At 44.9% G+C, this 72089-nt stretch overlaps 1 protein-coding gene across 3 annotated transcripts; it reads right to left on the bottom strand.

The window, feature by feature from the left end:
* Window positions 1-17493: 17493 nt before the first annotated feature.
* Window positions 17494-64680, bottom strand: LOC139155802 (transferrin receptor protein 1-like). Of its 3 annotated transcripts, none has more exons than XM_070731083.1 (19): window positions 64612-64680; window positions 55896-55961; window positions 48829-49039; window positions 47537-47744; window positions 45485-45619; window positions 43874-43967; window positions 43017-43139; window positions 41927-42025; window positions 39581-39720; window positions 37476-37639; window positions 35091-35210; window positions 34174-34259; window positions 33711-33774; window positions 31438-31505; window positions 29622-29668; window positions 28488-28569; window positions 25917-26159; window positions 21666-21806; window positions 17494-20924 (listed from the first exon to the last, which is right to left on the bottom strand). In XM_070731083.1, exons 2-19 carry the CDS (start codon window positions 55926-55928, stop codon window positions 20682-20684), a joined length of 2301 nt encoding a protein of 766 aa, XP_070587184.1. In that variant the 5' UTR covers window positions 55929-55961; window positions 64612-64680; the 3' UTR covers window positions 17494-20681. The 3 variants fall into 3 exon arrangements, with proteins under 3 accessions (XP_070587184.1, XP_070587185.1, XP_070587187.1); XM_070731084.1 differs by lacking the exon at window positions 64612-64680 and adding an exon at window positions 64508-64569; XM_070731086.1 differs by lacking the exons at window positions 17494-20924; window positions 21666-21806 and adding an exon at window positions 25346-25780 and having other exon boundaries at window positions 25898-26159.
* Between the last annotated feature and the right edge of the window lie 7409 nt (window positions 64681-72089).

The raw sequence follows: 72089 nt of genomic DNA, 5'->3' as shown, positions 1-72089 counted from the left end.
AGGAGATTAAAAAAGGAAGAAGGAGGGAAGGAGGCAGGAACGAAGGAAAATGAAGAGGGAGGGAACGCGGGGCGCTTTAAAGCCTTTGCAAGCGGGAGCCCGCAGGCGAAAGGTGCAAACGTTGCACGGGCAAAGAGGTTGCGTGGTTACGACTTGGGGGCTGCCAGCTACGCCTGGGCACCCAGTGTGTCCCCCCCCCCCCCACGGGAAGCCCAAAGATCCGGTCCTACCGCCCCCGGAGGAAGAGGGAAGTTTCAAGGACGGCTGCAGGCAGGCAGGGAGTCCCACCGGCGCAAGCTTCCAGACGACACAAGACGCTGTTGCACGAAGTTGGCAAAAAGCCCCAGGGCGCGCGTTGCAGGAGAAAACCCTGTCCGGAGTTACAGACGCCCACCACCACGACCTTTTGCAAACCGCAGCCGGCCCTCCCGGGCCCGGGCACCTTTGCAAAGCCGTCGCGACCCGCAAAGAGCCTTAGCAAACGGCCGCCTGGCTCCGGTTCCCTCGACGTGGCCGTTTGCACGCGTCCGCCTCCGGGGCTGCAAGCGTTCGTGCAACCGTCCCGGGTCGCCGACGGGGCGGTCAGAGCCGGTCCTGGCCCGCTTGCACCCCGCCGAGCCGTTCCCCTTGCTCCTGCACGCCGCGCCGCTCGCCGCCCTCCTGCCCAGGGGACCGCAAAGCCTGCGCCCAAGGCGGCGGATCCAAACCCGACGGGGCGTCCCGGGCTTCTCGCTCGCCTTGCGGCTGGTGCTGGGCGCGGAGACCCACCTCCTGCTGGCCCGACGGCGCCAGGCTGTCCGCCGAGCCCGGGTCGGAGCCCGGTGGCGATCCTAACCGACGGGGCGGCGATTCAGCGCCGGGCGGACGAGGCTGCTCCTCCTGGACGCCGCAGCGAGGCTCCCGGTGGCGTCCGGCTTGCTCCTGGGCCCCCGCCGCGTCCTCCTGCTCGCCGGCCCACAGCACCCAACCGACGGCCCGCGGCAGCCCGACCGGGACGGGCCCGACGACTCGACGGTGCCTGGCTCTCTTCCTCCGCCGCCTCCCCCGCTTCCTCGGCGGGCCGCAGGGTCTCCTCCTGCACCCCGGCGCCCCAGGCCTGCTCCTGGACGGCGCCCACCAAGCCCCCGGCCTCCTGGACGGCCCGGCTCAGCCCCAGCGCCTCCGGATGGCCCCAACGGGGCCGGATGGCTCAGCTTGACCTGACGGCTCGGCCGCCCCTCGCCGGCCAAGCTCTCTCTGCCCCCCTCGGGGGACGGGCAAGTTGGACGGTGGCCCCCCAAAGGGCTCCGCGACTTTCGCTCCCCGGGTCGCCTGTCCAGTGGGAGGGGGTTCGTCGGGGCGCGCCTTGCACGCCCACGAAGTCTCCGCTACCCCTACCCCGCGCCCCGGACTCGTCACGCCCTTGTTCCTACCCACGCGGATCAAGGTTGCTAAGCCTCTCCAGTCGGAGAAGAAGCTCGACGGGCGGGCGCCTTGCACGGCCTCGCGTCCCGCCAGCCTCTGCGACGCGCCCCCCTTCCCGCACCGATTCGTCTCGACTCGCCCGGGTTCCTACCCACGCGGATCACGTCAAGCGTCTCCTGGCCAGTTGGGGACGGGGAGGCTCGACGGAGCGCGCCTTGCACGCCCACAAACTCGGCCCGCCAGCCTCTGCGACCCCCCTGCCCCGCCCGGGCTCGTCTCGTCTCACCCGAGTTTCTACCCACGCGGATCTCTCCGAGTGCTCCTGTCCAACCGGGGAGGAGGAAGTTCGACGGAGCGCGCCTTGCACGCCCACAAAGTCGTCTCGCCAGCTTCCGCGTCTCCCCTCCCGAACTCGTCTCGCCCGGGTTTCTACCCACGCGGATCACGCCAAGGTCTCCTGTCCGGCTGGGGACGGGAAAGTTCGACGGAGCGCGCCTTGCCCGCCCACAAACTCGCTCCTCTGCGACCCCACACCCCGGCCCGGAGTCGTCTCGTCTCGCCCTGGTTCCTACCCACGCGGATCACTCCGAGCTCTCCTGTCCAGCGGGAGGGAAGTTCGACGGAGCGCGCCTTGCGCGCGCCTACAAACTGCAAAGAAATCCAAGCAATAAATAAAAGTCGTCCCGCCAGCCTCCGCGACCCCCGCCTGGACTCGTCTCGCCTGGGTTCCTTCCTATCCGCGCGGGGTCGGGAAAGGTCGACGGGACGTCCTTCGCACGCCCCCCCTCCCCAACTCCCTCCGCGACCCCGTAGTCTCCTCTCCCGGGCTCCTGCCCAGGCAGACTCCTTTCGAGGGTCCGGATTGCCTTGCGGGGGGGGGGCGGGGGGTGTCCCAGAAGGTCAGGCGTGGGTGGGGGCCTCCCACGAAGTGGTGGGTGGGTGGGCTTCTTAAGATCCTCTCCTAAAGTCTCTTCGAGCCCCTCACAAGCCGCCAACAGCGCCGGTCAGGGCGAGATGGAAGCTGCGACCGAAAGCGGCGGGAGGCGCAAAAAAAAAAAAAAAAAAAATTACACCCCCCCCCCCTCGGGTTATGTAAGCGGGCCGCGATGACGACGCAGCTCCGGGAAAGCGGCTCGCCTCTGCCGCCGGCCGCGGGACAAGCTCTTTTCCCGGCTCGAGAGGACGAAATGGAGGAGGATGCGCCGGGGTCCAAGTGGTCCAGCCGCTGCTGCATCCCTGCATCCTTCCAAGGACGCCGCTCGTCGCAAGACGCCCGGAGGCGGCTGGGGGAGAGTCGCGGGTGGGGAGGGGGAGGGGGGGTTCGGTGGCGCAGTGTCGAGAGGTGCCAAAACTGCGTGGACACCTTCCGGAGCGGGGGGGAGGGCGGTTAAGGAGGGGGGGGATTCGGATCCTTGGCAGGACCGGCTGAGTAGGAAACTTTGGGAATGGTCGGTTGGGGAGGGTCTCTCCTTTGCCCAGGTTACGCCGGGGTCCCTGGGGATGCGGTGGGGAAGGTCACGTTGCTCCCCCCCCACCCCAATTTCCCCCTCTCTGCTTCTGCAACCGGGCGCCTCCGAGTCAGCTGGAAACTAAAACGTCGCCTCTTTTTGGATGACACAATGTGCCCAGGCCATGGGGGGATTAAAGAGGCTGGGCGTGCTAAACAATACTAATATCTATGAGAACAGTATGGTTATAATATTGTTAAATGTTTGATAAATAAATGTTCATTGTAATAATAATCAATTACTAAATATTTAATAATCATTAAAATAATATTATTTATAACAGCAATAATAACAACAGTAATTTATTGTTACTTTTTACTTAAGTTTATACAAACTTACTACTATCCTATACAAATCTAATAAATAAATAAATAAAATTAAATAAATGATAGATAGACAGACAGACAGACAGACAGACAGACAGATGATAGACAATGGATGGATAGAAAGAAAGGGGGGGATGGATGGATGAGGGGGGATAGATAGGCAGGTAAGTAGGTAGGTAGGTAGACAGACAGATAGATGAGAGAGGGGGGATGGGATGGATGCATGGATAGATAGATAGAAAGATAGATAGATAGATAGATAGATAGATAGATAGATAACCAATATATCTAGGCAAAAAGCATGAGCTGAGCCAGAGTTTGCAAATGTCGTGTGCAATCGGTTATTGGGAAGGTCGGGGTCTGCTGCTGAGTTTTGCAGAGTGTTCTGACCCAGACGGCTGTCTGGATGGCAGCTGTGTAGCCCAGGCAGCGGGGATGCAAAAGAACACAAGAGCTGAACAAAGACCTCCAGGGCCCACCTGCGTTTTTCTGGCCAAGTTCAGCGGAAGGGACAGCGGGACAATGAACCCCGTGGCTGGAGATGCAAAAAACTCACCCCCCGACACCCCCCCCCCCGACTCTCTGCTCCTGCTGGGCAGTTGGGTTGATGGAAGATGAGAAAGAGGGAGGGAGGAAAAAGGAACGAAATGAACAGGAAGAGGGAAGGATGGAAAGAAAGAAGGAAGGGAGATGAAAAGGAAGAGGGGAGGGAGGAAAGACGGAAAGAAAGAAAGAGGGAGGAAAGGAAGGGAGAGAGGAAAGAAGAAAGGGAAATGAAAAGGAAGAGGGGGGGGAGGAAAGAAGGAAGAAAAAGGAAGAGGGAGAGAGGAAAGAACAAAGAGAAATGACAAGGGAGAGGGAGGGATGGAGGAAAGAAAGGAAGAAGAAAAATGAAAAAGAAGAGGGAAGGAGTGAGGCTGTCTATCATCATTTGTATGCTGCCCCAAGTCTTCGGAGAGGGGTGGCATACAAATCTAATAAATTATTATGAATGTTTGTTTGTTTGTTTGTTTATTTATTTATTTATTTATTTATTTATTAGATTTGTATGCCGCCCCTCTCCGTAGACTCAGGGCGGCTCACAGCAATAATAAACAATATATAACAAATCTAATAAAAGAAACACTAAAAGCCCATTATTAAAAGCAAACATACACAAAACATACCATACATAACTGAAAGAGTAGTAGATCCTTGGAACAAACTTCCAGCGGACGTGGTTGGTAAATCCACAGTAACTGAATTTGAGCATGCCTGGGATAGACATGTGTCCATCCTAGGATAAAATGCAGAAAATAGTGTGGGGGGCAGACTAGATGGACCATGAGGTCTTTTTCTGTCGTGAGTCTTCTATGTTTCTTCTATGTAACTGTATAGGCCTGGGGGAGATGTTTCAATTATTATTATTATTATCTATCTATATCTGTCTGTCTATCTTATCTATCTATCTATCTATCTATCTATCTATCTATCTATCTATCTATCTATCTATCGTCTCTCTATCATCCATCTATCGATCCATCCATCTCTCTCTCCACCTGCCTACCTACCTACCTATCTATCTATCTATTTTTCTATCTATCTATTTATCTGTCGTCTTTCTAAACCACCTGTCTCCTTCAGAGGGGGCCTCTGGCCGGTGTGCAATAATATATGTAACAGATAAGTTTTTTTAAAACAACAATGTAGAAAAATAAACTCCATTGAAGAGAGACAAACTGGAATTGCTCATCCAGGGCGATGCAACCTGAGCTGTCTTGTGCACTTAGTAACAGAGACTGATGCTTGTTGCTCCAGAAACGGGATTCAGCCAACTTCGGCCCAGCTCCCTCCAGCAGAACAGCTAATTTTAAGCCTCTACATTAAATCAGAAATAGATGGGGATGGGACCTTGGGGGGCAATCTAGCCCAACCCCCCTGTAGAAACAGGAGACCTACACAATTTTAGATAAGTGTCTGTCCAGTCTTTTCTTTAAAACCTCCAGTGATGAAGCATCCAGACTTCTGGTGGCAAGTCATTCCACTGGTTAATTGTCCTCCCTGTTGGGAAATTCCTCCTTAATTCCAGGTTGGAATTCCAGGTCCTCTCTGATTTAGTTTCCATCCATTGTTTCTTGTCTGACTTCTGGGACTTTGAAAAATAGGTTGATCCCCTCCTCTTTGTGGCAGCCCCCCAAATATTAGAAGATCGCTATGATATCCCCCCCCTCCCAGTCCTTCTTTTCTCCAGACTGGCCCTATCTAATTCCTCTAACCGTTCTTCGTATCTTTTAGCCTTATTCCCCAAATATGACCAGGAAGCACATAGAGCACTTGGCTTCCCTGTGACTACGGTGGGAGACGGGGAATGATTGCTATGTTCACTGTGTCCAAAAATGTTGGCAGCGGGCAGCATGAAGCCAAATCAATTAAGGCTTCACTTAAACACATTACACCCCAATCATGCTTGAGGTTTTTTCAGTGAAAACGTGACAAATATTGCAAACAATCATCCCGGTGGAGAGTTGGGGACATGCGCGAAATGTTTACTTCTTAGAAACATAGAAGTCTGACGGCAGAAAAAGACCTCATGGTCCATCTAGTCTGCCCTTATACTATTTCCTGTATTTTATCTCAGGATGGATCTGTTTATCCCAGGCATGTTTACATTCAGTTCCTGTGGATTGACCAACCACGTCTGCTGGAAGTTTGTTCCAAGCATCTACTCCTATTTCAGTAAAATAATATTTTCTCACGTTGCTTCTGATCTTTCCCCCAACTAACCTCAGATTGTGCCCCCCTGTTCTTGTGTTCCCTTTCCTATTAAAAACACTTCCCTCCTGAACCTTATTTAACCCTTTAACATATTTAAATGTTTCGATCGTGTCCCCCTTTTTCCTTCTGTCCTCCAGACTCTACAGATGGAGTTCACGAAGTCTTTCCTGATACGTTTTATGCTTAAGACCTTCCACCATTCTTGTAGCTCGTCTTTGGACCCGTTCAATTTTGTCAATATCTTTTTGTAGGTGAGGTCTCCAGAACTGAACACAGTATTATTCCAAATGTGGTCTCACCAGCGCTCTGTATAGCAGAATCACAATCTCCCTCTTCCTGCTTGTTATACCTCTAGCTATGCAGCCAAGCATCCTACTTGCTTTTCCAATAGCCCAAACACACTGCTCACCCATTTTGAGACTGTCAGAAATCACTACCCCTAAATCCTTCTCTTCTGAAGTTTTTGCTAACACAGAACTGCCAATACAATACTGTACTCAGATTGAGGATTCCTTTTCCCAAAGTGCATATATTCTTCCGCGGACAGGAGGGGGCGTAACAGAAAATAATTGAGAACCACTGGACTAGCTGATCACCAGGGTCCTTCCCAACCCTCTTATTCTAATCTATTCTTCTTCTATCCTATTATTCTGTTCTAGCCCGAAAGAACATTTAAACACAAGAGACAATTTGACTGTAGGACTGTCGTTTTTGTGCTACCAAAGGGTCACAATCAATCTTTCCTGGTTAGAAGCTGGGTTAAAGTTTATTAAAATGGGGACCCGGATTGTTGGGGGCAAAAGAGGCTGATTCTGTAAACTGCTTAGAAAGGGCTGTAAAAGCACTAGGCAACGGTAGATAAGTCTAAATGATATTGCTATTGCTATTATTATCATTATCATCATCATCATCATCATCATCATCATCATCATCAATACAACACATCAAACGAGATCACTATGCTGGATTTCATATTTCATCCCCAGTCGGGCGCTTCCCAAGCACCTAGGACTGAGTGAAGTAGCGGCGAATTATGTGTGCCGATCCCAGTAAAGCGGCCTTTTGCAATTGACAGATGGAGATTTTGTCAATTCCGATGGTTTTCAAGTGTCCGCTGATATCCTTTGGCACTGTGTCCAGCATGCCAAGTACCACTGGGACCACTTTCACGGGCTTATGCCAGAGTCGTTGCAGCTCGATTCTCAGATCTTCGTATTTCACAAAGTTCTCTAGCTGCTTCTCCTCGATTCTGCTGTCCCCTGGGATTGCGATGTCGATGATCCATACTTTCTTTTTCTCCACAATCAGGATGTCTGGTGTGTTATGCTTCAGAATTCAGCCAGTCTGAAGTCGGAAGTCCCACAGTAGTTTTGCTTGCTCATTTTCGACCACTTTTTGGGGCTTATGATCCCACCACTTCTTTGCCACTGGTAAATGGTAGTTCTGGCACAAGTTCCTATTATTATTATTATTATTGTTGTTGTTGTTGTTGTTGTTTTTGTTGTTGTTATCATCATCATCATCATTATTTAAGGGCCATTATGAATAAGCAAGACTGCGATCAAAAGGACTAGCCAACCCACTGGGAATTTTGTTTTTCACCCCTTCAAGGAAATCCACACGAAGCTGGAATTAAAAGCTGCCTAACTGTTTACAGTTTTGCAAGTTGAAAGTGTCCATAAACAAGATCTCTGGTGCCCCCTGCAGGTCAATGGGAGTCTTTTTTGCTCCTATAGAATGATAATCCTCGATTTAAGGGCCACCACAATGGAGTCCAAATTTTACATCGCTAAGTGAGAGATCGAAGTGAATAGTACCCTGTTATACAACTTCTCTTGCCATGTTTTTTTAAAAAATATCTTTATTAGTTATTTGTATATAAAAAACAGACAAAACATCTGCCACAACGTCCTTCCAGTCAACGACTACTTCAACTTCAACCACGACAACACACGGGCACACAATAGATACAAACTCAAAGTAAACCACTCTAAACTTGACTGCAGGAAATACGACTTTAGTAAGTGAGGAGTTGATGCATGGAACTCACTACCAGACTCTGTAGTATCAACTCCTAACCTCCAAAACTTTACCCATTTAGACTCTCCCCTGTTGAACTCTCCCAATTCCTAAGAGGTCAGTAAGGGGCATGTATAAATGCACCATGTGCCTTCCGTCCCCTGTCCTAATGTTTCTCTCTTACTAGCATCATGTATATGAATATTATTATATCTTTGTATATCACCAATATGTACTTGACAAAACAAACAAACAAATAAAAATGTGTTGGTTATGACCTATAAAGCCCTTCATGGCATCAGACCAGAATATCTCCGGGACCGTCTTCTGGCGCATGAATCCCAGTGACCGGTTAGGTCCCACAGAGTTGGCCTTCTCCGGGTCCCGTCGACTAAACAATGTCGTCTGGCAGGACCCAGGGGAAGAGCCTTCTCTGTGGCGGCCCCGGCCCTCTGGAACCAGCTCCCCCCTGGAGATTAGAATTGCCCCCACTCTCCTTGCCTTTCGTAAACTCCTTAAGAGCCACCTCTGCCGTCAGGTATGGGGGAACTGAGACATCTTCCCCAGGCCTATATAGTTTATGTATGGTATGTTGTGTGCATGTTTTTTAAATTATGGGTTTTTAGTTTTTTAAATATTAGATTTGTATTTTACATTGTTTTCTACTATAGCTGTGAGCCGCCCCGAGTCTACGGAGAGGGGCGGCATACAAATTTAATAAATAAACAAACAAACAAATAAATAAATAAACAAATACAATTACAAAAACAAGCAAGACAGAAGGAGGAAAGGAAAGAGAAAAGGGAAGAAAAAGAGAGTGTAAAGAGAAGAAAGAGAAGAAACAGAGAGAGAGAGAGGTTCAACTAATATGTTGACTTACCAATATTTACACAGCCTTTGGGCAACTGTTTCAAGTAGCTGCGTTTGCATTTTATACAGACAGTTATTTGGCTAAATCATTCTTTTCCATAGGACTGTTAGATTACATATCTGTAATCTCTCTTGCCACAGTTGTTAAGTGAATGGCTCCAGTAGTTGAAGTTAGTAACGTGGTTGTTATGCAAATTGCGGTCCCCTTGTTGGAAAGTCCCAAAAGGTGGTGATGGATCACTTGACCCTGGGACACTGACTGCAACTCTCATAAATATTAGTCAGTTGCCAAGAATCCAAATGTTTATCACTGGACAGAACGAGGGAGAAATTTCCTGACAGCGAGAACAATTAACCAGTGGAACGGCCTGCCACCAGAGGTTGTAGATGCTCCATCCCTGGAGGTTTATAAGAAGCTGTTGGACAATCATTTGTCTGGAATGAAGGGGGCTGGACTAGAAGACCTCCAACGTCCCTTTCAACTCTGTTATTCCATTCTATTCTATTCTACTCTATTCTATTCAAAGACAAATTCCTTGGTGGCCAATCACACTTGGCCAATAAAGAATTCTATTCTACTCTACTCTACTCTACCCTATTCCATTTCCATTCCCAGTTCTATTCTAATTCTATTCTATTCAAAGACAAATTCCTTGTGTGTCCAATCACACAATAAAGAATTCTATTCCATTCCATTCCATTCCCTGTTCTATTCTAATTCTAAAGATTAAAATTAATATTTAAAACGGAGGAAAAGAACCAATTTTGATCCCGTTAAATGTTTTATTCCCTAAGCCAGTGTTTCCCAACCTTGGCCACTTGAAGATATCTGGACTTCAACTCCCAGAATGCTGGCTGGGGAATTCTGGGAGTTGAAGTCCAGATATCTTCAAGTGGCCAAGGTTGGGAAACACTGCTCTAAGCCACCCACCAGAGTGACTTTGTAGAGAGGTAGGCAGCATCCAAACGTAGTAAAAAATAAACAAACCTCCCCTCCAATTGCAGCCCAAAGAACGGTGGGACATACAATTGATCGGGGAATATCTTCCTAGTTTACTAACCAGCTCCAATTTTTTTTTTTTTGAAGTCCTCAATGCAAACTCCACTCCAGATTGTTGAGGGGGGGGGGACACACAAATTTTGAACCATCACTAGAGGGCAATGGCAGGGCACCCCTTAAAATCCTAAGCCTTGGATGCAACCCAGCCAGGCGGCGGCTGCGATCTTACCGAGCCGAAGGAAGGTGCCGGCGGTGTGCGTCTCCATCTGCCGAGCAGCGCTGCAATCAAATTGCTCACAGCTCCTACGTGCAGCTTGTGTTGCTCGCTGTGTGCAAGGAGACACCGGCCGGCCTCTGCCTCTCTCCTCTAGCACAGCGTCCCCGGTGCCTGGCCTCCGAGGCAGATGCTGGCTGGTGTGATGCTGATGTGCCACAAAGGGGGTACAGATGTTCAGAAGTCTGTTGCTTCGTACAGGCACGTCTCCTTGCTTTCTACTCCCCTGTGCAAAACCCCAACCTCTCCGCTTCGCCTCCTTCTACAGAGGAATCACTGAGTCCGTCATCTGCACCTCCATCACTGTTGAGAAGATCCCTCCAGGCAGGCTGTTCAGGAATGGATCACTTTAATTGAACCTTCACATTGGACCTGGTCTTTCACACCTGACACCTTCCAGGTAGGTTTTAACTGTGAGCAATCGCTAAGAAAAGTGTTCAGAAACTTCAGATCGTGCAGAATGCAGCTGCGAGAGCAGTCATGGGTTTCCCCAGGTATGCCCATGTTACACCAACACTCCACAGTCTGCATTGGTTGCCGATCAGTTTCCGGTCACAATTCAAAGTGTTGGTTATGACCTATAAAGCCCTTCATGGCACCGGACCAGAATATCTCAGGGACCGCCTTCTGCTGCACGAATCCCAGCGACCAGTTAGGTCCCACAGAGTGGGTCTTCTCCAGGTCTCGTCGACTAAACAATGTTGGTTGGCGGGCCCCAGGGGAAGAGCTTTCTCTGTGGCGGCCCCAACTCTTTGGAACCAGCTCCCCCCAGAGATTAGAACTGCCCCTACCCTCCATGCCTTTCGTAAACTCCTTAAAACCCACCTTTGTCGTCAGGCATGGGGGAACTGAGATATTTCCCTCGGGCCTATATAATTTATGTATGGTATGTTTGTATGTATGTCTGCTTAATAATGGGTTTTTTAAAATATTTTGAATTGTAAATTATTAGATTTGTCATGAACTGTTTTATTGTGTTGTGAGCCGCCCCGAGTCTACGGAGAGGGGCGGCATACAAATCTAATAAATAAATAAATAAATAAATAAATAAATAAATAAATAAATAAATAAATAAATAAATAAATAAATAAATAAATAAATAAATAAATAAATAAATAAATAAATAAATAAATAAATAAATAAATAAATAAATAAATAAATAAATAAATAAATAAATAAATAAATAAATAAATGGATAAATGAATAAATAAGTGACTGATCCGAAGTCAATCCTTGTGACTACGTAGGGATTCTAGGCCGATTCCTCTCTTGATCTCTCTACTTCAGTGTTTCCCAACCTTGGCAACTTGAAGATATTTGGACTTCAACTCCCAGAATTCCCCAGCCAGCAAATGCTGTTGAAGTCCAAATATCTTCAAGTTGCCAAGGTTGGGAAACACTGCTCTACTTATAGTCATTAAACAGCACCACAAAGAATGTTCTTTCTGCGTCAACTCAGGAAGCTCAAACTGCCCAAGGATGTTGCTGATCCACTTCTACAGACAAATCATTGAGTCCATCATCTGCACCTCTATCACTGTCTGGTTCGGTTCTGCAACCCAACAAGACCGACACGGACTTCAGGGGAGAATCAGAACTGCAGAACAAAACAATGGCTGCCAACCTACCTTCCATTGAGGACCTGTAGACTGCATGAGTTAAAAAGAGGGACGTGGAAATAGTTACTGACCCCTCACATCCTGGACACAAACTGTTTTATGCATAAGTGCACAAGTGCACCAGTGTGCCTTCCGTCCCCTGTCCTAATGTTTCTTTTTTACTGGTATCATGTATATGAATATTATTTTATCTTTGCATACCACCAATATGTCCTTGACAAAACAAACAAATAAAATAAATAAAATTTTATCTTATACCCTCAAAGCGTCGCTACAAAGCCCTGCACACCAAGACAGCTAGACACAAGAACAGTTTTTTCCCAAAGGCCATCACTCTGCTAAACAAATAGTTCCCTCAACACTGTCAAACTATTCACTAACTCTGCACTAGTATTACTACTAGTTTTTTTCTCATCATTCCTATCACTCATTTCCTCCCACTAATGACTATAGAATAGAATAGAATAGAATAAAACAAGGAATAAGGAAAGAATAAAGAGAGAAGAGAGGAGGGGAGAGAAGAGAGCAGAGGAGAAGAGAAGAAAAGAGAAGATAGAAGAAGGAATGGAATGGAATATAATATAATATAATATAGAATAGAATGTAGAATAAAATAGAATAGAATGTAGAATAGAATATAAGATAGAATAGAATAGACCATAGAATAGAAGATAGAATAGAATAGAATAGAATATAGAATAGAATAGACCATAGAATAGAATAGAATAGAATACACTATAGAATAGAATAGAAGATAGAATAGAATAGACTATAGAATAGAATAGACTATAGAATAGAATAGACTATAGAATAGAATAGAAGATAGAATAGAATAGACTATAGAATAGAAGATAGAATAGAATAGAAGATAGAATAGAATAGAAGATAGAATAGAATAGAAGATAGAATAGAATATAGAATAGACTATAGAAGATAGAATAGAATAGACTACAGAATAGAATAGAAGATAGAATAGAGTAGAGTAGAATAGAAGATAGAATAGAATAGAATAGAATAGAATGAACCGTTGTTCTCCTTGCCTGAATGGTCATTTTCGTAGTAGGGGAGAGCAGTCAGCGGCCTCCCACTAATTTGTCTAATTGATTATTGGGGTGGGTGGGTGTATTTTTCCTGGTTTTTTGTTATCTTATACCTCACTAACTATGGTATTTCCCGAGTGTTTTTCCCCTGCGCATGTATAAAACTTTTCTGTCACAATTCGCACAAGTTGACCATACTACAAGCCTGTACCTTGGAATTCACCAAAAGCGGGAAAATGGCTTCCTTGGCAGAAAGGATATTGAAAAACAGGCTCAGTCCTCATTGGCTGACGGACGAGTCAATCCACAGCTGGCTGCTATCTCCTCCCCTCCATGGAAAATAGAATAGAATAGGATAGGATAGTTTATTGGCCAAGTGTGATTGAATCCACAAGGAATTTGTCTTTGGTGCAGATGCTCTCAGTGGACATAAAAGAAAATATAGAAACATAGAAACATAGAAGACTGACGGCAGAAAAAGACCTCTTGGTCCATCTAGTCTGCCCTTTTACTATTTCCTGTATTTTATCTTAGGATGGATCTATGTTTATCCCAGGCAGGTTTAAATTCAGTCCCTGTGGATTTACCAACCACGTCTGCTGGAAGTTTGTTCCAAGGATCTACTACTCTTTCAGTAAAATAATATTTTCTCATGTTGCCTTTGATCTTTCCCCCAACTAACTTCAGATTGTGTCCCCTTGTTCTTGTGTTCACTTTCCTGTTAAAAACACTTCCCTCCTGAACCCTATTTAACCCTTTAACATATTTAAATGTTTCGATCATGTCCCCCCTTTTCCTTCTGTCTTCCAGACTATACAGATTGAGTTCATTCAGTCTTTCCTGATATGTTTTATACTTAAGACCTTCCACCATTCTTGTAGCCCGTCTTTGGACCCGTTCAATTTTGCCAATATCTTTTTGTAGGTGAGGTCTCCAGAACTGAACACAGTACTCCAAATGTGGTCTCACCAGCGCTCTATATAAGGGGATCACAATCTCCCTCTTCCTGCTTGTTATACCCCTAGCTATGCATTCTTTATTGGCCAAGTGTGATTGGACACAGAAGGAATTTGTCTTTGGTGCAGATGCTCTCAGTGTACATAAAGTAAAAAAGACATTTGTCAAGAATCATGAAGTAAAAAACACTTAAGGATTGTCATAGGGGTCAAATAAGCAATCAGGAAACAATCAATATTGATATAAATCTTAAGGATACAGGCAACAAGTTAGTCTTACAATCAAAAGTGGGAGGAAATGGGTGAAATGGTTGTTCCTCTGTATGACTGTAACTTGTTGCTTGTATCCTTAAGATTTTTATTAATATTGTTCTTCATTGCTTATTTAACCCCTATGACCATCATTAAGTGTTGCACCTCATAATTCTCGACAAATGTATATTTTTCTTTTATGTCCACTGACAGCCTCTGCACCAGAGACAAATTCCTTGGGTGTCCAGTCAGGGCCGCCATCAGGAATTTTGGGGCCCCATACAGCCTAAGTGTCTGTCCTCCCCCCATTTTAAAACTACTTTATTTTGTGACATATCAATTATGTATTACCCCCCCCCCATTTTCAATTTGGCCGGGCCCCTGACGCCAGTAGCAGTAATACTGGCCTATCGGCGGCCCTGTGTCCAGTTACACTTGGCCAATAGAGAATTCTATCCTTCTTTGGTAACGTGGTGTCCAAAACTGAGTGCAAGTATTCCAGGTGTGGCCTGACTGAGGCTTTGTAAGGCAGTGCTAAATCTTTCATGTGATTTTGACTCTGTGTTTATACCACGAAGGATTGTGTTGGCTTTTTTGGCTGCTGCCGCCCATGACTGGCTCATATTTAAGGGATCGTCTACCACAGTGATGGCAACCCTTTTTCGATTCATGTGCCAAAAGGGTGTGTGTTCATGCGCACATCCCTTCCCTTCCCCCCATGCATGCGCAAACCCCTGTGCTGACCCTGTGCATGCGTACAATATCTCTCCCCTGACCCTGCTCATGCGCAGGGCCCTCAGCGAAGCCTGGGATGGTGGACAAATGACCCTGCGCACAAACCGGAAGTTCGGGAAAATGGACTTCCTTTGTGCCTATTGTGCTGTTTTTTCCACTCTGGAGGGTTCCAGGAAGCTTCCTGAAGCCCTGGAGTGCGAAAAACAGCACAATGGGCACAAAGGAAGCCTGTTTTCCTGAATTTCCGGTTTGTCCCTTGGGTTTTTTTTTTTTACACTCCGGGCCTTCAGGGAAGCTCCCCTGAAGCCTCTGGAGGGCGGAAATGGCCTACTCCAAGGCTGAAAATCAGCTGGCTAGCACATACATGCGCATTGGAACTGACATAGAGCAACGCCTCACATGCCTTGCAATGCTGTTCCACATGCCACCTGTGGCACACGTGCCATGGGTTCGCCATTAAGTGTCCACTAGGGCAGTGTTTCCCAACCTTGGCAACTTGAAGATATTTGGACTTCAACTCCCAGAATTCCCCAGCCAGCGAATGCTGGCTGGGGAATTCTGAGAGTTGAAGTCCAAATATCTTTCAGTAGCCAAGGTTGGGAAACATTGCACTAGGGCAGTGTTTTTCAACTAGTGTGCCATGAGACATGGTCAGGTGTGCCATGGGAAAATTAAACATGGGTCCCCAAACTACGGCCCGTGTGCCGGATACAGCCCGTGGAGGCCATTTATCCGGCCCACCACCAGCCGCCTCCACACGAACACAAACCTTCCCCTCACAATCCCTCCATCTCTCAGCGACAGGAAGAGCAGAGCCACAGGGAATGCTCACTGACCAATCACCTTCTAGGATTCATCCCGACCACTAGCGATGAACCAATAGCAGGCCGCCTCTCATCCACACCCAGGAAGGTCCCCGCTCAGGCTGCCGCGCACTTGTCATTGTGTGGCCGCGGCGAGTAGTTGTAGCTGCTACTCCTCCCCGTGGTCCCGGTTTCTAATCCTGGTCAGGACTGGAGGGAGATGTTGCCACCACTAGATGAAGCCTCAGCTGGTTATGTCTATCCTGAAACAGGCCGAGGTTTCACACTGAGTATAAATACATTTAGAAACTATATTATTAACTATATGTATAATATGTACTGTGTTAGTATCATTTTGGTTGGTGGTGTGCCCCAGGATTTTGTAAATGTAAAAAATGTGCTCAAAAAAGTTTGAAAATCACTGCACCAGGGCTCCAAGGTCCCTATCAGAGCGTTTCGCCTAATCTGTCCTTGTCCCTTTGGTTCTTCCTGCCCAGGTGTAAAACAGGGAGTTGAGCAAACTAGAAATACAATAAATAAAATAAAACCTTGCTTTTTGACACATTAACAATCATTTTGTTGAATAAAACCGTTCAGAATTACAAGTGGGAAAAGAAAAGAAACTTGTGACAATGTCGCTTGGCGGGGTCAAGGAAAAGGGCCTTCTCTGTGGGGGCCCCAGCCCTCTGGAATCAGCTCCCCTGGAGATACTCTCTCTTACTTTCCGTATGTGCCGCCAGGCTTGGGGCCATTAGATCTTAGGTCCCCCGGCCAATGAATTTAATGTATGGCCGAGGTCTGAATGTGTACGATTGATCTTTAAAATACAGTATTAAAGATTTTAGGTCAGTTATTTAGTTAATTAACTGGATTTGCTACTGTCATTTATTGTTATTATTATGTTGTAAGCCGCTCTGAGTCTTTGGAGAGGGACTGCATAGAAACCAAATTAATAAAAATAAATAATTTCCCCACACTTATGGCCAGTGACTCATATTTATGATGCTTGCAATGTACGTGGAGTTATGTGATCCCCTTTTTGTAACCTTCTGGCAAGCGACGTTAATAGGAGAGCCAAATTCACTTAACGTCCGTGTTACTAACCGAACACAATCACAGTGATTCACTTAACAGGGAAAGTTATAAAATAGGGTAAAACTCATTTTAAAACGTGTTTCACTTAACAACGTACATTCATTTCAAATACAGTGGTACCTCTACCTATTTATGAACGGCTCTACTTATGAACTTTTCTAGTTAAGAACCAGATTTTTTTGCCTCTTCTCAAGAACCATTTTCCACTTACAAACCCGAGCCTCCGAAACTGTAACCGGAAAAGGCAGGGAGAAGCCTCTGTGAGGCCTCTCTAGCAATCTCCTGGCAAGAAACAGGCCCGGAAAAGGCGGGGAGAAGCCTCCGTGGGGCCTCTCTAGGAATCTCCTGGAAGGAAACAAGGCTGGAAAAGGCAGGGAGAAGCCTCCATGGGGCCTCTCTAGGAATCTCCTGGGAAAACAGGACTGGAAAAAGCAGGGAGAAGCCTCCATGGGGCCGCTCTAGGAATCCCCTGGAAGGAAACAAGGCTGGAAAAGGCAGGGAGAAGCCTCCGCGGGGCCTAAGAATCTCCTGGGAGGAAACAGCACCGGAAAAGGCGGGGAGAAGCCTCAGTGGGGCCTCTCTAGGAATCTCCTAGGAGGAAAAGGGCCTCCACCCTTTTTGTGATTTCCCCAATCACACACATTATTTGCTTTTACATTGATTCCTATGGGAAAAATTGTTTCTTCTTACAAACTTTTCTACTTAAGAACCTGGTCAGAGAACGAATTAAGTTCGTAAGCAGAGGTACCACTAGATACATACCATCCGTCACCCACTATCCCTCCCGCCACCCCACTGCAAATCTCCCCCCAAATAATCACATTTTCCAAGCTGCCAGTTTGGGGTGTTGTTTTTTTTCCTTTAATGAAGGAAGAGCCAAGTCAGGTTTTGCATTTTTCAAACAGTGATTGCATCAAAGACAGCGGTCTCTAATTCTAGAGGAAAAAAGGTTGCAGCATATCAGGATCAACACCAACATTTATTCGTGTAATTTTCCTTTCTTTTCCTTCACAACTACCTCTAATGCTTTCAACGCACCCGGGGTGCATGCAGTGCTATGGAAACAATATACACACACACACACAAAGAGACATCGGGGCCTCTGCTTTATGCAACGCAGGGAAGGAAACTTCGCATGGGAGGGTTGACAAAGCCGACTTTTCTTCTTCTTCTTCACACAAACGAAAACAGGTCTGAAATTGCAACAGCCTTTGATTTGAATTACCGACACCCGGAGATGGGCTAAAAAAACGGGCGTGCTTTCCTCTTTCCAAGCTCAGCCAAAATCCCACCAAGGTATTTTTTTATAGCAAGCATGCCTGGAATTATTCTCGATCTCAGTCAGTTTTCTGTATACAAATTCTATTTTTTTTTTAATTGTTCGGGCCCCTCCGTGCCAAAAGCAGAAAACACAAGCAAGTGAGGGCGTTTTGGAAAGCCAGGGCAAGTGAAATTCATTTCAAAGCCACCTTAGAACAGAGGCCTTCAAACTTAGGCAACATTAAGACTTGTGGACTTCAACTCCCAGAGTTCTCCAGTCGGCATAATTTAGCTCTCTTGTGATCCCTTCCTCTGCAATCTCTGAATTTTAGAAAACGGGACACGGAATTCTGGGAGTTGGAGTCCACAAGTCTTAAAGCTGCCAAGTTTGAAGCCCCCCTGCCTTAAAAGGTTCCTACAGGTTCTTTTAGACTAGAGATCTTTTGGCTAGCGATGCGAAACAGGAAAAAAAAAATACCAACAGATCTGTTGTCCCTGGTTTTGCAGGTTCTTCCTGACCTGTTTCTGACTTAAATCCGGACGATTCCTCTTTTATCACAAGCAATTCCCATGTGTACATTCACCCAGGAAATCACTTCAAGCTTTACAAACAAGAGAAAGAGAGAGGGGGGCGGGTGGGAAGGGGACATAGATGAATGTTTTAGAGAAAGTCTACGCCCTTAAGTAACACACAGGGCTCTAGCTTCCCCCCGGCACCACTCCTGCGTGACTCGAAGCTGTTTGGAGAACAAGCCAGGATTCCTGGTCAAGAGAGGAAAGGCGGCCAACTCTGCTTCCTTAGGGCAAGGAAGGGCCGAGCAACTGAGCGGAAGGGGGAGATTTCGGTTAAGCGCTGGGTAAGCAGGGCAAACCTGGCCAAGCCAGAGTCGCCGATGCCCCCTCCCCTAAAACAGGTTCTCACGCAGCCTGCGCCGAAGGACCCTTCCCCTCACCCTGTACCTGGAGACAGAAAGAGACAGTTGTACCAGGTTTCAAATAATTCATGTTAGATACTAACGACCATGCTCTGCAGGCGACGAGCATTTAGATAAAAAAAATTATGGGGAACACTGTCCCCGATAATTATAAAGACACCCTTTTCAGTGCAACATATGGAGGTCACTGCCTCCGATATAACACTCCGGTAGACAAAAGCTACCTGGTTCTTGGACATTATGGGAGACCCTGCCCCCGATAATGGGTTTCACCGTCACTATGCAGGACTGGAGGTTTTTCTTCTGCGATGGCCCAGGGGGGCACAAAACCCTGCAGCCAATTCCCTTCCACTTAGCCCTTGCGGGAAAAGCAAGGGGGGAGGCCCGAGGTCAGAACCCACGTGGGGAAGGGGGGGGTGTTTCTGCAGTCACTGGCCACTTCTGGGTAGGCAGAAATCTCAAGGAATGTGGACAAGATCCCTCTGGGTCTGTCGAGTGAAGCGACAATCCAGACCAGGGGTCTCCAACCTTGGCAACTTGGAAGCCTTGTGGACTTCAACTCCCAGAATTCCTCAGCCTTACTCTCTTAAGTCCCTTCCTCTGCAATCTCTCCACTTTAGGTGGGAAGAGAAAACGGGACACGGCTGGCTGGGGAATTCTGGGAGTTGAAATCCACATGTATTGAAAGTGGCCAAGGTTGGAAGACCCCCCGATCTGGAGGGATCGAGACCAAACCTGGGCGTCAAAGGGGCCACCCTCCAAGCAGAATTTCAAGCAGGCACAGCTGCTCAAATCCCGGGGCGCAGCCCAGCACATCTGGAGGGCACCAGGGCTGTTTTCTGCCTTCCGCACCGCAGAAGAGGCGGCGACTGCAGAATCTCTCCAAGGTGAGCTCTTAAAACGCTGCGGTGGAGGGAAATTTGCTTCCCCGTTTCTAAACCTTGGGCTTATCCCCCCCCCCCCCCCCCGGTGTTCACCGCCATTCCTGCAAGCCAGTGAAGGCTCGAGGGCCCCCAAATCTCCAGTTCTCCTCCTCATGGTTAGCAGATGCTGCTTTTAATTACTTATATCAAAAAAACGACAGTATAACTGTCATAATTATGGAAGTCACTGCTTCCGATAATTATATTCGGTAGAACACAAATAGCATTTATAGTGAACACTGTCACTGATAAATAAATAACTAATAAATATCTCTCAGGACCAAGAGTCCAGGTGAATCCACCCTCATTCTCCCTAGTGTGACCGATGGGAAGGCTCGTGGTGCGTTTTCCCAGGAGGCCACAAAGCAAGAAGACAAAAGACAAACCCAGCTCTCTCCAAAAAGGACTTCCCGTTGCCGATTCCTAAATCGTGCCCGCCGGACCTATCTCCCATTGACCTCGTTTCCCCGAGTAAGCGGCCAGAGAGGAACTGGACAGAAAGCAGAAGGCTCCACATTCCAGGGCTGATGCAAAGGCTCTTAGTAATGTTTGGGAGACTCGAACCTGGTTCTCGCCTCCCCAAGCAGTCGAAGGATACGAATTTGAGCCTTGAGTTTAATGCCAACTGGAACGTGGTCAGCGTATGGACTTCCTGTCCAGTTGGACGCCGGGATTTGCTTACTCGAAAAACAGAGTTCCTTTTAAGATTGCTAAGGGGGCTTATCAGCAACATTGGGCAGAGACATCAATTTACACCTAAAAATCTCTCCCAAGGTTCGAATCCCTACTCTTCCTCCTCGGGCTTTGGGGCGTCTTTAAAATTCTGCTGAAAAGCTAGAGGTGTAACTGTGCAACGGGTTGGGAGAAAGAGGGTGGGGGTGCTCTTTCGGAAGTGGGGAGGGGGGGATTCAGAGTTCGTTATTAATGTCCCAAATGTCCCCGGCGAGGGCGTTGGCGGCTCCTTGGATGGTCCAAGTCAAGAGAGCCAGCTGGTTCTTGAAGAGGTCTTCGTCGAAAGCGCTCGCGTTGGTCCTCAGAAGGCCGATGTGGTCCAGCAGGGCCTGGGTGGTGTGAGATCCGGAGCCCAGGAGGATGTGGCGGAAGGGCGTGTCCTTGGGGGAGACGTAGGGGGAGAGGAACAGGTACTCCACCTGCAAAGAAAGGCAGCGTTGAAGGCAGGGGTTTTGCAAACACTTTCAAAGGGAGGTTAGATTGCTATGGTCAGGGTGTCCGGGGGGGGGGGGGGAAGGATTTTGAAATCCCCTGATATTTCCATGACATTCCCCTATAAATTCCGATCTAGATAAGGCGCGGTCGTAGATGATGTCATACCAAGCGGCTAAGCCGTGGAGAAATAGGTGGCCACTTTTGAAGATGCGTGGACTTAAATTCCCAAGCCAGCAACACTTAGTTAAAAAGACGCAACTAAAAAGATGTTGAGACTTTGGGGGAAAAAACGCCGAGAAGAGTGACTGAGGGCCTGGAGGTTGAAACATACGGAGAACGGTTGCAGGATTTGGGTTGGGCCAGTTTAGGAGAAAAGACAAAACTTAGGAAAGAGACATGATGGCCATACTTCAATATTCGAGGTTAGGTGCGTGTGTGTGTATGTTCCAATTTATTTTCCAAAACAGCTGAAAGCAGGGCAAGAAATAATGGAAACTAAGAAAGAAGCAACCTGAAAACTAAGGAAAAACCATCAGTGAAACAGAAGTTGCCTTCAGGGGTTGTGGGTGCTCCATTCCCTGAGCAGGGGGTTGGACTAGATGACCGCCAAGGTCCAATCCAGCTCTATTCTATTTTTCTGAAGGCTCAGGGCAACCAACAGGACTCGCTCAGACAGAACCAAGGTTAGTTAGTGAGAAGGGAGAAGAAAATCGAAGGAGGCTCACTTTCATCAGTCGGTCATTCAGGAGACGGGACGCATCCCTGTTGAAGAGGTCCGTGTTTTTCACATCCTGGGTCAGCGCAGTGGTTGCCCGAGTAAAATCCCCGCGGGCCTCAAAGAGCCACTGGATCATCAAACCCCGTTGCTGCAGCAGAAGAGAATAATACTACTACTACTACTAATAATAATAATATGGATCATCGACATCGCAATCCCAGGAGACAGCAGAATTGAGGAGAAGCAGCTAGAGAAATTAGTGAAAGACGAAGGTCTAAAAATCGAGCTGCAACGACTCTGGCATAAGCCCGTGAAAGTGGTCCCAGTGGTACTTGGCACGCTGGGCGCAGGGCCAAAGGATCTCGGTGGACATTTGAAAACCATCGGAATTGACAAAATCTCCACCTGTCAATTGCAAAAGCCGCTTTACTGGGATCGGCAGACATAATTCGCCCCTACATCACGCAGTCCTAGGTGCTTGGGAAGCGCCCGACTGGGGATGAAATACGAAATCCAGCATAGTGATCTCGTTTGCTGTGTTGTACTGACATAATAATAATAATAATAATAATAATAATAATAATAATGATGATGATGATGATGATGATGATGATAATAATAATGATGATGATGAAATACGAAATCCAGCATAGTGATCTCATTTGCTGAGTTGTATTGACATAATAATAATAATAATAATAATAATAATAATAATAATAATAATAATAATTTGAGCTGCAACGACTCTGGCATAAGCCCGTGAAAGTGGTCCCAGTGGCACTTGGCACGCTGGGCATAATGCCAAAGGGTCTCAGTGGACATTTGAAAACCATCAGAATTGACAAAATCTCCATCTGTCAATTGCAAAAGGCCACTTTACTGGGATCGGCAAACATAATTCGCCGCTACATCACGCAGTCCTAGGTGCTTGGAAAGCACCTCACTGGTGATGAAAAACGAAATCCAGCATAGTGATCTCGTTTGATGTATTATATTGATGATGATGATAATAATAATAATAATAATGATGAAATACAAAATTCAGCATAGTGATCTCGTTTGCTGAGTTGTATTGACATAATAATAATAATAATAATAATAATAATAATAATAATAATAATAATAATAATTTATTAGATTTGTATGCTGCCCCTCTCCGAAGACTCGGGGTGGCTCACAGCAACAATAAACAATGTACAATAAATCCAATAATTAAAAACTATGGCTAAACCCCCCTATTGTTAAAAAACAAACACTACTACTCAATCATACTATACACAACCGGTAGGTTAAACAACAAGGACCAGCAACAGAGCTGCCTTGCCATTTTATTTCAGGGATTTGTCAAGCGTTAACGACATTTGTGCTCTAGACGCAAACGCCAGTTAACGCATTTTGATGCTAATTTGCACCAGTGAAGGGCTACCAAATGTTTTACTACCACACTGTGGGCGGGGCTTATGCAGGACGCCCTGCCTTTTCTTTCAACGTCTTTCAGTGCAAATTGGGTGCTCTGGGGTGGAGCTACATTTTCGCTGCCCCACTGCGTTTCCCCCTGTCTGGGTAGCCCACCCCTGGGTTGAACCTTAAAAACACTGCCCTAAAATCTGGCAATGTAAACCGGGCAATCTCTGTTGTAGCCCCAATAGCCCAGATGTCCAGGGTATCTTAGGGGTGTCTGGATGCTGAGCTTGGTGCTTTTCTTACAGACATTTTATTACCCAACTAGGTGATGTCATCAGTGAACACTTCCCTCTCTTTTAGTACGGATGCTACCTAGTTTACCCAGTTAGGTCCCACAGAGTTGGCCTTCTCCGGGTCCTGTTGACTAAACAATGCCGTTTGGCGGGAGCCAGGGGAAGAGCCTTCTCTGTGGCGGCCCTGACCCTCTGGAACCAACTCCCCCTGGAGATTAGAACTGCCCCCACCCTCCTTGCCTTTCGTAAACTCCTTAAAACCCACCTCTGCCGTCAGGCATGGGGGACCTGAGACATCTCCCCCAGGCCTATATAGTTTATGCATGGTATGTTTGTGTGTACGTCTTTCTTTGTAAATAAGGGGTTTTTAGTGACTTTTAATTATTATATTTGTTATACATTGTTTTATTATTGTTGTGAGCCGCCCCGAGTCTACGGGGCGGCATACAAATCTAATAAATAATAATAATCTCATACGATCCATCTGTTAAACTACTGAAGTTTGCAGATGATACAACAGTGATTGGACTCATTCGAGACAATGATGAATCTGCATACAGACGGGAAGTTGAACAACTATCCTTGTGGTGTGACCAGAACAATCTAGAACTGAACACACTCAAAACTGTAGAAATGGTGGTAGACTTTAAGAGAAACCCTTCCACCCTTCCACCTCTCACAATACTAGACAACACAGTATCAACTGTAGAGACCTTCAAATTTCTAGGTTCTATCATATCTCAAGACCTAAAATGGTCACCTAACATCAAAAACATCATCAAAAAAGCACAACAAAGAATGTTCTTTCTGCGCCAGCTCAGGAAGCTCAAACTGCCCAAGGAGCTGCTGATTCAGTTCTATAGAGGAATCATTGAGTCTGTCATCTGCACCTCTATAACTGTCTGGTTTGGTGCTGCAACCCAACAGGACCGACACAGACTTCAGAGGATAATCAGAATTGCAGAAAAAACAATTGCTGCCAATCTGCCTTCCATTGAGGACCTGTATACTGCACGAGTCAAAAAGAGGGCGGGTAAAATATTTACTGACCCCTCACATCCTGGACACAAATTGTTTCAACTCCTACCCTCAAAACGTCGCTACAGAGCACTGCACACCAAGACAACTAGACACAAGAACAGTTTTTTCCCGAACGCCATCACTCTACTAAACAAATAATTCCCTCAACACTGTCAGACTTTCTACTAAATCTGCACTTCTATTCTACTAGTTTTCCTCATCATTCCTATCACCCATTTCCTCCCATGTTGACTGTATGACTGTAACTTGTTGCGTATATCCTAAGATTTTTATTAATATTGCTTCTTCATTGCTTATTTGACCCCTATGACAATCATTAAGTGTTGTACCACATGATTCTTGACAAATGTATATTTTATTTTATGTACGTTGAGAGCATATGCACCAAGACAAATTCCTTGTGTGTCCAATCACACTTGGCCAATAAAATTCTATTCTATTCTATTCTAATAATAATAATAATAATAATAATAATAATAATAATAATAATGAGATATCTGCAAAAAACTTGGAGAGTGCCAGGGAACCCATAATCTTTTTTCTTCCTCCATCCTCCATCCTCCAAACCCCAACTTCCTTCTAGCACTGATCTGTCTGTCTGTCTGCCCGGCCACGAATCTCTCAATCTCTCTTCTATTTATCTATCCATCTATCCATCCATCTATCTTTGGCTACCCACAGCATTTCCAAATGAACACACTTTGGATTTTAATTAATTTAATCTGTTCAGTTTAATATGTTTCGGACTTCATTTTTACGCTGTTCCCTGCGGCCCAGAGTTGCTTTGACACCGAAGTGGGTGGCATATACATTTAATAAATAAATACCTCCTCTTTCTATAGGTGGGCATAATGCCTCAGCGGTTAAATGACTTATATTACAATATTACTTGGTTTGTCATGTAGATGGTTGAGTGGTTTAGGGTGGGGAATTTGTAGTGGGTGGGACATTTTATTTTTTATTCTATTTTTAAATTTACGTATTCTAATTTTATGTATGGTGGGACTGGTCTCTGGGTGTCACACGACTTTCGTTGCCAATGACAATTTGTTGTTTTTGACAATGACAATAAATTTATTATTATTAAAGATGCTGAGCTTGTCCGCTGAAAAACCGACAACCCAATTTCGAGACCCTGAGCCTATTACAGCTGGGAATGAAGAGAATTCACAGCCGTTAAAATAAAAGGAGGGTTTGGGGACTCTGTCTGTGCTGTATTGTCTCGTCAGGAAGCCTAGGTGGCGAACAAACAGAGTCGGATACGTCTCGACAGAGTCTATTCCACCTCTGTTTTCTAGGCTTTCCAGAGATGGGAGCCCTCCCCAGCTGCTCCCATTGTCTGTTTTACCACCCCCCTCAGTCGTATAACCCAGTGTTTCCCAACCTTGGCCCCTTGAAGGTATTTGGACTTCAACTCCCAGAATTCCCCAGCCAGCGAATGCCAAGTTGAAGTCCAGATATCTTCAAGAGGCCAAGGTTGGGAAACACTGGTATAACCAACTGTCTCCTGCACCCTTTACCTTCATGTCCTTCTGGTAAGGGAGCAGGCTCCGGACAAAATTGTGCAGCCAGCCGTCGTAGCTCTTGTAATCCAGGTAGAGTTCCCGATCGTGGGTCAACCTGAGAGCCATCCGGCCGGCTATTTCAGCCGCCAACCGCATCGTATTCTCCATCTGGTTGATATTGTTGCTGAAGGCCGTGAGCAGGTTGCCTGGGTTGTCCTCCGCCGTGCCAAAATAGGGGTATGGATAGGAGTCTCCGCCCTGCGAGGGAGAAGCAAAACGGTGAGCCCTTTCACGCCGAGCGGGGTCTTTTCTGGGGCCTTATTTTTCCTCTAGGCAAGTTTTCCAGTAGCAATGGATTGTCGAGAGAGAAAGTGGGAGTTTTGGTGAGTTGGGCCTTGTAGTAGGAATCACCCCATTTCTCCAGCCGCTTCCTCAGTGCTTAGAAGCAAGAGTGTTTGCCATCACATACAATGGTCAAAACGTCTGGCAAAATAATGTCCCACCCCCGGCAAGATTTCACAGCACGGAAACTAATCCGATCTCTGCTCCAATGGACAGGCCCCCCTCTCCTATACAGGTAGTCCTAGACTTACAACAGTTCATTGAGCCTTGATGCCATAGTGGTTAGAGTGCAGTACTCAACAGCTGCCAGCAGTTTGGCAGTTCAAATCCCACCAGGCACCTTCTGTCCTTTCGAGATGGGTAAAAATGAGGACCCAGATTTTAAAAAATAATTTTTACTGCAATTTTCCAACTAAAAAACCAAAAACAAACGAACCATACAACATGCAAAGCAAACATGTGCATCGCATATATGTAAAAATATAATTCCATTAATACAGCTTTATGCCATCGTAATTTCCTTCTCATTTCCACATTTTCCTAGTATGGCTGTTGTTATATACTCAAACATTTCCCCTCTTTTTCCTATTCAATATATACACTGTTTCCTGTCATCCCATAATTTCATACTCTTATTCACATTATATACACTGTAGTCACCACAATATATAAAAAAAAGCTGAAATCTTAGAAAGGGTGCAGAGAAGAGCAACAAAGATATGAAGGACAATTGCAGGAATTGGGTTTGTCTAGTTTTAAGTGCTACTGCTATTTAAGTGCTAGTCTGAGTACTATTGCCAACTGTTATTTAGTGACCTTCCAACCTGACTGGCTTTGAAAAAAGTGACACGACCATTTTTCACTTATGCAACATCTCCATGGTCACATGATCAAAATTCAGGTGCTGGGCAATTGGCTCCTATTTATGACGGCTGGACTGTAAATTCCCTTTTGCGACCTTCTGACAAGCAAAGATGCATTTAACGATCATGGAAGGAAAGGTGGTAATAATAAGACAAAATTCACCAAACAGCTATTTTACTTAGTGTTGTGGTTAGCTCTGGCCCAGCTCCTGCCCCAAGGACTGTGGATGTGGGGGAGACATCCACATGCTGCAGGCCTGGTTTGCCCCCGGTGGAGTCTGCTAATGAAGGCTCCTCTGACCAAGAAGACATGAGTGACAGGGAGGAGGAGAGTGTGGCAGACAGCTCAGAAGGAGATCAATTCTCTAGCTCCTCCTTGGATTCGGAACAAGAGTTAATGATACAGCCACGCATGCGGAGAGCGATGCATAGGCAGCAACAACTGAGAGATTATTATCAAAGAAAACGAGGCCACCTGTGGTTGGGTGGGGCTGTGGTCATTAGTGAGGCTGCTATAAAGAGCAGCCTGTGGGTTTGGCCATTGTGGAGGATTATCTGATCGTTGTGTTTCGTGACTGCTTTGCTGACTTTGACTTTTTGTGTGCTGATTTTTCCCCGCTTTGAAACTAAACCAGGGCAAAGTGTGTTTCACTTTGTGAAAGAAGAAGGACTGTGAATGGCCTCACAGCTGCAAGCTAAGTATCTCAGAACTGATAAGGGACTTGTACCAATTACCAGTTTGGAGACGAGGGCTCTTTGCTATACCAAAAGAGGACTTGGTTTAAGTGACTTTTTATTATAAAGAACATTGTTTTGAATTTTCAAACGTGTCTGTGTCTGAAATTGTATCTGTGCATTTTCGGGAGGAGTCTACCAGAGCAGTGTTTCCCAACCTTGGCAACTTGAAGATATCTGGACTTCAACTCCCAGAATTCCCCAGCCAGCATTTGCTGGCTGGGGAATTCTGGGAGTTGAAGTCCAGATATCTTCAAGTTGCCAAGGTTGGGAAACACTGTACCAGAGAGCTCAACAGAACACTTAGCAACAGGGCTTCTGGGCTTAATTGTGGTCATACCTGTAGGCCTGCCCCACAATAGCAGGGGTGTGTGTGTGTATGTCCAATTTTAAAAGTTGTGAACTTCCAACGCTCAGTCCACAAGTGGACAACCTTGGAGAGCCCTAGCTTAGACTATGTCATCAAAGAGCTTGCTGGTGAACACAATCTCTCCGAAGCCCAGCTCCTGAGTGGGATGGGTATTTTCCACATTAATCTGGAATTTGCTGCCCACCAAGACCCCCCAGTTCTGAAAGCAGCTTTCACCCAACGTCAACAGAGGCCGACTGGAAAGCTACAGCGCTGAAGGGCGAAGTCAGGACTCACGTTGTTGAGGCTGAAGGAGATGGAGGGGATCCCGGAAGAGGCGATGAACGTTCTTGCTGCGTCATCAAACTTGAATGGGACTCTGAGAGGAAGAAAAGAGGGGGAAAGAAAGTTTCAGCCACTGATATGGAACTTTTGAGAAAGCCGGTGTGGCCTAATGGGGAAGATGCTGGCGTCGAAACCAGATAACTTTCGTAAACTCCTTAAAAGCCACCTCTGTCGTCAAGCGTGGGGGAACTGAAACATCTCCCCCTGCCTATGTAGGTTTTTTTGTGTATGATATGACTGTATGTATGTTTTTTATATATTGGGGTTTCTTGTTTTTAGACTTTTTAAAATGTATTATTGTTATTTTAGATTCTAACTATTAGATTTGTCATTGTATATTGTTTTTATCATTGCTGTGAGCCGCCCCGAGTCTACAGAGAGGGGCGGCATACAAATCTAATTAATAATAATAATAATAATAATAATAATAATAATAATAATAATAGCCCAAAAAAGTGGTCGAAAATGAGCAAGCAAAACTACTGTGGGACTTCCGAAAGTATTGATCATCGACTTCGCAATCCCAGGAGACAGCAGAGTTGAGGAGAAGCAGCTAGAGAAATTAGTGAAATACGAAGATCTAAAAATCGAGCTGCAACGACTCTGGCATAAGCCCATGAAAGTGGTCCCAGTGGTCCTTGGCACGCTGGGCGCAGAGCCAAAGGATCTCAGCGGACATTTGAAAACCATCGGAATTGACAAAATCTCCATCTGTCAATTGCAAAAGGCCGCTTTACTGGGATCGGCACACATCATTCGCCGCTACATCACGCAGTCCTAGGTGCTTGGGAAGCGCAAGGACTGGTGGTGAAATATGAAATCCAATATAATGATCTTGTTTGCTGTGTTGTATTGACATAACAGTAACAATAACAATAATAATAATGACGGTGAGTTCTAATCCCACCTTACGTGACTTTGGAACAATCACCAAGAGAATGTGAGTTCTAGTCGAGCCTAAGACCACAACGTTTGGAGATTTCTCTTATGGGGGAAACATTTAATGTTTATACAATCTGACTATCAAGACGGCAGGAGTCCTGTCGTGGCCCCAAAAGAATCGGCGAGTGCCAAAGCTTTACTTACTCTTTGCCTGCAAAAGCAGCCCGAAGATTGAGTGGCGAAAAGGAGACCTGGAAAAGGACAAAGGGGAACAAATCACACCCTTTCCATCACGGGGATAAATCCAACTCTTGAGAGACTTAAAACTCCTGTGGGGCTCACTTCCAAATCCTTCTCCCTTGCCTGAAATTCCTGCTGCCCCAGATCTCAAATCAGAAGGCAACAGATGTCGAACAGCACAGAACAGGGTCAGTCAATCAATCAATGTTATCTACCTATCCACCCACCTTATAAAAACCACCAGGCGAAGGCACCAATCAGGACTTCTAGTCCTGCCTTAGGCTCAACCGTTAGCCAGGTGCCTCTTCACCAATCACCAGTGAGAGTTCTAGTCCCTTCTTAGGTAGAAAAGCCAACTGCCTGACTTTAGGCCTATCACCAGGAGATGGTCAATTCTAGTCCTACTTTAGGCAAGAAAGCCGGCTGGGTGACCTTGGGCCAATCACCAGGAGATGGTGAGTTAGATATGAAAGCCACCTGTAGATTATTATCAATTATTGTAACGATAGGGAAACCTACCTTTCAATAAATCATTTCATTATTCTGTATTTAAGTCCATGCAATTCTCTATGTATCTAGGGCAGTGTTTCCCAACCTTGGCAACTTGAAGATATTTGGACTTCAACTCCCAGAATTCCCCAGCCAACAAATGCTAGCTGGGGAATTCTGGGAGTCGAAGTCCAAATATCTTCAAGTTGCCAGGGTTGGGAAAAACTGATCTAGTGAAAAGGTTGCCTGCTTATTCAGCTAACAGCAAAGGTCAAGCCAACCACAATTGGATTAAGAAGCTACATGCTGAAGTTGAGGCAACTCCTGCCTCCTTGATTAGTTTAAGGAAATAATTGTTTAACTTCTATTGACTTTAGGTAATTGAAATCCTTCTGCTCTTCTGTTTGTTTTAGCCATCCTGCTGACAGGATTCTGTTTTACTTGCTGTATGTGACAAGTCAATCATTCTCATTGTAACTAAGAGTTAATGTTTTATATATCTGTATAGAGGAGGAGGAGTTATAAGCAATAAAGAATAAATCCAGAGAACCAGAGGCAGCAGGATCCCAGAAAGAGAGAGAACTTCTCAATACTTCCCAATGATTTAGCTTTACTAGATAAATGGTCAAAGCAATGGAAACTGCAGTTTAATGTTTCCAAATGTCAAATAATGCACTTGGGGGAAAGGAATCCCCAATCTGAGTATTGTATTGTCTCTGACTTCTACATCTCTACAAACTGGCTCTTTAGATCAGTGTCAGTTCTAGTCCCACCATAGGCATGAAAGGCAGGTGGGTGACTTTGAGCCAGTCCCTCCCTGTCATAGAAACATAGAAGACTGACCGCAGAAAAAGACCTCCTGGGTCCATCTAGTCTGCCCTGATACTCTTTCCTGTATTTCATCTTAGGATGGATCTATGTTTATTCCAGGCAGGTTTCAATTCAGTTCCTGTAGATTCACCAACCACATCTGCTGGAAGTTTGTTCCAAGCCTCTACTACTCTTTCAGTTAAATAATATTTTCTCCCTCTACCCCACCTCACAATATTGTTATGGCACAACAAGAAACGTGAGATACATTCGCTGCTTTGAGCTTTTATAAAATAAAGTTAGCAAAGGCAGGGTAAAAACGAAGGAACCAAATAGAGAGAGAGAAGGCCAAGGGAAGGGCGCATCTTTCTGTCTGTTGCTGCAGGAAACATGAGAGACAACAGTGCTGCCTGGCTCACTTTATTATTTCCTCAAACACCCCCACCCACCCACCCACAAAACAGACGTGCGCTACACTCACATCTGTGACTGCTTCCTCCAGGAGCTTCTTCAACAAGGGGCTGGAAGAGAACCGGAATTGCTTGGATCCTGCGAGAGGGGAAAAGGATACTTGAAGGTCAAAGAGGTCCTGAGTGACCAGGCGGCATACAAAAAAAGGTTGGTCAACTTTAGACTGGGGAGAGAGGAAATGGTTCGCTGCCTTGAGTTACTTATAAAATCAACAGAATTGTGACACAAATAAACGAAGAACAACATCTTCCCATGTTCTCTTGCCCGTCTCTGGGGTTCTGTGCAGGAGCATTTATTGATTTGACTTATATGTCGCCCTTCTCCTCAAATCCAGAGCGGCTCACAACAAGAAAAAGGCATATAGAACATATAGAAATCAAGTCTAAAAACATTCTAAACCCCCAATTTCTTAAAACCAGTGGCTCACATTCACCCAATCATACATATAAATTCCCAGCGACCGATAAGGTCCCACAGAGTTGCCTTCTCCGGGTCCCGTCGGCTAAACAATGTCGTTTGGCGGGCCCCAGGGGAAGAGCCTTCTCTGTGGCGGCCCCGGCCCTCTGGAACCAACTCCCCCCCAAAGATTAGAACTACCCCCACCCTCCCTGTCTTTCGTAAACTACTCAAGACTCACTTATGCCGCCAGGCATGGGGGAGTTGAGATATTCCTTCCCCCTAGGCCATTACAAGTTGTGCATGGTATGTTTGTGTGTATGTATGTTTGGTTTTATAATAGGGGTTTTTAGTTGTTTTATTATTGGATTGTTACATGCTGTTTTTTATCATTGTTGTTAGCTGTCCCAAGTCTGCGGAGAGGGGCGGCATACAAATCAAATCAAATCAAATAATAAATAAATAAATAAATTCATTCATTCATTAATCCATTCATTCATCAGCTAAGGCTAGATATTAAAACTTAGTGGCCCCAAGCCTGTCGGCAGAGATGGCTCTTTAAAGCTTTGAGGAAGGCGGGGTGGGTGGGGGCGGTACAAATCTCTAGAGGGAGCTGATTCCAGAGGGCTGGGGCCGCCACAGAGAAGGCTCTTCTCCTAGGTCCCGCCAGGTGACATTGTCTAGCTGATATGATTACATGAGGCAGAAGACAGTCCGGCAAGTAATCTGGTCCGATGCCATGTAGGGCTTTGTAGATCATAATCAACACTTTGAATTAAGTTTGGACATCAATCGGCAGCCAAGGCAGCTCGTGGAGTGCTAGAGAAACACGGCCCTGCTTAGGAGGGCCCAAAACCACTCACGTGGCTGCATTTTGCACCACCTGAAGTCTCCAAACGTTCTTCAAAGGTCATGTACAGAGCATTGCAGTAGTTGAACCTCAAGGTGATAAGATTATTCTGATGGAAGATGCTAAGTCATTTTTATTATTACAGTATTATTATTTATTGGATTTGTATGCCGCCCCTCTCCGCAGACTCGGGGCGGCTAACAACAATGATAAAAACAGCACGTAGAAATCCAATTAATAAAACAACTAAAACCCCTTATAATAAAACCAAACATACACACAGACATACCATGCATAACTTGTTATGGCCTAGGGGGAAGGAATATCTCAACTCCCCCATGCCTGGTGGCATAAGTTAGCCTTGAGTAGTTTACGAAAGGCAGGGAGGGTGGGGGCAGTTCTGATCTCCGGGGGGAGTTGGTTCCAGAGGGCCGGGGCCGCCACAGAGAAGGGTCTTCCCCTGGGGCCCGCCAAACGACATTGTTTCATCGACAGGACCCAGAGAAGGCAACTCTGTGGGACCTTATTGGTCACTGGGATTCGTGCGGTAGCAGGCGGTTCCGGAGGTAATCTGGTCCAATGCCATGTAGGCCTTTAAAGGTCATGGCCAACCCTTTGAATTGTGACTGGAAACTGGTCGGCAGCTAATGCAGGCCGCGGAGTGCTGAAGAACATGGGCGAATCTTGGAAGCCCCACGATGGCTCTCGCGGCTGCGTTCATTTTCTCAATTAAAATAATCTCAAGTCTGAAGCTAAGACAGGAACGGAATTTTAGAGTAGGGGTCTCCAACCTTGGCAATTTTCCAGAGTTGTGGACTTTGACTCCCACAACCTCTTAAAGTTGCCAAGGTTGGAGACCCTTGTTTTAGAGAAGAGGAAGAAATAGGCTGTGAGGCCTAACGCTGCTCCTGGGTCCCAGCCAACTAGGTTCCCAGGTCTATTCCTCACACAAAGGACAAACTGTTTCCTGCCACTTTTTCTGTTCTTGTTTTCAAGGCATAATTCAAACCCTGACTGAGCGTCACAAGACACGTTACCTGAAACTGCGGCGTCCAGATTGATGTAAGCGAACGCTTTCAAGTGCAGAGAGGCGGCGTAGCCCTGAGAGGGTTTAGAAAAAAGCGGCATTTCGTAAACTATTCCACCAGTTATAAATTCACTTTTTTGTGGACTCAATTTGTACAGTCACTCCTGTCACACACACAAAAAGGAGCACGTTGACTCAAGCAGTTGGGAGTGTTGGGCAGGAGGTTCACAAGCCATGTTTGAGACCCCAGAGCGGGGGGCAGAGTTGAGTTCCTATCTTTGGCTCCAGCTCCCGCCAGGGATTTGAAAGGAGCCCCCAAATGGGTGTCTCCCCAGGGCAACGGCGAGGTCACCCGGCCAATCCTTTCAACCCGGAAGCACCTCTGGTGTTTCTGAGTGCAAAAATCTCACACACACACACACACAAAAAAGTGGCTCCCTAGCACGGAAAGTGTTAAAAACCCCAGCTCTTACCTCTAGCCATTCCGTGGCGCCGACGGCTCCGAATTCTCCTGCGCTCCAGCTGGCGAAGATGATACTTCTGTGAGGTTTGTAGCCGTCTGAAATGCACAGGAGAGAGAAGTTGGTGATCCCGTTCAGTTCGGCCCCCTTCCAAACGAAACAGCAGACTTCTCTATCTTTCTTTCTTTCTTCCCTCCCTCTCCCCCCACTTGTCCTCCAGTTCTGGGGCCCCCAATTTAAACAGGACATTGATAAACTAGAGCAAGTTCAAAGGAGAGTGGTGTGGAAACCACATCCTATGAGGAACGGTTTAAGGATCTCGGGATGTTTAGTCTGCAAAGGAGAAGCCTGAGAGGAGACTTGACAGCTGTCTACCAATATCTGAAGGGCTGTCACAGAACAGAGGGGTCAGCATTGTTCTCATTAACACGTGGAAGGACTAGAAACAATGGGATGAAACTTCAGGGGAGGAGATTTAGATGAGGTAGGGGGAAAGATCAAAAGCAACATGAGAAAATATTATTTGACTGAAAGAGTAGTAGATCCTTGGAACAAACGTCCAGCAGACGTGGTAGATAAATCCACAGGAACTGAATTTAAACCTGCCTGGGATAAACATAGATCCACCCTAAGATAAAATACAGGAAAGAATATAAGGGCAGACGAGATGGACCATGAGGTCTTTTTCTGCCGTCAGTTTTCTATGTTTCTATATCAGAAAAAAACTGATTTTAAAAAAGGGTGATAAACCGGTGGAACAGTTTGCCACAGGAGGTGGTGGCCTCGCCTTCACTGGAGGTCTTCAAACAGAGACTGGACAGTCATCTTTCGGGGATGGTTTAATGAATCCTGCATTGAGCAGGGGGGCTGGACCCGATGACCCTGGAGGTCCCTTCCAACTCTATGATTCTGATTCTCAAAAGCCTTACCGTTTTTGACCATCCCGGAGAGGGTGTGGGCCAGCTCCAGCAACAGGGCCGTCCCGACTGCTGACTTCACCGTTCCTTCGCCCCAGGCATCCCGCTGAGCTCCGATCACCACGTATCGATCTGCAAGAGAAAACGGCTCACTGAATCCCAACCATGCAATGGAACAGGAGGCAGGGATGGGACAGCCAGAAAGTTCTAGGATGAGGGTCAACAGGACAGTTGGAAGCTGTTAAGGCAGTGGGGTTCTCACCCTGGGGATCAGGACCACTATGGAGGTATGTGTGTTTGAACGATTGTTTCACAGGGGTCACCTAAGAAGTATTTTTAAGGAGGGAAGTGTTTTTAATAGGAACGTGAACCCAAGAACAAGGGGACACAATCTGAGGTTAGTTGGGGGAAAGATCAAAGGCAACATGAGAAAATATTATTTTACTGAAAGAGTAGTAGATCCTTGGAACAAATTCCAGCAGATGTGGTTGATCAATCCACAGTCACTGAATTGAAACATGCCTGGGATGAACATAGCTCCATCCTAAGATAAAATACAGGAAATAGTATAAGGGCAGACGAGATGGACCAGGAGGTCTTTTTCTGCCCTCAGTCTCCTATGTTTCTATGAAAAGAGAAATTTCCCCTGGTGTTAGGAACTAAAGCTTCTATTCTGGCGCCTTGGAACCTATTTTTACAATCCGACGAATCAGGCGTTTACGGGGGGGGGGGGGGGGGGGTTGTCCCTCTGACCTTCCTGCCAATCAGCTTAAAGCTCTGCTGGGAGAACTGGCGCTAGACTTATGATTGGGGGTCACCACGACATGAGGAACTGTATTAAGGGGTCGCGGCCCCTTAATACAGAATAAAATGAAAAGAGTGACAATAGAACAGAGAGAGATAAACAATGAAACTGAAGTGCAATAAATACAACTATGGGATTACTAAAAGAGAATGATGGGCAGATAGAGGAGAGTGAATTAAAAAAGGGGGGGAGGGAGAGAAGCTCGCCATTAATCCAGCAGCTACAAAATCAATCTAGTATTGAGTAATTTTTTTTAAAAAACCCACTTTTTCCTCCCTTTAAGATGGAAAGGTAGAATGCTCATCTTACGACGATTCCTCTAGCACAGTGGTCCCATTGGTTGATTGTTGTGTTAGGAAATTACTCCTCATTTTCAGGTTAAATCTCTTTGGTCAGCTTCCATTTATTGTTCCTTGTCTGGCCTTTGGGTGCTTTGGAAAACAGCCTGACCCCATTCCTCTGGGGCAGCCCCTCAAATATCGTGTCTCCCCTGGTCCTTCTCTTTGCTACACTAGCCAGGCCCAGTTGCTGCCACTGCTCCCTGTATGTTTTAGTTTCCAGTCCCCTAATAGAAACATAGGAGTCTGACGGCAGAAAAAGACCCCATGGTCCATCTAGTCTGCCCTTATACTATTTCCTGTATTTTATCTTAGGATGGAGCTATGTTCATCCCAGGCATGTTTCAATTCAGTGACTGTGGATTGATCAACCACGTCTGCTGGAAGTTTGTTCCAAGCATCTACTACTCTTTCAGCAAAATATTTTCTCACGTTGCTTTTGATCTTTCCCCCAACTAACTTCAGATTGTGTCCCCTTGTTCTTGGGTTCACTTTCCCATTAAAAACACTTCCCTCCTGGACCTTATTTAACCCTTTAACATATTTAAATGTTTCGATCATGTCCCCCCTTTCCCTTCTGTCCTCCAGACTATACAGATTTTGTTCATGAAGTCTTTCCTGATACGTTTTATGCTGAAGACCTTCCACCATTCTTGTAGCCCGTCTTTGGACCCGTTCAATTTGATCCATCTCTTTTTGTAAGTGAGGTCTCCAGAACTCCAGGTCTCACCAGCGCTCTATATAGCGGGATCACAACCTCCCTCTTCCTGCTTGTTATACCTCTAGCTATGCAGCCAAGCATCCTACTTGCTTTCTTTACCGGCGGACTGCACTGTTCACCCATTTTGAGACTGTCAGAGACAGTCATCCTGGTTGCTCTCTTCTGCATTTTCTCTAGAGCAGAGGTCCTCAAACTTGGCAAGGGTAAGACTTGTGGACTTCAAGTCCCAGAATTCTCCAGCCATCATAGCTGGCTGGAGAATTCTGGGAGTTGAAGTCCACAAGTCTTACCCTTGCCAAGTTTGAGGACCCTTGCTCCAGAGTCTCAATGTCTTTTTTGGTAGTGTGCTAACCAAAATTGGACGCAGTACTCCAGGTGTGATCTAATTAAGGCTTTAATTAAATAAGAATTGTTAAAATTGTCCCCCAGTGAGTTGTCTTGTGGGGAAGACGGCCATGGTGAGTTGTCCAATTCTTGCTCAGACCCCACCAACCCCCCCCCCCCCTCCTGTCCGAGAGGCCACTGATGCTTACCTGGTTCCACAAAACCTTTAATCACGCCAAAGATGTTCAGGACTTTCTTCTCTACCATTTGGTTGTTAACCTCAAGCCTCACGTTCTTTCCTGCCGGAGAGGCAGCACACTTGCGAAAGATTGTGACTGGCCACGTGCTGGGACAGTCTGACCCATCCAGGACACTGAAAGCGCAACCGGAACATGTTACTCTACCTTATCTCAGTGCGCTTCTCCAACATAGGCTGACACGTTCAAAATCGTCACGAGTTTAAGCCCAAATTTCTCTCTCTCGTTATTTAAAAGGAACAGGGGAGCAATAGCATTTAGACTTATATATACCACTTCCTAGGGCTTTTGCAGACCTCTCTAAGCGGTGGACAGAATCAGTCTCTTTCCCCCAACAATCTGGGTCCTCATTTGACCCACTGGGAAGGAGGGAGCGATGAGTCAACCTGGAGCTGGTGGTGAGATTTCAACTGGTGAACTACAGCTAGCAGTTAGCTGAAGGAGCCTGCAGGGCTACACCCTAACCATTGCACCACCGTGGTTCCCTTCCTTCCTTCCTTCCTCTCTCTCCTTTTCTATCTTTCTTTCATCTCTTTCTCTCTTTCAATAGTATTGAGACATAAACCACTTCCTAGGGCTTTTCCAGCCCTCTCTAAACGATTGAGAGTCAGCCTCTTGCCCCCCAACAATCTGGGTCCTCATTTGACCCACTGGGAAGGACGGAAGGCTTTGAGACGGTGGTGATATTTGAACTGCTGAACTGTAGCTAGCCCTTAGCTGAAGGAGCCTGCAGGGCTGCACTCTAACCACTGCGCCACCTCTCATTCTTATCTTCCTTCCTCCCTGATGCAGAAGTTAGGATGCAGCAATTGCAGGCTGACTCTGCCCACTGCCAGCAGTTCGATCCCGACTGGCTCAAGGTTGACTCAGCCTTTCGTCATTCTGAGGGGGGGGTCAAATGAGGACCCAGATTGTTGGGGGCAAGAGGCTGACTCTGTAAACCCCTTAGAGAGGGCTGGAAAAGCACTGCAAAGCGGCATAGGTCTAAGTGCTATTGCCTTTCCTGCCTCCTGCCCTCTTTTCTAATTCAGGTTAATTCTGCCCATTGCTAGCAGCTCGATCCTGCCCTGCTCAAAGTTGACTCAGCCTTCTGCCCTTCCAAGGTGGGTTAAAAGTGGACCCAGATTGCTGGGGGCCAAGAGGCTGACTCTGTAAACCGCTTAGAGAGGGCTGGAATGCACTGCGAAGCGGCATAGAAACATAGAAAACTGACGGCAGAAAAAGACCTCCTGGTCCATCTAGTCTGCCCTTATATTCTTTCCTGTATTTTATCTTAGGGTGGATCTATGTTTATCCCAGGCAGGTTTAAATTCAGTTCCTGTGGATTTATCTACCACGTCTGCTGGACGTTTGTTCCAAGGATCTACTACTCTTTCAGTCAAATAATATTTTCTCACGTTGCTTTTGATCTTTCCCCCAACTAACCTCAGATTGTGTCCCCTTGTTCTTGTGTTCACTTTCCTATTAAAAACACTTCCATCCTGGACCTTATTTAACCCTTTGACATCTTTAAATGTTTCGATCATGTCCCCCCTTTTCCTTCTGTCCTCCAGACTCTACAGATGGAGTCCATGAAGTCTTTCCTGATAGGTTTTATGCTTCAGACCTTCCACCATTCCTGTAGCCCGTCCTTGGACCCGTTCAATTTTATCCATCTCTTTTTGTGGGTGAGGTCTCCAGAACTGAACACAGTATTATTCCAAATGTGGTCTCACCAGCGCTCTATATAGCGGGATCACAATATCCCTCTTCCTGCTTGTTATACCTCTAGCTATGCAGCCAAGCATCCTACTTATAAATATAAATCTAGGTGCTATTGGTAATGTCCTTTTCCTTTTAACTGTTACGGGGTGAAAAAAACCAATCCCTCCCCCTTCCCAGGACAATGATGAAGGTTGTGCTGCAACTACCTGTCACTAACACAACCTTGCAATCGTGGAATTTCTCTTTCTCAGTTTTAATTTTCTGAGTGTAAGAGGACCTGGTAAGACAGGTCCTCGCTGCTGGTGACCCCCACAATCTACGACGAGAAGTTTGAAAACAGGTGGGCTGGTTACCTGGCTAAATTCCGTGCAGCCCGGTATGAAATACTTGCGACGGGGATGCCAGGGAGGCCCGAAGACTGAACGGGAGGGAACTGAGTGTGGTTGAAAGAAGGAAACCCAGGTGTATATGGATCGCCTGTACCAAGATGAGCCTGCAAGACAATGTCGAGGGGGGAAAGAGACATCACAAATAAGCAGATAAATTGAGTTTTTCCTCCCATGTCCTTCATGCCACCAGCTCCGAGGTCTCATTTGCTCAGGTAAGTCCTAGACTTACGACAGTTCGTTTAGTGACCACACACTCAAAGTCACAACAGTGCTGAAAAAAAGTGACTGAGAGGCGGGTATTTGTAACGCCCACGGCCATCGCAGCCTCTTCGTGGTCACATGATCGAAACTGTCAGTACCACGTACTGTATTGGTTGGGTTTGTAATATATGAACATAAACCAGCATCGTAGGAAATAACAGATATTACTTTAAGAGCGAGGTAGCCATTATGAGCTAGGCTGCAATTTAGCCATATTTATTTATTAGATTTGTATGCCGCCCTTCTCCGTAGGCTCGGGGCGGCTAACAACAATAATAAAACAGCATATGACAACTCTAATATTTAAAATAATTTTAAAAAAACCTTATTAAAAACCAAGCATACACACAAACATACCATGCATAAATTGTATAGGCCTAGGGGGAAAGGAATATCTCAATTCCCCCATGCCTGATGGCAGCAGAGGTGGGTTTTAAGAAGTTTACGAAAGGCAAGGAGGGTGGGGGCAATCCTAATTTCTGGGAGGAGCTGGTTCCAGAGGTCGGGGCCGCCACAGAGAAGGCTCTCCCCTTGGGTCCCGCCAGACGACATTGCTTAGTCGACGGGAGCCAGAGAAGGCCAACTCTGTGGGACCTAACCAGTCGCTGGGATTTGTGCGGCAGAAGGCGGACCTGGATGTATTCTGGTCCGATGCGATGAAGGGCTTTATAGGTCATAACCAACACTTTGAATTGTGACCGTAAACTGATCGGCAACCAATGCAGACTGCGGAGTGTTGGTGTAACATGGGCATATTTGGGAACGCCCATGATTGCTCTCGCAGCTGCATTCTGCACAATCTGAAGTTTCTGAACACTCTTCAAAGGTCGCCCCATGTAGAGAGCATTGCAGTAGTCGAACCTCAAGGTGATGAGGGCATGAGTATAAATGCTGGTTAGTATTAATATCTGAGCTGTGCGCAACATACTGTGTAGAATATACTACATCTGCTGTGTGTGCAAAAGCTGTGTACTAAGATTCAGTTCAATTTATTAGGATTTGTATGCCGCCTCTCTCCGAAGACTCGGGGCGGCTCACAACAGTAATAAAAACAGTATAACAATGGAACAAATCTAATAACAAAATATATAAAAACCTCAACAATTAAAAACCATAAAGCACATACACATCAAACGTGAAATACAGTAGTCCCTCACCTATCGCTGGTGTTACGTTCCAGACCCGGCCGCGATAGGTGAAATCCGCGATGGGGAATTTATCGACTGATAGTACTTATTTAAGTATTTATATTGTAATTGTTTGGTAAGTTTTCATTGTTTTAAGTGTTTATAAACCCTTCCCACACAGTATTTATTTTAGATACAGTATTTAAATACAGTATTTACAATTTTAGATATTTGTTTTTTAAAAAAACCTGCCGATCGAGTTCGGTGGGCTGTTTAAATCTGCCGATCGGCTTCCTCAGAAACCCGCGATGAAGTGAAGCCGCAGTAGGTGAAGCGCGGTATAGCGAGGGATTACTGTACAATGTAAGATGTAAAGGTATTTGCTGTAGAATACGAGAATATACTATATTGCTGTGTGTGTAATAGTATATGTACCATCTGTGTGGGAATAAGAGCTGTATTATGGAGTGTATTATAATTACTGTGTAATATTATGTAGATATTGTATATCTTGTAAATAATATCTTTACTATATGTTGGCTTGTAATATTGTCTGAACAAACCACCCCTGCCACATATACGCTGGTTCAAATACAGTATTTCTATCACTGGATGTTAGACCACTGTGGAATGCTGACAGAAACACCTGGCAACTGGCATGTACTTATGACGGTTGCAATGTTCCCACGGGATTGGGCAACATACAAGTCAATTAAATCAAATTACATCAAACCAAATCAAATCAGCTTTTGCAAGCTTCTGATGAGCAAAATCCACGGGGAAGCCTGGTTTGCATAACCACCACCTGACTCCCTTCACGTGGCCTGGCTGAGGAATTCTGGGAGTCGTAGTCCACGGCTCTTAAAACGGAGGCACCGAAGTTCACCAACAAAAAAACCCAACAAAAAACGGCCAAACTCACATGTCCAAACAGAGCCACGTTTTCTCCAAGGCTCCTGTAGTCGGCAGGATCCGGATAGATCAGCACCCCGACTGCTCCCCAAGCCTTGGCGTTGGCAACCTAGAGGGAGACATTGAGGTGGCGCTGTTACTTTTAATGCTTTGTGGAAAAGTGGTTGAGTGGCCTACAAAGTTGGCAAGTAAAGGGACACTTCTTTGCCCACGTTCCCCCAAGATCCCATTTGGGTGAGACTTATACGCAGAATGTAGCTTTTTTCCCAGCCCTAACCAGGTGCTAATGAACATAATAATAATAATAATAATAATAATAATAATAATAATAATAATAATTTATTAGATTTGTATGCCGCCCCTCTCCGAAGACTCGGGGCGGCTCACAACAATAATAAAAACAATATTATAGCAAAACAAATCTAATATTAAAAAAGAAGCATATAAAACCCCATCATATTTAAAAACCAAACGACACATACATACCAAACATACAATATAAAGAGCCTGGGGAAAAGGTGTCTCAACTCCCCCATGCCTGGCGGTGTAGATGGGTCTTTAGTAGTTTACGAAAGGAGGATGGGGGCCGTTCTAATCTCGGGGGAGAGTTGATTCCAGAGGGCTGGGGCCGCCACAGAGAAGGCTCTTCACCTGGGGCCCACCAAACGACATTGTTTAGTCGACGGGGACCCGGAGAAGGCCAACTTCCCGGCTTGCAGGATTTTCTCCATTCCTACTCTCTCGGAGTATTTCCCCCCACCCCAGCCCTAAATCTTTGCAGGCTTGTTTTCATTGCTACTTGCTCCGAATAAGGTTTTTTTCAGCCCTAACCAGGGGATAAAATAATGTGCTGAAGTTGACCAAATTAAGGACGCTAGCCAGATGAATACCTGGTAGATACATCCCCCATTTTCCTCCCCCAAAACGGAGGTGCATCTTATACTATGAAAAATACAGTATGTTCTCCTTGTTTTAACCTGCTTTGTAGTATAGGTACATTGTTTTTATGTCCTTTTTTCCGTATATGACCGCTCAGAGTCACAGTCTTGTGAGGGACATTGGTAATTTCTAAATGGGGAAATGAATAAAACTAATTTTACCTTCTCAGCAAACGCAATAATGCCAGCTCGCACAACGACCACTGTGCCATTCAGGGCGATGCCTTTGTCTAGAAGGACTTTGAAATCATCTTTACGGCCGTAATTGGAGAAAACCGGTTTGCCCTACAAAAGATAAGGTTAGTGGGACCACAAATAAAAGTAAGGAAAACATCAGAGGTGAACCTTATAAGGCAGGCAATGAGATTTCTCTGGATGAAGGAAAAATCTTTGAAGAAATTAACAGAATAGAATTCTTTACTCTTTATCGGACAAGTGTAATTAGACACCCACAAGGAGTTTGTCTCTGTTGCATAAGCCCTCAGTGTGCAATACCAGCGGTGAGTGATAGATCACAATCATCATCATAAAATGCAATCACCATTAACCCTAAAATGCAATGCTCAGTGATGTATCATAAGGTACTCAATAAGCAAATGACCTGTTGCAATAGGATACTAAATTAAAAACCTAAATAATAAAATACAAACAAGGAATTTATAGTCATAAGCAGCTAAGGAAATAGGTTAATAGGAACAGGAAAAGATGAGGAAGTTAACAGGAAGTTAATCAGAATAGGAAAAGATGAGAAGGACAGAAGGTGGTTTGACCCAAAAAATTACAATAAAATAGTATTTTGTGTGTATGTGCATTATTATATCTATAGTAATACACACAAATACTATTTTGTACGATAATATAAAAATAGTAATTTAAAAAAAAATACTAAGTTCTAACCCCTGACAACTACAAGTATTATTTTATCAAAAAGAGGAACACCATTGTGGGAAACCTTTTCTAATCTTCAATAGTGTCCAGTTGGGAAGAATAAAAGCTACTGGGCTCTCGGAGAGACTTACCGAAACCCGGCCATTTCCACTGTAGGCTACGAAAGCACTGGGCCTCTCCACGATTGTGTTTTTATCATCTTCCAAAGAAATTACATTTGAAGGCCTAAAAAAAAATAGCATTGTGGCCATTACTGCACGCTTCAAAGTGACATTTCATATTATGTGTACCGCTCAAAAAAAGATAAAGGGAACACTTAAACCACACAATGTAACTCCAAGCAAATCAAACTTCTGTGAAATCAAACTGTCCACTTAGGAAGCGACACTGATGGACAATCAATTTCACATGTTGTCAGCACATGCTTTGGCTGCTAAGTTTGTTTTGCTTTTGGCTAGCTACACCAGTGTTTCCCAACCTTGGCCACTTGAAGATATCTGGACTTCAACTCCCAGAATTCCCCATCCAGCATTCGCTGGCTGGGGAATTCTGGGAGTTGAAGTCCAGATATCTTCAAGTGGCCAAGGCTGGGAAACACTGATCTACATGGTTGCGACCCAATGACTGTGCTAAGCTTGCAGTTGGGGGTTAGCTGAAAGCCTGACATATTCCCTGTTTGGGGAACAGACTGAATGAAGCTGTCTACACCAACCCTGGCGTGTGGGTGAGGGGGTGGGGGCAGGACCTTGTCTCAGGGCAATTGACCCAAAGTCACCTAGTAGGATTTCAGATCTAAAGAGGGTCCTGAACTCACCATTCCTTGCTTTCTAGGCTGGTGCCTTAACTACTAGGCCAAACTAGTTTTCTTTTCTAAGTAGAGTAACCCATCGTTTTTCGCGGGGGATGTGTTCCAGGACCCCCCGTGAAGATCAAATTTCCGTGAAGTAGAGGAAAGATATTTTTTTATGTATTTAACGCGTATTTGGACTGCTGCACGAATCCCAGTGAGCAGTTAGGACCCACAGAGTTGGCCTTCTCCGGGTCCCGTCAACTAAACAATGCCGCTTGGCGGGACCTAGGGGAAGAGCCTTCTCTGTGGTGGCCCCGGCCCTCTGGAACCAACTCCCCCCAGAGATTAGAATTGCCCCCACCCTCCTTGCCTTTCGTAAGCTACTTAAAACCCACCTCTGCCGTCAAGCATGGGGGAATTGAGATACTCTTTCTCCCCTAGGCCTTTACAATTCTATGCATGGTATGTCTGTATGTATGTTTGGTTTTTATAATAATGGGTTTTTAACTGTTTTTAGTATTGGATTATTACTGTATGCTGTCTTGTTACTGCTGTTAGCTGCCCCGAGTCTTTGGAGAGGGGCGGCATACAAATCCAATAAATAATGATAATAATGATAATAATAATAAAACCCATCCTTTGGTTTAAAAAATCACTCTATAATGTTTCTCAGCTGGAACTCCATGGGATATCCTACCAGTTTCTTTGATAGAGTACAGGAGTACCGTAGAAGAATTTTATGGATTTTCAATGGATGTAATGGATTGAAGACCCCTTTGGAAACCCGTGAAGTGGTGAATCCGCAAAAGGTGAACCGTGAAGTAGCGAGGGATTCCTGCCATCTTTTTCAGGAGACTTGATCGTCAGGTCAGGAACCCAAACGGCAACTGTCTGAGGGCGAGTGGAGCCCCCCAGCCCCTCCCCCACAGAACTCTTGAGCCAAACTTCCTACCTGGCTGGGAGGGGGACGTAGTGCTCGTCTTCCCAGACTTTGTCCAAGCGGCACGATTCAAACTGTTTTTGGATGTCGTAGGCCAGAACCTCGTCCCGGACACTGCCGGCTTCGTGATTCTCACTGGATATTTTCCTGTAAGGAAACAAAGGAATCAAAAGTCAGGAGTTCTATCAGACCAGCATCTTCACACAAACGGTTAATTTATTTATTTATTTATTTATTTGATTTTTTTATGCTGCCCTTCTCCTTAGACTCAGGGCGGCATAAAGGTTTTTCTTACTTTGAATGTTCCGGGTGGGCTGGCAGGGGGATGGGGAGAGCGCGCGCCGACTCGCGCACCCGACATTGAAAATCACCTTCGCCGGCCCCCGCTGGGAGAATGCCTGTCCCGCCTCTCCTGCAGCCCCCTCGCTAAGAGCTTGGGACGAAAGCGCTCTCGGCAAAGGGACTGCGAGAGTGGCGGGGCGGGCGTTCCCGCTGCGGGAGGAGCCACACCCCAAGACGGGAAGCGGAGGAGAAAGAGGCGGATCGGGCAGACGGGTGGCAGCGGCGAGTAGCCAGGGGCGTGAGGGGGCTAGAGGCACCAGGGGGGGGGGGGCAGCCGCGGCTCCATGCACACCCTTGGAAAAGGGTGCAGGGGGGGGGGGCGTTTTGGGGTGCGCTGGCGCAGGCATGCACAGTCTACAAGGAACGGTGGTGGTAGCAGCTGATTTTCAGCCTTGGGAAAGGCCATTTCGCCCTCCGGGGTGCGAAAAACAGCCCAGTGGGCAAACTGGAAGTCTGGGGATTTTCCCAAATGTCTCATTTAGCCTGCTGGCACATGAGCCATTGCTCTAGCTCAGCTCCAATGCGCCTGTGATTTTTGGCTCGCGCAGAGGCTCTGGGGGAGGACGTTTTTACCCTCCCTTTGGCTCCAGGGAAGCTTTTGGAGCTGGGGTGGGTGAAACACGAGCCTACTGGGCCCACCAGAAGTTGGGAAACAGGCCATTTCCAACCTCCCGGGGAGAGTGAGGGGGCTCTGGAGGATGGGGGAAGCTGTTTTCGCCCTCCCCAGGCACTGAATTATGGGTGTGGGCACTAACCCATGAACTAACACCTGAGGAAAAAGAGGTTCGTCATCACTGCTTTAAAGTATAGAATAACTTAGGCAGTGACCTAGGAGAATAAAGGCGTATTGGGAGGGCTGTGGTGTGCATTGAGTGGAGGGTATAAAATGTGCGGATTGCAGGAGGTGATTCATTCCCCTTGAACTCAGTGCACTTGGGGAGAGACTTGGAGGCCGGCTTTGCAAATGCCTTTTTTCTGAAATAAAACTTTGAATTGTGAACCAGATCTGTCTCTATATTGCTGAGCACTAAAATAATAATAATAATAATAATAATAATAATAATAATAATAATAATAATTTATTAGATTGGTATGCCGCCCCTCTCCAAAGACTCAGAGCGGCTTACAACAAAAATACATAGTACAAATCTAATGGTTAAAAAAGGACAGTTTAAAACCCTTATTATAAAAACAGTCATGCATCCCAAACAAACCATACATAAAATCAAACGGCCAGGGGGAATCAATTTCCCCATGCTTGATGGCAGAGGTGGGTTTTAAGGAGTTTACGAAAGGCAAGGAGGGTGGGGGCAGTTCTGATCTCTGGAGGGAGTTGGTTCCAGAGGGTTGGGGCCGCCACAGAGAAGGCTCTTCCCCTGGGTCCTGCCAGACGACATTGTTTAGTTGACGGGACCCGGAGAAGGCAAACTCTGTGGGACCTAACTGGTCACTGGGATTCGTGCAGCAGAAGGCGGTCCCTGAGATAATCTGGTCCGGTGCCATGAAGGGCTTTATAGGTCATAACCAACACTTTGAATTGTGACCGGAAACTGATCGGCAACCAATGCAGACTGCGCAGTGTTGGTGTAACATGGGCATATTTGGGGAAGCCCATGATTGCTCTCGCAGCCGCATTCTGCACGATCTGAAGTTTCCGAACACTCTTCAAAGGTCGCCCCATTGGCTATCCTATCTCACGGGACTATCAGGAACGACCCTTACCTGATGGTCGCTTCGAAGTTGGCCTTGCCTAGGCTACTGGTCAGTAATTTCTTCAGGTCTCCCCAATAGAGCACCGGTTCGGGTGGGGGATTGTTGGCTTCGGAGGATTCAGACGAGTAGGAGATACCATCGCTCGAGGACACCTCGCCGTTGCATTTTGCCGGCGGTGGCATCCGGGCACGGAACGTTATGTAGCCGAACAAAAACCCTGGCAAAAGGTGAGCGGATGGAAGACATCAGCATTTGCTGGGTGAAGACTTAACATTGGGAAAGAACAGCACAATTCACACACAGCTGTTGATAACTCCACAATTATTTTAAAAAGTTGGCACGGCAGTCCTCGACTACATGGGCACAACTGCCCCCTCCCAACATGTCTGTTGCGAAGTGACCGTGCTTTCAAGTCAGGCCCAATTTTATGTTCCTAGCCACAGTTGTTAAGCGAATCGTTACAGTTCTTAAGTTGGTAACATGGGTTGTTAAGTGAATCTGGCTCTCCACTCCCCCACTGTCTTTGCTCGCCAGAAGGTCAGGCAGTGGTTCTCAACCTGGGGGCCGGGACCCCTTTGGGGTTGGAATGACCACTTCAGAGGGGTCGCCATTTTCCACAGTATTAGGAATTAAATCTTCTATTCTGGTGCCTTGGAATGTATTTTTACAATCCGACCAATCAGGCGCTTACAATGGGTTGTCCCTCTGACCTCCCTGCCAATCAGCTTCAAGCTCTATCGGGATAATTTATTTATTTATTCATTTATTCATTCATTCATTTATTGGATTTATATGCCGCCCCTCTCCGCAGACTCGGGGCAGCTAACAACAGTAATAAAGCAGCATATAATAATAATCCAATATTAAAAACAGTTAAAAACCCATTATTATAAAAACCAAACATACATACAGACATACCGTGCATAAAATTGTAGAAGCCTAGGGGAAAGAGTATCTCAATTCCCCCATGCCTGGCGGCAGAGGTGGGTTTTAAACAGCTTACGAAAGGCAAGGAGGGTGGGGGTAATTTTAATGTCTGGGGGGAGTTGGTTCCAGAGGGCCGGGGCCGCCACTGAGAAGACTCTTCCCCTGGGTCCCGCCAAGTGACATTGTTTAGTTGATGGGACCCGGAGAAGACCCACTCTGTGGGACCTAACTGGTCGCTGGGATTCATGCAGCAGAATTGGTGCTAGACTTATGGTTGGGGGTCACCACAACACAAGGAACTATATTAAGGGTTCGCAGCATTAGAAAAGTTGAGAACTACTGCCTTAAGCCATTCGCAGACCTGGCCACCTTACCTATTAGGAAGACGAGGCCCACCCCGCCCCAAACGCAGCAGAGGTGCCGATGGTTCCTGGCTTTGGCCTTCCTGGGGGGCAGGTGGTCGATCATGCCGTTTTCCCCGCCTTCCTCTTCCTCTGCCGAGAGCTTCATTTCCACGCGGCTGCAGTCTCCGTCCGGCTGCCGGGCCAAACTGAAGCGAGTGTAGGAGAGAGGTTCTGCTCCGAACTAGGAGGAGAAGAGGAGAGAGACTGGACCTTGTACAAGACGGTACAATTCTCGCTTCCTGTTATGCAGGATGGGGCTCACGGGAGCTCAGAGCTGGAAGGAACAGATCACAAAATGGATGGATGGATCTTCCTTAGGTTTCTGAGCTTTTGTGCAATGGCAGAGAGCTTTGTGCCTTTTGCTATTCTAAGGGTGGTGGGTAGATCTTGTATTTCTTTTTTTTTAAAAAAAATATTTTATTATTTTTCAAAAACAAATATAACAAACATGACATACAACATTTAGTGGAGGTACAGTCGCTCTGCTCAAAGTGGAAGTCATCATTGTAATAAAAAGGAAAGAAAATAAGGAGTCATTTTATTATTATAAGGTATATGAAAATATCAATTTTAACATAGTGAATATAAACCTGTACAAGAGTTTATATAGATATATGTAGAAATTTTTAAGAGAAGAAGGAAGAATTTACATTTATGTTGTAGATAGTCACCATCTAATACAGTTTAACTACTAAATTCAAATATTCAAAGTAGTGTTTCTAAAGGCCATGTCCTGTTCTTGGAGGAATATAATATAAATATAAATTCCGGAACAGCTTTGTTCCCTAAGACATCCGTTTGGTAAATTTGCAAGATTCGTTTTTTCTCATGTACATATATGTACAGTGTTCCCTCGATTTCCGCGGGGGATGCGTTCCGAGACCGCCCGTGAAAGTCGAATTTCCGCGAAGTAGAGATGCGGAAGTAAATACACCATTTTTGGCTATGGACAGTATCACAAGCCTTCCCTTAAGACTTTAAACCCCTAAATTACCATTTCCCATTCCCTTAACAACCATTTACTCACCATTATTACTGGTACTCACCATTAAATAAGACACTTAGTGATCCTGATATTTATAAACGTAATTATTTATTAACAATTTTTTTGGTTTGTTATTTATTTGCAAAAATTATTAGTTTGGTGATGACATATGACGTCATTGGGTGGGAAAAACCGTGGTATAGGGAAAAAACCGCAAAGTATTTTTTAATTAATATTTTTTGAAAAACCGTGGTATGGGCTATTCGCGAAGTTCGAACCTGCGAAAATCGAGGGAAACTGTATTCAAACTAGACTGTGTTGTTTTCTGTGTCATAGAATATATCTGGGTATATGCATAATTTTCTATTTATTTTGTCATGTTTATATTAGAGGTGGTGATTTTGAGAACTGAATGCAACGAATTTTCATTTTAATGCATGCTGATTGGTATCCACTCAAAGTGACAATAGTTATTCTAAGTCTCTTTTTATTTTAATCCTAAGCAAGAAGGCCAGCTGGTTGACTCAGGTACAGGTGGGTCCTCGACTTACGGGCAAGAACAGAATCCAAAATTTACATTGCTAAGCGAAAGAGTGGAGTTGGGTCCCATTTTATGACAAGAGTTGTTATGTGAATCACTGCAGTTGCTAAGCAAATCATATGGTCATTATGAAATGTAGCTTCCTTTCACTGACTGCTGATCAACTGGAGGTTTACAGTGGTCACGTGAAAAACTGTAACTTACGACCATTATTCACACTTACGACCATTCACGTGATTTACATTTGGATGCCTGACAACTGACTCACATTTATGACGGTGGTTGAAGTTTTCCAGGGTCATGTTGACTTTCTGACAAACAAAGTCAATGGAGAAGTCAGGTTCACTCAACAACCATGTAACAACTGGGTTACAACTGCAGTCATTCACTATGGCATCGGACCAGAATATCTCCGGGACTGCCTTCTGCCGCACGAATCCCAGCGACCGGTTAGGTCCCACAGAGTGGGCCTTCTCCGGGTCCCGTCGACTAAACAATGTCATTTGGCGGGACCCAGAAGAGCCTTCTCTGTGGCAGCCCCAACCCTCTGGAACCAGCTCCCCCCAGATATCAGAGTTGCCCCCACCCTCCTTGCCTTTCGCAAGCTCCTTAAAACCCACCTGTCGTCAGGCATGGGGGAATTTAAATTTCCCTTCCCCCTAGGCTTATAGAATTTATACATGGTATGCTTGTTTGTATGATTGGTTCTTTAAATTGGGGTTTTTAAGATTATTTTTAATATTAGATTTGTTCACATTGTCTTTTTTATTGTTGTTAGCCGCCCAGAGTCTTCGGAGAGGGGCGGCATACAAATCTAATAAATACAAATACAATACTAACAACCATAGCAAGAAAGTTAATAATAATAATAATAATAATAATAATAATAATACTTAAATAATTTACTAGATTTGTATGGCGCCCCTCTCTGCAGACTCAGGGCGGCTCACAACAATAATAAGGGACAAAACTCAGCTAACACCTAACAAATTTCTCACTTAGCAACATAAATGTTAGGCTCAATTGTGGTCACAACTCGAGGACTACCTATAGATGTTGGTTGCCAAGCACCTGAATTTTAATCACGTGACCATGGGAATGCCAAAACGGCTGTCTGGAAAAACGGTCGTAAGTCCCCTTTTTCCCCAGCGCTGTTGCAATTTCAGCCACTGAATGAAGGGTTGTAAGTTAAGGACCACCTGCAGGCTTTTCATTCCACCAACTGCGAAGGCAACAACAGAATATATTCTGCAGGAGAACAAAAGGCAGAAGTGAAGCCGTTAAGTTCTCAACCGACTCGTTTTTCTAGTGAAAGTGAAGGAGGGAACCGAGCGTAACAGCTGTAATTTTATACACAGATGACTTTGGCTGATGGCTGGTGAAGAGTTGATGAAACTGGGCGGCACTTAAAGTTACTCAAATTTCCCCAGCTTTTCAAATCAAGAGGGGCCCTTCTGAAGGTGTGCCAGATGTCAGACGTTTTGACACACTGGTACATACACTCTCTAGAGCAGTGTTTCCCAATATCTGGACTTCAACTCCCAGAATTCCCCAGCCAGCATTCGCCCTCTGGAGGCTGGAAAAGGCTTGTTCCCCAACTTCTGGTGGGTCCAGTAGGCTTGTGTTTCGCTCTCCCCAGGCTTCCCCGGAGCCCAAGGAGGGTCCAGGGAGTCTCCCTAGAAGCCTAAACCACCCTCTCAGAGCCTCTGTATGAGGTACAACCAGCTGACCGGCACACGCATGTACAATGGAGCTCAGCTAGGGCAACGGTTTGCCTGCCAGCAGATATGGCTCTGCCTGCCACCCGTGCCATAGGTTCGCCATCACTGCCCTAGAGAGATGCACCTGCTCGCTCTTGCAGCATAATAACTACCTCTTAAATAACCACCCTTCGAGATTCTAATCTTACCTTTTATACATAAATTGTGTAATTTGTTTGATGTCGTTATGCATATTTTTTTTTGGTCTTGTTTAATTTCTTGGCAAAGTCGCCTAGCTGGCTTTTGTGGGACTAGAACTCTGTGTCTCCTGGCGAGTGATCCAAAGTTGCCAGGCCGGCTTTCATGGCCAACGCAGGACTAGAATTCACCATCTCCTGGTGATTCTCCCAAAGTCACCCAGAGAAATGGCTTTCATGCCTAAAGTGGGACTGGAACTTGCTGTTTTCTAGTTTTTAGCCTGGTGTCTTCATCACTAGGAAAAAAAACACTGTTTCCCCTTTATTCCCTTTTATTTATTGAATCATCTCCCCTGGGCCTATAGAATTTAAGTATGGTATGTCTGTGTGTATGTATGTTTTAATAACAGGGATTACCTCCGGATCCGCCTGCTACTGCACGAATCCCAGCGACCGATAAGGTCCCACAGAGTTGGCCTTCTCCGGGTCCCGTCAACTAAACAATGTCGTTTGGTGGGCCCCAGGGTAAGAGCCTTCTCTGTGGCGGCCCCGGCCCTCTGGAACCAACTCCCCCCAGAGATTAGAATTGCCCCCACCTTCCCTGTCTTTCGTAAACTACTCAAGACTCATTTATACCGCCAGGCATGGGGGAGTTGTTCCTCCCCCCTAGGCCATTACAAGTTGTGCATGGTATGTTTGTGTGTGTGTGTGTATGTTTGGTTTTATAATAAGGGTTTTTAGTTGTTTTATTATTGGATTGTCACATGCTGTTTTTATCATTGTTAGCCGCCCCAAGTCTACGGAGAGGGGCGGCATACAAATACAATCAATTATTATTATTATTATTATTATTATTATTATTATTATTATTATTTTAATGTTTTCTTTTTTAATCGTTAAAATTATTAGATTTGTTATGAACTGTTTTCTATTGTTGTTGTGAGCCGCCCCGAGTCTACCGAGAGGGGCGGCATACAAATCTAATAAATAAATAAACAACTTCTCTCTCTCTATTGCAGGGGTCTTCAAGCTTGGCAACTTTAAAACCTGTGGACTTCAACTCCCAGAATTCTCCAGCTGGAAGTGCGTAAAAGTTGCCATGTTTGAAGATCTCTGCTCTAATTGTGCTGCAGTCACAGGACCTGAAACGGTTCCTACTACACACACTTAAACAGCCTTGAAATGAAGCTGGCATTAAATCGGAGACAGCCACATGCTCCTCCTTTCTGCCTGCAAACGCTTCTCAAGGTCTGGCTGGTTGCATCGTGGTCTGACCTGCCCTCAGCTAGCTTCCTGTAGGAGTAACGATCAGGCAGCCCAGCTCTGCTGATTAGCCAATAAGCATTCGGCAATTTTAAGCAAGCCTTCTTAAGGGCATGCCACTTGGCAAGGATCGCAAGGAACCAGGGCCAACTTCAATGGAAGGGGCTTCTTGATTATTATTATTATTTATTATTATTATTTATTAGATTTCTATGCCGCCCCTCTCCAGCCCTTGAGTTACAACAGCAACTGGGTGTGTGGAATTTCCTTTGCTAATGCTTGTAGGCAAAACGTGGGACACCATATGGTTGTTAAGTGAGGACCGTGGACCATTAAGCCGGCACCTCCTCGTAACTCCCAGCCGGCTTTCAACAACCAAGTCAGTGAGGAAGGCAACGGAAAGTTACAAGTCTCGGGTGGTTAAGACCAGCAGGCAGGTAAGTGGCTACCTATTTAGAATAACTTTATGCTCACTTTAAATGCACACCAATTGGCATAAATTTAAACAAAATTTTGTTGCATCCAGCTCTCAAAGGGTCTCCACCTGTAATATACTCTACATGAACACGACAAGATAAATAAATACAAAATTATGCATATACCCACACACAATACGTCACAGGAGTGAATACAACCCCTCACATTTTGTAAATATTTAAGTATATTTATTTATTTATTAGATTTGTATGCCATCCCTCTCCGTATATATTTTCATGTGGCTGAAGAAATGACTGTGAAGTTTCCGAAAGACCCTGTAATTAATTCAGGAGACAAAGTCCAAAAGAAATACAAAAATGTATTAAAAGCGACATCTCGGCAAGAGTCCGATGCAGCCAGAACTGAATTCAACCTGGCCGCATGTCATCTTAACCCTTCTCATTGGCCATGCCATAATTCACATTGTCCAATGAACCACGTTGGCGGATTGTGACCCACACCCCACTGCCTTCTGACTCCAATACCCCAGGACACAATCAGTAAAAGGAACATTTGTGGAATGCATTTTCAGTTAGGGAAACGGCCTTCCTCCAGTTCCCCCCACCCCTCCCCTGTTCATGGTAACTTTGCAAGTTGACAATGACACTCGGCTGCAATGTAAAGTAGTGACTATACATCTTGTATAACGATGTAGATGTATTGTCCCCTCAAAATAATGCAACACGCAGCCATTAATGTCTAACAGATGACGGATGGGGCCAACAACACCACAATGTTATTCTACGACAATGTTATTCTAATCTTAGTCTAGCACATTCATACGGCATTTTTGCATGGTGTGGGAACAGCTCTGTAAAAAAGCTCTACAGAGAATCATTAAACCTGTCCAGAGTATCATTGGGCTCCAGCTACCTGCCCTGGATGGTATTTATTTATTTATTTATTGGGTTTGTATGCTGCCCCTCTCCGTACACTCGGGGTGGCTAACAACAGTGGTAAAAACAACATGTGACAATCCAATAGGAAAACAGCTAAAAACCCTTATTTTAAAACCAACCATACATACAAACATACCATACATAAATTGTAAAGGCCCAGGGGTAAAGAATATCTTCGAATCCCAGCGACCAGTTAGGTCCCACAGAGTTGGCCTTCTCTGGGTCCCGTCGACTAAGCAATGTCGTTTGGCGGGACCCAGGGGAAGAGCCTTCTCTGTGGCGGCCCCGACCCTCTGGAACTAACTCCCCCTAGATATCAGAGTTGCCCCCACCCTCCTTGCCTTTCGCAAGCTCCTTAAAACCCACCTCTGTCGTCAGGCATGGGGGAATTGAGACTTCCCCTTCCCCCTAGGCTTATAGAATTTATACATGGTATGCTTTTATGTATGATTGGTTTTTCAAATTGGGGGGTTTTAGATTGTTTTTAATATTAGATTTGTTTACATTGTCTTTTTATATTGTTGTTAGCTGCCTAGTCTTCGGAGAGGGGTGGCATACAAATCTAATAAATAATAATAATAATCTTCGCATCTTGCTGTTCTAGGAAGGTGCACAACATTCTCAAAGACTCTTACAACGTTTTTGAACTGTTGCCTTCTGGCACAAGATGCAGAACAATTAAAACTTGGTCCACACGTTTTCTGAATAGTTGTTATCCCAGAGCTATACTCGCACTTAATAATGAACTAAAGGGTCACCATCAGTGAGCTGCTGGACAGTATTACTTGGTCTGTTGTGTAGATGTTTGGGTGGTTCAAAATGGTGAATTTGTGGTGGGTGGGGCATGGTTTTTTTGGATTGTTATGTGTGTTGGGACTGGTCTTTAGGCGCCATGTGAGTTTCGCTGTATGGGGATACTGTGTATATACATACAATGACAATAAAGTATTTATTATTTATTATAAACAGCCTTACCATGTTAAATATTGCTTTCCTGGCGTGATCCATAATTCCAGATTTCTTCAGCCACTTAACTGGTACCTAGAAGTCAGAAAACAGTCACTTAGCAAGGCTTTATTAGCATGAAAGCTAATTTACAAAGGTATAGCTCTAGAAATTATTAAAATTTGTTTAATAATGCAATTGCAGTTCATTGTTGTGAACCATCCTGTGTTGTACAAGTTTAATGTGTAACTTACTATCTTAGATTATATTTAATGTAGTGTAAATTTAATGCATAACTTGTATACTAGATTACGTGAAGGCTAAAATAAGCGAAGAATGTTTGCAGGAATTGGGTATGTCTAATGAAAAGAATAACTAGGGGTGATAGGACACCAGCCTTCCAATATTTGAGGGTCTGCCACAAAGAATAGAATAGAATGGAATAGAATAGAATTCTTTATTGGCCTTTATTGTGATTGTACATACAAGGGATTTGTCTTTGGTGCCTAAGTTCTCAGTGTACATAAAAGAAAATATACATTTGTCAAGAATCATGAGGTATAACACTTAATCATAGGATTCAAATAAGCAATCCGGAAACAATATTAATATAAATCGAAGAGGGAGTCAAGCTATTCTCCAAAGCAGCAGAGGGAATGACAAGAAGCAATGGATGGAAACTAATCAAGGAGGGAAGCCATCTGGAATTAAGGAGAAATTTCCTGACAGTAAGAATAATTCATCAGTGGAAGAAATGGTGGGAGTTCATCACTGGAGGTTTTTAAGAAGAGACTGGACAGCTATTTGTCTGAAATGATGGACAGTCTCTTGCCTGAGCATTACAAGACCTTCCAACTCTGTTATTTTTCTGAATCGAGCACGGCATCTATTCCCCACAGAGATTCACCAACCGCACCCACTGCTTTTGCAGTTATTGTATTATCGATGAATAATACGGTTTCCAGGCACTGACGCATGTCCAGCATAATAGCAAAAGGCTGATTGAAGACATTATGCTAACAATCACCTGGCAACTGTCAGAAAGCAGGACATTTAGCAGGTAGAGGCACCCACGTGGTTCAATATTGCAGTGTTTCCCAACCTTGACAACTTGAAGATATTTGGACTTCAACTCCCAGAAGTCCCCAGCCAGCAAATCTCAGGGACCGCCTTCTGCTGCATGAATCCCAGCGACCAGTTAGGTCCCACAGAGTGGGTCTTCTCCGGGTCCCGTCAACTAAACAATGTCATTTGGCGGGACCCAGGGGAAGAGCCTTCTCTGTGGTGGCCCCGGCCCTCTGGAACCAACTCCCCCCAGACATTAGAATTACCCCCACCCTCCTTGCCTTTCGTAAGCTGTTTAAAACCCACCTCTGCCGCCAGGCATGGGGGAATTGAGATTCCCTTTCCCCCTAGGCCTTTACAATTTTATGCATGGTATGTCTGTATGTATGTTTGGTTTTTATAATAATGGGTTTTTAACTGTTTTTAGTATTGGATTATTAATATATGCTGTTTTATTTTTGCTGTTAGCCGCCCCGAGTCTATGGAGAAGGGCGGCATACAAATCCAATAAATAAATAAATAAATGCTGGCTGGGAGTTGAAGTCCAGATATCTTCAAGTTGTCAAGGTTGGGAAACACTGCAATATAGAACCCAAGTCCAGGGAATTAACCCAACACGTTCTTGCATTTCATGACAGCAATGCAAACATGGGCAGCTTAGTTTTGAGGCTACAAGAGCCTGGTGTCATTCAGCAATATCTAGGTTTAGAAAATAGATAATAATAATAATAATAATAATAATAATAATAATAATAATAATAATTTTTTAGATTTGTATGCTGCCGCTCTCAGAGGACTCGTAGCGGTTCACAACAATACAAATCTAATGTTAAAAACAATTTAAAACCCTGATTATAAAAAGAAAAACTATCACACCACCTGCATAAGCCATAATAGCTAGGGGTATGTCAGTTTCCCCATGCCAAGGTGGGCCTACAGAAGCACTGGTTGTAAATTATATGCAAACTTGGAAAGCAGAGGAGTTGAAGGCCAAAACGGCAGAGGCTTAATTCCCACAAACGAAATCAACATAAATGTAGATTTAGGACAAATTCTAGGGATTAAAAGATCTCGCCAAAAGGAGGATTAGCACAGAGCAGTGCAGAAGGGCGGCATAGAAATCAAAATAATAAATAAACACACACATATACACTCCCTTTCCCATCTCTCTCTCTCTTTTTTTGCTAATAGCAGCATTTCAAGGCATAGTCAGCCAGCTGAGATCTCTCAAGGTACTCAAACCACGGCAAATAGCTTTTAAATTGCAATTACTGTATATAATCTGCCTTAGACCTGGGCTCTCCAACCTTGTGGACTTCAACACCCAGAGTTCCTCAGCCAGCTTTGCTTTAAAACTAAGCTTTGCTGGGTGAGGAACTCTGGGAGTTGAAGTCCACAAGTCTTAAAGTAGTCAAGGTTGGAGAGTCCTGCGTTAGACAGACACCAACGATTACGTCCCTTTGTTTCCACCTCCTCTAACCTTTATTAGACAGTTATTTGCAAATATGTCCTTGACTTACCAACACAATTGAACCCTGGAATTATTTTGCTAACAAGGTTAAGTGAGCTCTGCCCTGTTTTATGACCTTTCTGCACCAGAGTTGTTAGTTTTGAGGATTGCACATTGCACAATTCTTAAAAGTTAGTGATGGGGTTGTACAAAGTGAACCCCGCTTCCCCACTGACTTTGCTTGTGAAAAGGGGGGAAATCAAGTGATCCCAGATGCTGCAACGGTGCGTTAAATTGGTTGCAAGTCGCATTTTGTCAGCGCTGCTGTAACTTCGCTCACTAAACGAATTAAAATACTAAAGTCCACCTTACTGTGTGTGTGTGTAAGGATTGATTTAATTGGCTTGATGTTTGATAACTGGTTTTACTACAAGTTGCTTTGAATAGTGTCCTCTACAACAGTGTTTCCCAACCTTGGCAACTGGAAGATATTTGGACTTCAACTCCCAGAATTCCCCAGCCAGCGGATGCTGGCTGGGGAATTCTGGGAGTTGAAGTCCAGATATCTTCTAGTTGCCAAGGTTGGGAAACACTGTTCTACAAGGGGGCAAAAAACAGCCATTGTTTGAGGGGTTGGTTAAAACTCCCTGGTTTTCCCACCCCTACTTTTTGGGGGGGAAGGAAAGGGGGGATTATCTTACTACAGGTAATTCTCAATTTACAACAGTTCATTTAGTGACCGTCTATAAAGTTACAACAGGGCTTATGACCATTTTCCACACTTGCGACCATTGCAGCGTTGCCCCAGGGCGGCATACAAATCTAATAAATAATAATAATAATAATAATAATAATAATAATATAATAACTGCAGTGATTCACTTAAGGACTGGGGCAGGCAAGGTTGCAAAATGGGGCAAAATTAACTCAACCACAGCAACAGAAATAATGGCTTCAAGATGCGGTCCTAACTCAAGGACTATCTGTGTTGTTGTCATTAATTATAAGGGTGACAAATGTTTCAGGTAGCAACTTACATTTTATTATTATTATTATTTTATTATTACTAGATTTGTATGCCGCCCCTCTCCGACTCAGAGCAGTTCACAACAACAAAGCACAGTACAAATCCAGTGATTTAAAAAAAAAGTTTAAAACCCTTAATATAAAAACAGTCGTACATCCCAGACAAACCATGCATAAAAGGGAACGGTCCAGGGGAATCAATTTTCCCATGCCTGACGGCAGAGGTGGGTTTTAAGGAGTTTGCGAAAGGCAAGGAGGGTGGAGGCAGTCCTGATCTCCGGGGGGAGTTGATTCCAGAGGGTCAGGGCCGCCACAGAGAAGGCTCTTCCCCTGGGGCCCGCCAGACGACATTGTTTCATCAACAGGACACGAAGAAAACCAACTCTGGGACATAATTGGTTGCTGGGATTCGTGTGGCAGAAGGCGGTCCCGGAGATATTCTGGACCGATGCCATGAAGGGCTTTTGGGTTCAATTGTGGTGGTAACTAGTGGACATCCCTGTATTGTTTTCCAGCTGGCCTGCCTACACTTCAAACAAGGGTTTGACTACCAGCCAGTTCTGCATAAGGTACACTAAGTGCTGCCTTTTAAAGCAGCCGATGTGCTATATATTGTATCCTGCACCAAACTGTCCAACTTAAAATTCCCAGTGCTCCTATTTCAGACCCTTATATTTCCCCCTCAAACTTTTATATTTCCTTTGATTTTGGTACACAGGCAAACCCTGAAAAGGAAGATAGAACTACACCCAGTCCTTGACTTACAACATTCCCATTCAAGGTTACAACGGCCCTGAAAAGGAGGGACTTAAAGACTTTTTCATGCTTACGACCCGTTGCAGCCAGCATCATATTTATGATGGTTGCAGTGTCGTGGGGTCAATGCCGCTTGGCGGGACCCAGGGGAAGAGCCTTCTCTGTGGCGGCCCCGGCCCTCTGGGACCAACTCCCCTCAGAGATTAGAATTGCCCCCACCCTCCTTGCCTTTCGTAAGCTGCTTAAAACCCACCTGTGCCGCCAGGCATGGGGGAATTGAGATACTCTTTTCCCCCTAGGCCTTTACAATTTTATGCATGGTATATCTGTATGTATGTTTGGTTTTTATAATAATGGGTTTTTAACTGATTTTAGTATTGGATTATTATTATATGCTGTTTTATTACTGTTGTTAGTCGCCCCGAGTCTGCAGAGAGGGGCAGCATACAAATCCAATAAATAAATAAATGTGATTTCCCCTTTTGAGCCCTTCTGACATGCAATGGGAAAGCTAGGTTCACTTAACAACCCAGTCACCGACTTAACATTTGCCGTGCTTCACTTAACAACACCGGCAGGAAAGGTTGTAAAATGGGGCAAAACTGATTTAACGAATATTTCACTTAGCAACACGTTTTGGGCTGAAACGCAAAGTTTAAGTCACTTCCATGCTGTGTTATTTCAACACCCCCCCCCCCCAATCAAAAGTTATTTAAACGTTTGCATACTTAGAATCCATGTAACGAGAGCAATTTTACAGCTAAACAAGAAGCCACTCTCCAGTTGCAGGCAACGATAGAAATCTTAATTCTTGGCTAAAGCTCCGTGCCAGCACATGTTCTGGCTAGAACAGATTAACCGTTTCAAGGAAAACTGGATGGTTCTGGCTATTTGGACTGCTACGCGTGAGATATGAAGCAAATCAGACCCCACCTTTCCAGCAGAAGATATGAAGAAATAGACCACTGCAAATTTAGAGAGAGAAAGGCAACATAGTGCAAAAACTGAATAAATGGAACACAGTCTCTTTTGCAACAAGCGTTTCATAATTATCTTTACTTACTAGAACATATTTAAAAGCTTCATACTTTTCATATGGTCTTGCGTAATTTTCTGAACAAGTAACGAATGTAAAATTACTGGTTTTTGAGGAAGCAGCAAACTGCATCTTTCTATCCCACCCTCCAGGATTAACTAAAATAAGGAACTCTAATATGTATTTATACTGATAAAACTGTTAATGGATCAATGTGAGGAATTATCTTTGATCATGGTTAATTTTTGCACACAAGTCACCTGTGCAGAAAAGGAACTCCTTACCACTTGAACACAGCAAACACCCGATATTTAGACTGTAAGTATATCTGATAGGAACATATGCTAAATATTCCACATTACTTGGAATAAGTAAATATATATTTATTAGTAAATATAACACAGCATGTTACATGCTGTTTTTTATCACTGTTAGCTGCCCCGAGTCCACGGAGAGGGACGGCACACAAATCCAATAAATAAATAAATTTATAAAGGTATGACTGCAGTTGGATTAATCCATCCAGTTTAAAGTACTGTTGCAATAATTAGAGGTTAATCTTCAATTGGGAAGCATGTATGAAGCCATTGGGGGGGGGGGGGGGGCATAGAAACAGAAAATCTATGCATTTCAAAATATTAACTTTTTAATATCTTTAAGCCCAACCAAGGTATTTGAGAGCGGCAATCTAAAAATCTGAGAAAAATGACAGGCGAACTGGTTTGGCTGCCATCTATTCAAATTTTCTAATTCAAACACTAAGCTGCTAATCTCCTAACAAAGTTATTTCCAACAAATGCGTTTATACATGCAGGGCTTCCTAATATTGTACTAATTGCCCAAGCAAGACATTCTTGGTTATACTGCAAGTCTTTTAAAATTGCAAAAAAGTAAATATTTGACTGCATTTGTGGCATACTCATAGAAGTTAAAATAAAAAGCACATTATGTAGATAAAACTTTACTATTATATTAGAACCAATAAAGCATATTTGATAGCATGTTTCAACATATATTTGTAGAGGGAGGTTGTCTCTCTCTGTATAGCATTTACTTCCTCCATTGGTTTTAAAGTAATTTTACCAGATGGTAATATTTAAAGATAAATTTCCTAAAGGGAAGACTTAAATTGACAGTCTCGTGTACCGATCTATCTAGGTTTGTTAAAATAGAGTCAGCCCTTACAATGACCCTGGTCTGCAACTTCACAAAGTTTAGGTTGGCGCTAAATTCTATTTTCCATCCAGGTGTACTATAAAGGGATGCAAATAAGGGGAAAATATCTTTTTCCATACATAGAACTAGTCTTAGGAAAATTAAGGTTATAGTGGACAATTCCAGTGCTGACTCAGGAGCCAGTCCTAGGAAAAGGCAAGCAACATGATGGAAAGAATGAGGAAAGGAATAAAACTAAAATTGCTATTTACCGTTTACTATATTTATAAGCATAATTAGGGCAAACCCCCTCAAGGAAGTCCCTTATGAAGAAAAGGAGAGAACACTGAAAGGGTGGGGGAAATAATTCATAGCTTTATACATTTTGTTTTCTTCTACAAGAAAATGCACATAGGCATTGCAAGAAACAGTTTCTAAAGTATTATAAAGCCAAGAACAAAGCCTTTCATTCTGTTTAGAAGCAAACTAATCTTTGAAAACATTCTAACATTAAAAAGAGGGAGGGCACAGAATATTAAAGATGAAGTTTCCTTAGGTTAACTTTATAGCTCTTGTTTTAAATGTAGGTTTTTTATAAGGCAAGCTACACTGATAAATTATTTAATTTATAATAAAGTTGATAATTGTCAGGTTTTTTATCATGTAAACTGATATTAATTATCAAATGAACAAATTTATTAGTCAGCTTTTAGGCAATTCAATTAAATGTGGTTTAGATTTTTATCCCCTTCATTTTTATAAATAACTCAAGGCTTAAAACATCTCTAATATGCCTTTTACCCACAAAACAACCCAGCTAGGTAGGATTGAAAGAGGGACTGGCCCCAAAGTCACTTAACCAAATTTCCCAACTAAAGCAGGATTAGAACTCAATCGAGTTTCCTGGTTCCTTGCCTGGGAAGGACAATGAAAGTGGCTCTCAAACAAACTCATTTTAAAGTTGCCATATCCTGGCTTAGAAACCCAACCTTTATTTAATCAGCAAAACCGTCAGGAAGGGCTGCAATTCATTAAAGCAGCAGCCACCAGAGCCTCAAGCGCTCCTTGAGAACTTACAGATCTCCCTGCTTCAAGACACCAAAAGCAATTCCAATATTTTAACTCCTCCTGACCAAGCCATTTTAAAGAGGAGCCATTAACCCAGTATCCAAAGATGGGCTTGTCAAGGAGTCCAATTTCTGCAACCTCAGAGGACGAAGAGGTCACTCGCAAGCTTCCAGCCATTATGGCCGGGAGAGGAAATTTCAACTTTTATTAAAGCACCTTAAGTCATTAGAGGAAAGTCAAGAATCCGTTATGTCACAGGAATAAGAGCAAAGCAGGTCCCCACTAAAAATATATTACTTTCCAGGCAAGACAGGTGCCAAAAACATAATTCTGGACACCTGCATGCTATTTTAATGCATTTATGCCTTGGCCAGGCAAAGTTGGCTCTTCTATGACATGTGGACTTCAATTCCCAGAATTCCTGCGCTAGCATGATTGGGTCAGGAATTCTGGGAGCTGAAGTCCACAAACATAGAAGAGCCAACTTTGACTACCCCTGGCCTAGGCTATCCAACCTTGGGCACTGTTAAGCCCTGGGGATTTCAACTCCCAGAATTCCCCAGGTCTTAACAGTGGCCAAGGTCGCCCCTTCTTGCCTTCTGCTATTGCAAGCCGCCCAGAGACACTTTGCACAGCACATAAGCAGAAATTAATGACTTATTATACATTTAGGTGCTTATTCCATGTGTATGTGGGGGTGTCCTTGCCCGTGCAATGACAGAGAACCCCCCCAGCTCAACCTTCTCCGTAAACACGCAGTTGTGCACGTGCTCCGAAACACGAGGCGGCTAGCCAAGCGCTCCACGCGAGTCTTCCCCCCCCCCATATACACACGCGAGGCCTCTTCCTGGGGACAAGCCCCCCCCTCCAAGCGTCCAAAATGGCCTCGCCCAGAACACATGGCGCAGCAACCGGGTCTTTGCAAGCAAGCCGGCTTGTCCTTCCTTTTCTCCCTAACCTTCCCGGGGCCCCGCAAGCCAAAGAAAAAAAGGGGAACAATGCAACTGCAACGCAATGCGTGCATGGTTGCATTGCTACGTGCGTGCATGCAAAAAAAAAAAAAGAATTGCCCCGCCAACCACCCACCTTCACCTTCCCCGGCCTGTTCGTCCCCGCGAAGGGCAGCTGGGATACGCGATACCGACTGGCCCCGCCCTTTCCCGCAGGCCCCGCCCTCAGCGTAACCTCACCCGTAAAGCGAGAGGCGCGCGCAGCCGTCCTCCCCGCTCTCTTTCCTTCCACTGCACGCGGTCCTCGCCGCGGGCGCCCAAATATATAAGCAGGCGGAGGCGCCGGCCAATCGGGGCGCCGCCTTTCTCCGCTCGCGCCAACGGCCCGTCGCTGATTGGAGAGCCGGCCGCCGCACCCCCTTCTCCTCCTAACCCGCCCCCTCTCCCGCCAAGGAGGGCGGGACTGCCGGGATTGGCAGCCGCCCGACCTATCGGTCAACCCGGTGGGTAATAATCTGAGCTACGCGTTTCGCCGTTCGCGCCCTCTTCTCCAACTCAGAGGCGGGACTATTAGGATTGGCAGCCTACCGAACTGTCATTCGCCCATGCTGGCGGGTGATAGTACTTTAGCGATCCTTGGAAAGGGCAGGATTAGATCTATCTAACCCACATGCTCAACCATGTAACGCCAGAATGGGGAATGGACACACGTGGATCACGAGCTTGGGTCCAGCGTGTGTGAGGCGGGTGGGAACCAGATAAGGCGGGAAACGCCGAGATAGAAATCACCTCAGGCCCTAAGAGGTTCCTTCACCAGAAACGACGCCTTGCTCTGGATTGGCATTGCCGTCGGCTAATCAGAAGCGGGAGAAATCCCTTTGACAGTTGGAGAGGGGGCGGAGTAAAGGAAAAAAGGCGGGAAATGATCCCAGGCGGGATGGACATCCTTCCACTCAATGTGTCTATGTAGCAATGAGTAGTCTGAAAAAAACACTTTTGTAGAAGCAGGAATGAAATGCTTCACCAGCTGCAAAAAACCAAAGTAGCTCATTCATTACCATCCAATGTTACAATGAAAAACGTGACAACCACAACCTCACACATCTGACCATTGCAACTTCACATGGATGACCATTGCAATGGTCATGTACCTAACATTTGGCTGCATGATCATATAACCAGGCATTGTTTGCAAAGGCCCAGGATCACCTGATTAATGACTTCCTAGCTGGCCTCTGACAAAATCCGCATTTGTTTAACCTTTCTCTCATCAGTTGCAGCAATTGGCTTAGCAACCTTTAAAAAAAAATTGTTGTAAAACAGGGCGTGACTGACTTAACAGCCACCTTGCTCAGCAATGGGAAATCTAGTTGCAATTGCGTTGCAACTCAAGGGCTTTTATATTAAGCCACAAACTGTAATGTTATTATTGTAGAGGAGACTGTGCATGTATGTGTATGTGTGGGTGCCTTGAATTGGCATAAATGTTTGATGTAATTTGGAACCGTGGTGCAATTGTTGCAAAGGCCTCGCAGAGCCTCCCGCACTTCTGAGATACCCTGTGTCTTAACAATTTAACACCTGCAAGATAGAAACATAGAAGCCTGACGGCAGAAAAAGACCTCATGATCCATCTAGTCTGCCCTTATACTATTTCCTGTATTTTATCTTAGGATGGATCTATGTTTATCCCAGGCATGTTTAAATTCAGTTACTGTGGATTTATCTACCACGTCTGCTGGAAGTTTGTTCCAAGAATCTACTACTCTTTCAGTAAAATAATATTTCCTCATGTTGCTTCCGATCTTTCCCCCAACAAACTTCAGATTGTGCCCCCTTGTTCTTGTGTTCACTTTCCTATTGAAAACACTTCTGTCCTGGACCTTATTTAACCCTTTAACATATTTAAATGTTTCGGACATGTTCCCCCTTTCCCTTCTGTCCTCCAGACTCTACAGATTGAGTTCATTAAGTCTTTCCTGATCAGTTTTATGCTTGAGACGTTCCACCATTCTTGTAGCCCGTCTTTGGACCCGTTCAATTTAATCAATCTCTTTTTGTAGGTGAGGTCTCCAGAAGTGAACACAGTATTATTCCAAATGGGGTCTCACCAGCGCTCTATATAGCGGGATCATAATCTCCCTCTTCCTGCTTGTTCTACCTCTAGCTATGCAGCCAAGCATCATACTTGCTTTTCCTACTGCCCAGCCACACTGCTTACCCATTTTGAGACTGTCAGAAATCACTACCCCTAAATCCTTCTCTTCTGACATTTTTGCTAACAGGAAGAGCAATCCTTGTAGTCCTTAAACCAGGCAATCACAGGAGCGCCTATCTCAGGGGTAGACAAAGTTGGCTCTTCTATGACTTGTGGACTTCAACTCCCAGAATTCCTGAGCCAATCATGCTAGCTCAGGAATTCTGGGAGTTGAAGTCCACATGTCACAGAAGTGCCAACTTTGCCTACCCCTGGCCTAGCTTATCCAGTGCCATGACTTTCAACCGTAATAGGCATGTCCATCACAGCTATAACTTGAGAAGTGCCATATCTCTAAACCGTGAATGTCAGTACTGTATTATGACGTGGACTCCAACTCCCAGAATTCCCCAGCCAGTGTATTTTAAGATGGGTGGGGTTTCAGGCCCATAATTCCTCTGCCAGCCTGCTTTAAGATTGGTGGACTTCAACTCCCATAATTCCCCAAACATCCTGTTTTAAGATGGGTGGACTTCTACTCCCATAATTCCCCAAACATCCTGTTTTAAGATGGGTGGACTTCTACTCCCATAATTCCCCAGCCAGTATGCTTTAAGAGTCATGGACTTCAACTCCCATAATTCCCTAGCCAACATATTTTAAGATGGGTGGAGTTTCAGACCCATAATTCCCCAGCCAGAATGCTTTAAAATGCATGGACTTCAACTCCCAGAATTCCCCAGCCAGCATATTTTAAGATGGGTGGACTCAGCGATGGGCTACGAGCCAGAACCTAAATTGTGCTCGCCACCGCGGCTCGTAAGTTTTTGTGGGACCAGCGCGATTTTGCTGCTGCACCTGTGGAGGTAGCAAAATTGTGCCCGTGTTTCGGCATGCATAGAAGCAAAGAACCTCGCTGAAACACAGGCGCCCCTGTGGCTCCGTGCGCGATTTTGCTACCTCCATAGGTGCAGCAGCAAAATCGCGCTTGTCCCGCAAGAACCTACAAGCCGCGGCACCGAGCACAATTTAGTGTTCCGGCTCGTAGCCCACCACTGGGTGGACTCCACAAAATTTTAAATTTGCCAAAGTCGGCCACCCCTGTTTTAAACACCCCAAATCCTAAAGGCCCAATTATCACAATACTAGACAACACAGTATCAACAGTAGAGACCTTCAAATTTCTAGGTTCTATCATATCTCAAGACCTAAAATGGTCACCTAACATCAAAAACATCATCAAAAAAGCACAACAAAGAATGTTCTTTCTGCGCCAGCTCAGGAAGCTCAAACTGCCCAAGGAGCTGCTGATACAGTTCTATGGAGGAATCATTGAGTCTGTCATCTGCACCTCTATAACTGTCTGGTTTGGTTCTGCAACCCAACAAGACCGACACAGACTTCAGAGGAGAATCAGAACTGCAGAAAAAACAATGGCTGACAACCTGTCTTCCATTGAGGACCAGTAGACTGCACGAGTCAAAAAGAGGATGGGGAAAATATTGACTGACCCCTCACATCCTGGACACAAATTGTTTCAACTCCCACCCTCAAAACGTCGCTACAGAGCACTGCACACCAAGACAACTGGACACAAGAACAGTTTTTTTCCGAACGCCATCACTCTGCTAAAGAAATAATTCCCTCCACACTGTCAGACTCTCTACTAAATCTGCACTTCTATTCTACTAGTTTTTCTCATCATTCCTATCACCCATTTCCTCCCATGTTGACTATATGACTGTAACTTGTTGCTTATATCCTAAGATTTTTATTAATATTGCTTCTCCATTGCTTATTTGACCCCTATGACAATCATTAAGTGTTGTACCACATGATTCTTGACAAATGTATATTTTATTTTATGTACGCTGAGAGCATCTGCACCAAGACAAATTCCTTGTGTGTCCAATCACACTTCGCCAATAAAAATTATATTCTATTCTATTCTATCAGAGGACCAGAACATGATCTGCCTTGGCAGAAATTTCTCTGGGTCAAGAAGAAGCCACTTTGTGGGGGTTTCGGACATCAAAACAAGCTCTTGGCAAGGCGCATGCGAAGGTCTAGCAATTTAGGCGCCCCAAGGTTACAAACCAGCGCCTGCTTTTCCAATCTTTGTTTGTACGAAGCAACCAAATATTTGGGCCCATCCCTCCCATTGAAAACTGAGGGTCACAAACAGCTCTGGCGCCTGCTGTTTACCTGAAAATAGACATCTACGTGCCGAGCGGAGTGGTGTGCAATATTAGGATTAAAAACAGATAAAGGTATCTCCGATCCAAGTATTGCACACTTCTGTTTGGGTTCAGGCAGCCTATATAGCCAGGTCAATCATAAACTTAATTCCTGCCTTGGTATCACATGCTCCGTTGGCCTTTGGCTAGATTATTATTATTACACTGCAGGGAACAATTGGTAACACAATTTTCTGTTGAGTTTGATTTTTCAGCTTTTTTATTGTTAAATTAGGCATGCTGGTTTCAAAACTGTAGTTAGTTTTCTTCTACCATGTCAAGCTTTTTTTCTCTACACCTTATATATTATATATACCTGTATATATAATATATCCAATCTCACACTACTCACAAGAGCCTACAAAACTTTTGCCAGACCTATCCTTGAATACAGCTCATCTGTCTGGAACCCATACCACATCTCAGACATCAACACCCTTGAAAACGTCCAAAGATATTTCACCAGAAGAGCCCTTCACTCCTCCACTCGAAACAGAATATCCTACGAAAATAGACTAACAATCCTGGGTCTAGAAAGCTTAGAACTACGGCACCTAAAACACGATTTAAGTATTGCCCACAAGATCATTTGCTGCAACGTCCTACCGGTCAATGACTACTTCAGGTTCAACCACAACAACACAAGAGCACACAACAGATTTAAACTTAATATTAACTGCTCCAAACTTGACTGTAAAAAATATGACTTCAGTAACCGAGTTGTTGAAGCGTGGAACTCATTACCGGACTCCATAGTGTCATTCCCAAACCCCCAACATTTTTCCCTTAGATTATCTATGGTTGACCTCTCCAGATTCCTAAGAGGTCAGTAAGGGGCGAGTACAAGTGCCCTAGAGTGCCTTCCGTCCTCTGTCCTATTGCTCTCCTACATCTCCTCTACCTTTCTTCTATTCCTATATCTCTTCTATTCTTCCATTGATATATTTTATTCCTATATCTTCTCTTCTATTCTTTCTTAGATATATTTTTATTTATTTATTTATTTATTTATTTATTGGATTTGTATGCCGCCCCTCTCCGCAGACTCGGATATATTTTACTATGAGTATCTCCTCTATAACCTTCATCATGTATTTTACTATGTGTATATAGATATACAGTATACCCACTAAAATCCTCATTGTGTATTGGACAAAATCAATCAATCAATCAATCAAATAAATAAATAAATACATAGCCATCTTGCTAACTTCCCAGAAAATCTTGGTGCAGTCAGATGAGCAGGGTGAGCAATTCAACCAGGATTTGAAGGTCATGGAGGCAGGGGATCATGGTAGATGGGATGTACATAGGATGGCTGACTTGTTGGAGCATCAAGCAAGGATAATTCCCCAGCCAGCATGCTTTAAGAGGGGTGGACCTCAACCCCCCAAATTCCCCAGCCAGCATGCTTTAAGAGCAACATCTTAAAGTTGCTAAGGTGGAGAAACACAAGGCTTTCTCCGCAGGCTTAGACCTTTAGGCTACTTCACCTTTAACAACAACAACACAAGAGCACGCAATAGATACAAACTAAATGCAAATCGCTTCAAACTAGACTGCAGAAAATACGATTTCAGCAATAGAGGGGTCAATGCCTGGAATTCACTACCGGACTCTAGGAATTGAAGTACATCCATCTTCAAATCCATCTACTCCTCCAGACTTCAAATACTACATCTAGAAAATTTACAACTACGTCGTCTCCGAACTGATTTAACTGTTGTTCATAAAACCATACATCATAATGTGCTCCCTGTCAGTGAATGTAAATCGCTCCAAACTTGACTGCAGAAGATAGGATTTCAGCAATAGAGTGGTCACCGCCTGGAACTCATTACCTGACTCTGTTGACCCCAACCCCAAAATCTTCAACCTTACATTATCTACAATCGACCTCTCCCCTTTTCTAAGAGGTCTGTAAGGGGCGTGCATAAGTGCACCTTTGTGCCTACCGTTCCTGTCCTAATATCTTTTTTTATCTTTTCTACCTCTACTTTATACTTATGTTAAACATACTACAATACAATACTATATTTGTATGACAAAATAAATAAATAAAAACGCTTAGCAGGTGCTTTTATTTCCACCAGCAGGAACTGAAACATGGTCATAGTTTAAACTCAGTTTAAGAGAAGTGAAAGAGGAAGGACAGGCCAGCAACAATGGTGTGGAAAAGAAAGCCCTGTCTGTCAAGAGTAATTAGTAATGTGCAAATGAAAAATACAGAACTTTCCAGGCTAAAACAAACAAATAAATAGGGAATAATTTCCCCCTTTTTAATTGTCAAGAAAATGGCCAGGTTTCTTTTCCTGATGGTGCAAAGGTGAGTGTCATAATCAGTTAAGACCACCCAGTATTTTTGCACAGTAAAAAAAATAAAAAAAATAAAATAAAATAAAGCCAGGTGCTTTTCTACTCACTGCAAAGAAACTGTAAATAACAGTTAAAGTATTAAACAGATCCCAGGAAATTCCCTGCTTAATTTCTCTACTGATTAAGGAGGAGCTTTGTTGTTTCTCTATTTTTTCTCACTCCCCCACTTTATAGTTTTAAAAACTTCTTAGTATAACAGCTATCGGGACCTTGTCCTCAACGTATAACCACAATTGAGCCCAAATTGCATGATGCTCAGTGAGAAATTTTGGCAAGTGACTTTTTTGTCCCGTTTTATGACTTTTCTTGCCACCGTTGTTATCTGAATCACTGCCGTTGTTAAATTAGCAACACAGCTGTTGAGGGAATACAGCTTCTCTATTGACTGTGCTTCTCAGAAGCACCTCACTGAGGGCTAGGAGCATAGGCTTTCCAAGCAGAGGGAAGAACTTCCAACTCACACTCAGTAAAAGACCTTGGAATACTAATATCGAGTGACCTAAGTGCTAAAGCCCACTGCAACAATATCGCCAAAAAGGCCTCTAGAGTTGTCAACCTGAACCTACGCAGCTTCTGCTCTGGCAATCTCACACTACTCACAAGAGCCTACAAAGCTTTTGCCAGACCCATCCTAGACTACTGCTCATCTGTCTGGAACCCATATCACATCTCAGACATCAACACCCTTGAAAATGTCCAAAGATATTTCACTAGAAGAGCCCTTCACTCCTCCACTCGAAACAGAATCCCCTACGAAAATAGACTAACAATCCTGGGCCTTGAAAGCCTAGAACTACGGCGCCTAAAACACGATTTGAGTATTGCCCACAAGATCATATGCTGCAACGTCCTACAGGTCAATGACTACTTCAGCTTCAAGTGCAACAACACAAGAGCACAAAACAGAT

This window comes from Erythrolamprus reginae, unplaced genomic scaffold (genome assembly GCF_031021105.1).
Source record: "Erythrolamprus reginae isolate rEryReg1 unplaced genomic scaffold, rEryReg1.hap1 H_61, whole genome shotgun sequence".
NCBI classification, from domain to species: Eukaryota; Metazoa; Chordata; class Lepidosauria; order Squamata; family Dipsadidae; genus Erythrolamprus; species Erythrolamprus reginae.
Note: the sequence above shows the minus strand (reverse complement) of the source record. Positions and strands in the feature narration are given on the sequence as shown.

What these genes read in the sequence shown, in the direction of transcription:
- LOC139155802 (XM_070731083.1), bottom strand. Translation starts at nt 55,928, where the DNA reads ATGGATCACGCCAGGAAAGCAATATTTAACATG. An exon ending in TACGTCCCCCTCCCAGCCAG is followed by an intron (nt 43,968 to 45,484) that starts GTAGGAAGTTTG and finishes ATTTTTTTTTAG; the next exon opens with GCCTTCAAATGTAATTTCTT. An exon ending in GCTGCTTTTGCAGGCAAAGA is followed by an intron (nt 28,570 to 29,621) that starts GTAAGTAAAGCT and finishes TCTTCCTCTCAG; the next exon opens with AGTCCCATTCAAGTTTGATG.